Here is a 72,089-nt window from a genome sequence, read left to right as displayed (position 1 = left end):
GCTTTTTTTTGTTTAGATGTGAAGACTCCTACCTGGATCATGCAGGGTTTATTGGGAACATTTTTGAGGAGCTGAAGGATGTTTTTTCAAAAATTCTAACTGTAGGGTTTCTGCAGAGCTTTTGTCCCATCTTTTGGAGCATAGGTTTGTGAGTAGGGCCCATACTTTGCTGTCATATATTAGGATTGGTCAATTTTTTTAAAAAAAATTGAGCTGGAGTTTTGCTGGTAATTTGTTTTGCTTAATTTTATTTTGTTTTCCACTGAAGACTGGACCCAGGTAGTTTTAGTGGTTGGAGTGTAATTCTCCAGTGGTACATTGAGAGTAAAGTAGTACCTGTTTTCCTTTGGTCTAGTTTCTGACAGTACCGCTCTAACAAAGCAAAGCTCTGCTGCAATCCCCTCTCTGCCTGGGCCAAGAGGACCAGTTCCTCTGCACTGAACATGAATTTAATCATTGTGCTATACAGTATATATTGACACAAGTAGCGGCAGACTGCTACAACATTTTTGGTGATTTACTTATGTACATTTCGAACAATATCAAGCACAGGTTTCAACTCTGTCTTACTTGTGATGTTTTTTATTTATGAAAATTTTATTCAACAGTTTGTTTTGGTTAATATTGATTTACTATATCTTGCACCCTACACCACACTTTAAATTAAACAATAAAATTGTTATCTGTTATGTTAAAGTAAATGTTTTACCTTTTTTAAAACTCTAAAACAGGCAAATCCTCTGTCTTTGGTTGTAAAGATGTTTTCATATCAGTCTTTCAGTGGTGTAAATATGGTCTGTCTGGTTTGAAACAGAGCCGCCTACTGTTTCTACTACAGTTACTGTTAATCCATGCTAAGAAAGGCCAGTTTTTTAAGCATTTTCTACTGTTTTCTACTGTTTAACATAGCATGGCAGACTGCTTTTGGACAGTGCCCTCTCATCTGCTCTTACCTTCTCCTACATCACATGCACAATTTACAACCTGAAAAATAAATAAATAAATAACCCTGAGGGCAGGAAAATGTGGAAACAGTTGGCCAGTTGGGATCCAGAGGGATGCCCCAGGGGGATCAAAAGTTGGAGGAGATGTTCTTCCTAACCCTTGGCAACCAATCATCGAGAAAGCTTTGGCAGGGTGAGGGGGAAGCAAACCTGTCAGTTAGCGGTTAGGGTGAGCAGAGGGTGTATGTGTGAAAGGGTCTTCTGGGGTCATCAGAGAGGCAGGCCCTCTGTGACTGATCTTGACACCTTCTTGTTTGCCAGTTGGTGTAGCGATGACTCCTCTCCCAGAGTCTAATGGGATTGTACGGTGTCAGATTGCTCTGCGTAGGGAAGACCGGTGAGAGGGCAGGTATAGGCAAGAGTGACAGGTTTCACTCTCCATTCTTCAAACTCTCCTCCATGTGGAGATGACAGCACAGCTTTACCCTAGCAGGCTAGGGGGTGCTTAAAGTGAACCTTGGGTGTTCCTTTGAAACATGATCACTAGTTCTTCATTTGACTAATATTAAATTACGTTTAGATATCAGTAGGTGCTTGGAGCTATTTAATAATTACCTAAAGCAATTTATATGTAATTTAAAAGCAACCCCATTTAAAGTGTTTGGTTGTGTTCACCAGGAAAACAAAAAAATAGATGACCAGTTTATAAAGGCTTTGCATATCCAACTAAACACCTGGATTTTATTTTATACCATACTTTTTACCATTACAGAGGGATCTCATGTGTCTTTTATAGGCAGAAGCCTTTTAGACCCGGAGCAGGGTGGCACTCCTCAGGAGACTGTGACTACACTGTGATCTGGATTGGATTCAGCTCAGAACATGTGACCTGGACCACACAAACATTCCTCTCATTTATTACACTCTCCTGTAACTTGTAATGAGTTACCCCTACACCTTGTGAGTCTGACCCCCTTCTCATCCTCTGGCAGGGTAATTGTTTCACAAGGGATTGCTTTCAAAGTTTATTTTAAATTCCATGTGACTTTAAAATAAATAAATAAATAATATACCTCGCACAGGGCTTTTGCAGGCACCTTTGCCCTGTACTTTAAGGGCCCCTGGACCCCCTTCAATTTCCTTTTGCTATGCTAAATACAGTCTTCATGCTATAATGTCCCTAATGATCCTAGTCCTTACTGCATTCCTGCACTAGTTCTTCCTTCACAAAAACACATCTTTTACAGTATTTGCACCCAGCCCTCCAGGAAGACCAAAAGGGTTGAAGATTGTGCTGCAGAAGCAAGCTCTTGTGTATTCCTGTGTTGTATTAACCCTTTTTTTAAACACCCAACACTGAACGATAAGTTATTTATTCATTAAGGGTTTTAACCCTGTCGATTGCCTATGCCCCGAGACACCCACTAAACAGATTAGAGCACAACCTCTCTGCTCTTTGCAGTAAACTATACCTGTTGGCTGCGTGCAGCATGGATACAGTTACCACGCAGTGCACCGCAACGCTGCACGTACACATCTACGGTGCGGACGGCTGCCTCGAGTGGCATCTGCCGGGGCCACGCTGGCTGCCTCGTGTTTACCCGCAGCACCGATTCGTCATGTAAGCTTGCTTATTCCTGCAGCTGGACACAGTCTATTTGTCTGACGAGAGGTGTTTTGTCTTTGGGTCCTCAGCTCAGCGTAGGAATGTGGGAAACTCTGCTGTAATTAAAGTATTCCGTAACCCAATTAAGTCTGCTGCCCTCCAGCGACACATTGCTCTGGCAATGTGGGATTATATCCTGAGAAAGCCGTTTGCACGCCCTGCTCCATTTTCTGCTATAATGACATGGAGACCCGCGCTGAGCTGTTTCACCACTGGGCCATTTCAAAAAGTGTCTGCGGACCAATAAAAAAAGGACAAAAGTGTGTGCAGTAAAGAATTAAATGGAATGAATGAGCAAATCTTCTGCTCAATGCTTGGCGATTCTCATTCATGGACATTGAGATGAAAATTCATTAAAAACATGATTTATACTCCGTTCCACGCACAGTACATAGAAGATGGATTTCTGACAATCGAATCCATTAAAATTCTGTATGATGTAATTTATTTGAAATCGCCATGAAAGATAACTATTAAAAGGGCATTTTATTGGTGTTAATGTCCCATTTTCATGGACTTGCACACACATACAGTAAAATAATTGCAATGTTAATTATACATATCAACTTGTTTCAAAACACTGTACACTTAATGGTTGAACAAATTAATTCTGAAAACAAGATTTTGTGGTTTTTGACAGTATGATATTATTGTGCTTACATATCTGTGTACTATTATTCATTTTATTTTACATCATATTTATTTTATTTGACATGTATTTTGCTAACTTCCAGCTTGGCAAAACATCTCGTGAAAACAGTATTTCTTTATCAATGGAATAACCTCACTTACAAAGACTCTGTGGACGATAAAAGGCTTGATTGTAGTTCAAACATTCTCAATCCTTTGGATGATTTTTTTTCTGAAATGATGAAGCAAATCATTTTAAATTTGCTTGTTTCCTTTGTGTGCTTCAAAAGGATCCTCAGTTCTTTCTACATGTAATGTCCTTTTAATTTTAATTCTTAGTGATTTGTATGAGCAATGAATGAATCAAGAAAAAAGTTCAAACTGTTTATTAAATCAGTCCCGGGGTGTGTGCAAAATAAATTTCCACTAATATAAAAGCTTGAATTTTCTTTGGTTCTTTTCAGATAACTCGGCTTGTAACAGGGCAGCTTTTTGGTTGACTACTGTGTGTAACAGTGGTGAAAGCTGGGGCCAGTTCCACAACTTAAAGATTCCCTTATACCCTGAATTGTTCTCCCTGTTACCGGGCAGTGTATTTGCACACCCTGAACAATGATGGCCAACAACAGAGGTGCTCAATTAACTGCATAACACTATCATCAATTAAGGCATCATTTAGAGCTGATTGATGAAGCCAAATGGCCCAATTCATTTTGTCCATCCAGCGGAAAAACAATCCAAGCATCAAAACAGAAACCAGTTGATGAATGTTTTAAAATCTCGCAGAAAGCTTCTTGCCTCATTATGAGCAGTTTTTTACCTTTATTTGCTGGATATTTGGAAGATGTTCTAACACACAGAACTCATGTATGGACTTCTTAAGTCTTTGTTTTCCATCAGAAAGTTCTGTTTGCCTTTATGGAATAAACTGAAGTATAGTTTAAATACAAATAACAATATTCACAATGAAAGTAGCCTAATAAGGCAGTACATAAATAAACTAAACAATAAATTACAGTATATTCATTTTACACATACCTCAGACTTTACATCTACCCTGATGCTGAAATCTTTATCAATGTATTACTGTAAAGTATTACACAAGAAATAATCTTACTTCAATTAAAAAAATGATAAAGTAAAACTAAAATAATCACCAAACCAACAAAAAATGTTTCATTGTTGTTGTTGTTAGCTTATTCATGTTATTCAGTACCAGAATGATTTGGAAAGACTTTACTGTAGAGAAATTGTGTTATCTGAAAATGTACTAAAAACCTTATAAAATCAGTAAAGAAATGATGGCACTTAGCTTAATGTAACCTTTTAAACGTGCACATCCTGACATGCAATATAGATCATATTTTGTCTGGGTTGTCTCTGTTGGGTGTTTGTTTCATGTTTTGTCTTTAAAAATGCAAAAAAATGGAATAAAAAATAAATATGAAACCATGGACATCTCAATCAATATTACAAATGAGCTGAATAGGCATAACACTCAGCAAGCGAAAAACCTTGTGAAGCTTGTCATGGCAAAAGGTTCTCTTTGCTAGGAAGATGTGTTCTCAGCCACTAGAATAGACCAAAACACATCACCAATCATTGCCTCCTCACCCGCACCCTGAAAAAGACAATTTTTCTGAAAATCAGGTGCACCTTTCATTATTTTCACCTAAAGGAAAAGAAGCATTTGACATATTCACAAACGAAGAGCCCGTAGATTTTTGTCCCAATGACTTTATTGATGCTCGATATTGAATCCTCTGTTATTCTAGCCATCAAAGTTGTGCCAGAATTACATCAATTCTTAGCTTTTTCCCCCATCAACAATTTGACAAATACCCCCTTTTTAACATTCCCCATTTCTTTCTGCCTGACTTTCCCCCGGTTTTGAATCCACTTATTGATTGCCTGTCCCGCTTCACTTGGAAAAGGTTGACAAAAGGAGGTTTTCACTTTCTCTATTGGAAGTGACAGCTCTCTGACATGAATAATGGAAACTCTCCATTCACAGGCAAATCAACCTAATTTAGCGTGCCCCTCCACTTTCAATGCAGCAGTCACAGTCCTTCCCTACCCATTCCATCACAATCTACTCTCTTCACAAGCCTTCAAAGTTAGCAGAACACTTCCAAGGGACAACATTGTTCTTTGTCAACCGCTTTTCCCCCAAAAACCATTAAATAGATAAATACATACAGACACAAATAAAAGGAACCAAAATGGACTCCCGTTCTCAGTTTGTTTTATGTGTAATCCACCTTCCATCCTCATTCAGTTCCATCTTCGGTTGTTTGTGTACAGCACAGTTAAGGAGTAGAGCGGCGAAATGATAGGGACTGAATGAGAGTGTTACACTCTTTTTTCCCATTCTTGTCATAAAAGAGCGTATTTTAGATGGCTAACATCTAATAGCAGAATGTTGGTTGTAAAACTAATTTAATGATAAACTCTTCTTGGATAGATAGTTTATTAAAAGTGGAGAAAATCTGACATGTTTATGTGGTCAGGAATAGTCTCTTTCAAATGACAGGGTCTTGATCAATAGCTCATATCAAATAATGCTGCAAGATCAAGAAATCGCGAAGTAAAATAGCACCAAAACTTCTTGCGGTTTTAATCAATTCCAAGTATTTGGTGTGCAAGATTCCTGAGTGTCATGGTTTTGTCTTATTTGTATTTGTTATGTTGTTTCCAGTCATTGCCTGGGGTGTTTATGAAACTAAATACACATTGCTTTTGCTTAAATCCCATCATTTAGACTGTTATGACAAGTGTGGACATGATCAGTAACTGCACCAAAAACATCATCTTTATACTAACAGGTCCAACAATTTTATTATCCCCATTATTCATCTGTCTTCAGGTGCAAAACAACAGTTTATTTCTATTGCACAGCCTTTGGGGGGCTATTTCACCTCATCAAATGTCTTGGCATACTGTACACTGGGATGGGGGCATGCAAAACACCCAATGTTCCTTTGAGACTTTTTCAATATGTAGTAGCAATTTCAGTGTTTTTTTGTTTTTTTTTTGACTGTGCACCATGAGTCACGTGTGAAAGCCTTCTCCCATAATCCACCTTATTAAGCTGCCAGTCACCGGAGCTCACTGTAATGTTGCTGGTAATCCCTGTACACAGCTGGAGTGAGTCCAGGTGGGTCCCCTCCCCCTCCACACTGCGGGTCCGACAGCCTGCAGGTGTGCTCACAGCTGCCTGAGGACCGGGGAGAAGAGGCCTGTTTCCGTGATCAAATGAACAAGCCGGGGCGACGTTCGAGCAGGGATTAAGGCATTAGGGGTAGTGCTGTTTTAATGGCCGCCTCTTCCTCGGGGCACCACCCAGGGTGAGTTACCTGCGTGCCGTGTTGTCACCTGAGCGGCATTTAGCGAAGTGCCGGTTGCACGCCTAAGCCCCTCGTGACTGTTTAATACACCGCCCGGTGTTTACTGGATGGCTGCAGTGCCTGACAGGGCTGCTTGCTAAATTGCCTGCGCTTGAGGAAGAGATCAAAGGGAGGGCAGGTACACAGACACAGCTGTCATGCGCATTGTGTACAGCGCCGGGGGTTGAGACTCCCACTGCTGCACCCAGTCAGCTCTCTTAAGAGGAGGGCGGGTCATCGGTCTGACCTTCTCAAACGAGGAGAAGTGCCCTCACATTCAGAGGTGACCTGTACTATCAAAGTTTACGGAGGGATGAGATAAGCCCACATTTCCAGTGGCCTGCCTTAGCAGTAGGTCACCTCTATCTGTGAGGTGAGCCTGAAGTTTTTCAACATAAAGTTGACCCTGTGCGACAGCATGTCAGCCCACCCCAGGTTTATTGGTAGGTTCGCCCTGCATGTGGAAATAGGTGTGCTTCTCCTGTGAAATACCATGGCCAGCAATGGTCTTTCACATTGTTTACCCTTATGTACGTACCTCAGTCTTCAGTCTTGTTCGGGTACCAGTGACAGTTCAACACTAGAAGGCATTTAATCTCATTTACCAGCATTCACCTCCTGAGCTGCACACAGAAGAGGTCAGTGGCAATGATATTTTGTTCTCACAAAACAGGAATAACCATACATGAGTACAGTGCACTCTGTTTGTCAGAATCACATCTGCCAAGGATGGTCGGAGTCTTTTAAGTGGTTAATTCTTAGAAGTGAAATTACAAATAATAGTATAAAATGGATTTTGTTATAAAGAAAGTCATATTTAATTGAGACATATCCATAGATAAAATCTTATATATATAAAAAAAAAAAAAAAAAACTCAAAAAAACTCAAAAACTCATGTTACTCAAGTTAATTATTTGACCATCTCACTGTAAATTGTTGCCGTTATGTATGGCAAAAATGCCCCCGGCGGTGTCAATGTCTTTCATAGATAAAATAATCATTTGACTCACATTAATTATTTCTGAGTGTCTGTGTGGTATTGGCAGAGTGTAGGCTTCCATAGCCCATCCACCGTCTGATCACAGACTTGTTCTGCGTGACAAATGGTGCTTCAGTCATAGCTGCCTTAGGTGCTGGTTGGTATTTATTTTTGGTCTCCTTTGTTCTGCATAATGCTCTCTACGCCTTTGGCAATTTAGGACAGTTTAGGCTCTGCAGTGCCCAATTTTTCAACCGAATGTTTTTGGTTGGCTTGAAGAATACTATTGTAAGACTCAAGAAGGCAGTATTGTTCATCAGCAGAAAGCGTTGTTCTTTTCCTATTATGTTGACTGGTACACCTGCACGACTGCATAACTATTCTCAGTATAATGTCCATATTTCCCAAAATATGTGCTGGATGTGAAAGTAATTAACGTAAGCATAAGCATTGCGTCAACGTGCTTTATTGAGCATTGTATTACATTGTGTAATACAAGTTAAACTGGAATGATTCTAATGACATTTTAAACAATGTAAGTATAGGAATGGTCCTATCCCAGTGTTTTTGTTTGTGTCATATCAGGATTTCTTCAATACAGCCATGTGTTTGTGGATCAGAAAGAAAAGTTCAAGTCTCAGGAAGTTCCTTCGTCATTAACACTTAAGCAGTAGCTGACTCCATCAGTTATAATGCAAAGCACCATACACAGCTGAAGAAGGTAATGGAAATACCTATACAGGAATGATCTTCTCAGAGGGGAAGGGAGGATTGGACAGTTGCAAGAGGTCAAGAGGACTCTGAGGCAGATCCGCTTTGCACCTCATTTATCCTAGCTGATCTCCTCAGTTTATGCCAGCAGGAGAGCTTTTCTCCACCAACAGGGCATTACAGTGGGATGCTACAGAGATACAACCCATCCAACCCATCTCTCAATCAGTTAGCAGGTCATTTTTAATATCAGGCCTAACAGGACTCAGGCAGGTCCCCTCTAGCATCCTTTTCTCCTTCCCTAAAATATAATACAAGAATGCGTCCAAATCCTCCCGTGAATGCACACTTGTTCCCAGTCTCAATTCGCCATTCAGCCCGCACTAAGAAGACAAGCCCCGATCACAATATTGTCAAGGCTCTGTTGGTTTTCTGGTTCAAATCCTTGTTCACGCTGTTTGCTGAGTACTTATCTGCTGTGACAGCCTTCAGACACACAGAGAGCCCTGAAAGAGGCCTTCCACAAGCAGATCCTTCCTGCTGGGCAGTGGCTGAAATGGCCCTTTCAGTCTCCATCAAGTGGAGCCTGGGCCATTGAGCCAGCCCCTGGGACCCCTTCATTGAGGTGGGCTACGGGCCAGTGCCTCGCACCTTTGGCGAGGCCACCCTGGCATAGTCCTGAGACACCTGCAATTCCCTGGTGCAACATGTCTATCTCCACACCTAAGTTTGAAATGGAAATCAAACAATGCACATTAAAGTCACCATAAGCTGCATGAGTGTTTCTTAGAAAAAAAGGAAACAAAGTCTGGAAGCAGGTGATGTCAGCAGGCTTTATGAGAAGCAGTGAACACAGGTGAGTGTTGAGTGTTTTCTCACCAAGAGGCCTTGCAGGTGAGACACGCACAGCCAACGCACAAAATTCCGAGGCGCTGCACCTGGAGCCCAAGAAAGGGAACGTCTTGACTTTGGCAAGAGAGCTTTCCGGAAGCACCCTGACTCTGCGCCAGGACCCCCCCACCCCCCCCACCCCGCTTTAAACCCCCCCCCCCCCCCCACCCCAGCACCCCTCCTTCCACCTCCTTCCCCCGCCGAATCTCCATGGCACACTGCAGAAAAATGGCATCAATTAATCAGCATTCATGAGCCGTTTGCTCGAGCACTCCTTTGTTTGCGACGCGGGTTCAATCCAGACAGAGGCTGAGTTGTTCCGAGCGCCACAGACAGCCCGCTTCGCCCATTGTGGGGACGTGTATCAACTGGTGCTCAGTGAGGCATCTTTCTCCCCCGCTCCCTTCCTGTGCCCTTTCACCACACCAGGGCAGGAAACGCAGGCTGATGGAGGAGGCACTCTCAGCCCCACTCTATCGATTCACATCAGCGCCAGATGTATGAAGACATCTGTCCATTTTTATCTAGGCGCTCAGCTTCGGCTCGCACGCCTCCGTGAAGGAGGCAGAGCTCTCCTAAAATTGACACGGGCCTTTTCTCCCCCTCTTCCCTCTCTTGTATAATTCAGCGCTGATTCTTTACCCCGCAGAAGAAGTGAGTTTAATTGAGAACTGCATTTAGAGCCGTTCTGATGCAATTATACAATTACAGTGGAATTGAGGTTCTGCATGGGCCTCCGTTTGCACCAATTTACTGCACTTTCTTTCCAGTTTAACTCTAGTTTCCTTTTCAGTGGATGCAAATCTCTCTTATTTCGCCCAAAATTAAGCATAATTGCTCATATTCAAGAGTGCACCTTTCAACAGGAGGTTCCTTCTAGTTAGCTCACATTAAACCCAAACTGTCAAAGTAGAATATTTTCCTCCTAGTTATGCATTTGGATACATGTGACAGCTGTATTATTAAATATGACTTGACTGATTCTGAAACAGCTTGTATTACTCATAGTTCTCTAGGATTGCAAGTTTCATAGTTAGTGAAAGAGTCAGCTGAAAGGGACTAAGGCCTGTTCACTCTGGGGGTGATTCGATCAATGCCATGGCAATACTGCATGCCTGAATTGCTCAAGTTTGCCTCTGGAGGGCAACTCTGCGATTTGAAATGAAGAGAAAAATGATTTACTTCCCTGAATTCACAACTGATTGATATCGTTATTCACAATCATAATGGACGCCTTCGATTTCACTGCACAAAGTTGGCCGCATGTGGGAAAATGCAGGGTAATTTTATACGTGGTCTATTCTTTTAAGAGAATATACTTTCCTTTTTGGGACCCCACTTTGTGTCTCCCATACCAGGTTTGTCCAGATATCACAGACATTCCACACTCATTTTACATGTTTATATAAGTGTACTGCCACTGGACACCTGATGCTCCATTGCCATTATAACAACCTACATCTAACTGGTCCTAACGAATGTATGCCTTCCGGGGATCAGACCGACTTGGGTTGATGTGTCACCTTGACATTTGATCGGCCGTGTGTCTCATCCGGTTCTCTCTTTCTTTTCAATCCCATGCAGGAAGCTTCTCATTACCCAACGGGCCCTTTTTAACAGCATCTGAAGTGGCGGCCTCTGCCCACAATAAACAATGGGTCGCGAGATACTGTTTTAATTCATATCTTCTTTTTGGACGCCGCAAAATGTTGGCCCACTGCTATTCGCAATTAAAGGCGATGCAGCCGTCAGCGCTGCGAGCGGCGCTCTTAAACAGGCTCTCTCTGACCCCCGACCATTGAATAAAAATAATGCCCAAAAAAACAGAGAGTGAGAGGGAGACCGAGAGAAAAAGAGAGGGAGATTTTAAGCCACAGATAAGTAGTTAGAGACCTTTATAGAGTATAGCACCATTATCTTAGCTGAATAAAAATGGGATTTAGTGGTTTTTCCACTTAATTTAAATCAAAAGAATCCCCACCTTACATATTGCGCTGGTAATGTAATGGAGAGAGAATCACAAAAAAGCCATTGTGGCTCTGACATCCTCTATAGTGGGGTTGTGTTGTCCTGCAAGCAAAAGGGAGTGAGAAGTTTTTCTTCTTTGCCTCACTATCTGCTAACACATTCTAATTGATGCCGCTGCATTCCTGCACTGGGTGCTTTCAATGAATAACGAGTCCGGAGCTGAATGCCCATGAATTGGTCAATCCGAGCAGAGCCGTAAAACTTCCCGCATCCCCACATCTCCCCCACCAATCCCCCTGCTCCTTTCCCCCCTAGCCGCACTCTAGCCCATTAAAGCAGCACCATTATGTAAAAACGCAGCCAACAAAAGCTGTCAATCTTTCAGGCTGCTCTAAAGCTTGGACTCACACAGGCTGGAGTGACAGAACACCCCCTGCACCCTCCACAACTCCCCCCCCTCCATCACACACACACACACACACACACACACACACACACACACACACACACACACACACTCTCACTTGCACACACACCCCCTCTTGCCTCAGTGCACAAAGCATCAATCTGTCTTTGGGCTCATCGCCCTTGGTCCTTTGTCCCTTGTGCAGGTGCCTATGAAAGCACCCTCGGCTGCCCCAGCCCCTCCACACGCCACGCCCCGTCCCAGGATAGGAACTGCTGACAAAGGGACAGTGTGGGAAGGGGGCGGTGTGTGTGTGGGGGGGTGGGTATTAGTTTGGGACAGATGGCTTGAGGAAGAGTTTCCCAACTTTGCCAGACCTCAGGACTCTTCTACAGCTAAGGAAAGAGTAAGATCAGAGCCGGGGGTACAACCTTCTCGCCGGAACAGCTAGTGAAGGAATGCTTCTCCAAATACACTGGTCAATCAAAAAAGTAAAATATCAAGTGAAAAAATGATTTGAAAATTCTCAGTATAATGTCCAGAGAAGGGCATTATGTAAAGGCTATGCATAAAAACCATTTTATACATGGAGACATTACACTATACACAACAGAAATGAATGGTGCCTCATTTATTTAAGTGTAGGCATAACCTGCCTGGGTACTGCCCAAGATTGACTCTCAAAGTGATACTTGGTGTCCTGTGGGGATGGGAAGATTTTCTTTAGGACTAAGAAAATGCTAAAGCATATAATAAAGTTGCATTTTACTTAGTATGAGTTTAACAATATGAAGCGCTAAACAAGCCATATTTCTGAAAGAAAATATATTCTCAAGGGTAATCCCTACATGGAGAAATTCAGAATCAGTTACACTATGGGCAGTAGTCATCAAGACCCCCTGCCCCCCAAAGAAAAAAAAATATTCACACCATTATCTCTGTAATTGTGGCAGGTCTTAAATTCGCAAAACACAGTCAGCTGCAGAGTTTGTCTCGGGGGGATGATTTCACATATGCCCATCAGGAGCACCCCAGAACATGGCTCAGCCTCTTATTTCACTGAACTGGTACTGTATAAACAACGTCCATGCTGTAGTTCCCAACAATTAAACATGGTTCTAAAGGAGGTGGTGAGGAGTGCTCTAATTATATCTCATTTAGAACAAAAGTGCTTTCCACTGAGGGCACTGTATTGCTCATGATAACAACAACAGAACAGGAAGTAAACAACAAGGAGTGTGCGTGTGTGTGTGTGTGTTTGTGTGCGTTCTCCATCACTGTATTAACATCAGCAAGTGATCACTGAAAATCTAATCCTGCAGTTAGAGGAGCAAGTTGGGGACATAATGAATCATTCATTCACAGCAATATTGGCAGCCAGCTATATCTAAATGAAATCAGGGCTAAATGCGCATTTACCTGAAAGGCTAATGGTAACAGTGGGAGAAGAAAAATAACTACAAGAAAAAAAATCTGACTACCTGAAAGAAAACTTTGCCAGGTCTCTCATGACTCACACAAAATACAGAACACTCAACTTCTCTTGTTTTTACAACATGATGGCATCTATTTGCTTGTACTCAAGAATGGAAGAGGAAGCTCTGCAATATAAGTAAATGAACTCACATACATTCTGAAGACACAGGTTAAATTCTAGATAACTAATGTCCATGGGATAAAGGTCCAAAAATCCCAGTCCCCCTAAATTACATTTGTCTGTGATAGAATTTAGCAGTGACAGTTTTTTTAGTATTATTATCTTCAGTATTTACAATATGAAAGACTGTTTAAAGGTCAAGAACAGCATACTGAATGACACTATGGAATGCTTTAGACAGATCTCACATCGTAGACTCGTATGTCCTAAATGTGATACTCTGCACAGCAGTCAGTTTTCTTTTTGCAGGCTTTTTTGGGGCATATTCTGATAGGAGAGATAAATTGGAATGATTCTGCCACCACCAAATATCTTTTTCAATACATTCTGGCATTCTTTCAATACATTTGGTGGTTAGTTGACTGAAATGGCCACATCTAGTCAGCTTGTCGCAATGTATATATATTCAAAGCTATTTCATTTTGTGATCATGTTTGTTTCCAGATAATGATTATTTATAGTACTTATAGTATTTATAGTATAGTTCATATCTACCCAAAAATGTATTTAATTGTTTCAGTATTGTTTGAAAAAGGATCAGAAACACACATTTCAGTTTACTGTTTCTAGCAATATTCATAATTCCTAAACAAAATTTTTAAATATCATTAATAAATCAAACAAAATGTGAATATTTCTTCATTATTCATTAATTCATTTGAGTAGATTATAAATTGTTATAGTGTATGCACCAGTCTGATGCATTTGTTTACATATTTTTACAGACAAACTATGTTTATACATCATTTTAAAGAGGGAAAAAAGAAAATCAGGCATCAACAAACTGCCCTGATGTATACTTGAGACCAGGTAGCTACCTATTTGGGCATCTTTTCATATATCAATATAAAATCAAGATGTCTGAAACTCCCTAATTCTGCTACTGAGAACAGAAAGATTGTCAGATCATTTCACTTTTGCACATCAAACCTAATTCACTTAATTTGGTTGTCAAAATCTGCTTCTAATGTCAGTGTACTATATCCTAACCACATATTTTATAAATGCTTTAACCTTTATTCCTGGCAAAGCTTGCTTCTTTCAAATAAACACTTATGATTTTGCATTCTAAGAAAAACCTTTGTTTATAACTTGATTATCACATAGTGTGTTTGAGGACATCAGTTTTATCTTATCAATTTATCTCTCCTGCTAGAATATCCCCCCAAAAAGCCTGCAGAAGGAAAACGCACTGCTATGCAGAGTTACTCATTTAGAACATATGAGTCTCCAATATGAGATCTGTCTAAAGGGGCATTCCACAACATCACCCGATAAGATTTTTATCTCTTGCAGTTCAACACTTTGTGTATCCCACACCTTCTCTTTCATGTTTTTGCCTGTTGCTCAGAATATTCCGTTCCGTTTTAGTTTATGTGAGGGAGTGCTGAAGTCAGGGAATGTGTGAATGCTGAATTGTATGGTTTTCACTAAGAAATTGTACAGCTATTAATGTCACAACATACCTGACAGAACCAACCAATTAACAGGATGGTGTGTATAAAATACATTCACTTTTGAGATCATGAACCTGCTCTCATAGTGACAGCACAGTGTGGATTATTACTATTGGGTTTACAAGGAAAAGAGTGACAAATAAAATCACCTGACTGCAAGTCTGAGACATGTTGTGAATGGACCAGAGATATGGTTATGTGCATGGGATTACCTCTGCAGTGATGTTCAAGGGCCTATGCTACATAGGATCATCACAGCAACATCCTTTGAATGTGTGCCAAGATTTGAATCCATCTTAATAGGCACTGATTTAGGAGGCAGGTTGAAATGATCCTAGTCATTCACATGGTATCATGTAGTGAGACATTTTCAGTCTCAAAAGATTTGATGGCTTGTATTGGTCAATGGCTTTCACTAAATAAATCATACTCAGGCAGCCCTTTCACAAGTAATTTATTGGTTGGAAAAGATTTTATAAAATGTACAATTATTTTTGCCCATGCTAATGATCTGATACATAGCTATGATCAAAATGAGGCTTTACAGTGATGGTGACACTTCCCTTATAAACTGCATTTGCCATCTTGTACAGTCCATCATACTTTATCGTATCATCTCGAGGATATCGTCTCAGCTCAAATAAAATCATATGTATTGACTGTCCTACAGTTAGCGATTTGTTTACTGATGCACTCAATGACATTTTTTTTTATCCAGACATCTTTTATGATTCTTAGATAGTAATTACCTGATCACAGATCAGTACAGTCAAATAGTAGGATCAAGGATTCAGTTCACACAGCAGCTGTCATGAAGGAATGCTGCAGTGTAAAAAATAGGTCCATTTGTACCCTGTTTAAATGACCTGCTTAAGGTTAACGCATGACAGAGAAATAATTCAGGGGATTTTCCAACCTACATTACCCTGGGTCTGGGCCTAAATGATACATTTGACCAATTAAAAGATCTAAAAAATGATTTAGTCAGACTGCAGTGAATCAGTGTCTGTGAAATGTACCTTGAGGGTTCAATAGAGTAGTCTCACACATATGCTTTAAAGGATTTGTAATAGTTTGTAACCACTCATTACACAAGAGTGTTGAGTCTTTAATTCAGAAATGCATTCACACAGTGCACAACCAAGACATATCATATAAACAAGTACACAAAACACACAGATACAGTAACTTGTTTGATACTGTAACTCTTATACTCCTAATTATTCAGTAGTCTAATTTGTAATTAAGTAATTTCATACCCAGGAGTAATGTCTGCAACAATGAGAAATGCATGATGTCTGATGTATTGAACTTTTTACATGTTAATGTGACACAAGCTGACAACTGTCCAACATCTGATACCAAAGAAAACAAAATCATTTTTGAGTTGTGGGTGGGTTGGAGGAGGCGGAGATTGCCCTTATAGCACTTATTCAGTAAAGATTGTAATCCCTTTGAAAACGCCTCTTGTTATAATGATTTCAATTCTTGTCACAACGCTGCCATCTTGTGGGAATTATCAGAATTACATGAAATGGGCATGACTTCATTTTGTTCTACTTGTGTTCAACTTGTATGATACAAGCAAAGAAGGGACAAGACATTTAAAATAATTTAATATCATAATACTCCTCAGCACCCAATATCAAATATTCTGATGTAAGCCCCCCCCCCCCCCCCCCCCCCACAGTGTATGAAATGTATCAACTTTTGTGTAAATAATGACTGAATGCATTATTAGATTATCAGATCTATATTCATTTACCCTTTCAGGTGGGAACATACAAACACAAATACAATTACACATGCACCTTAGGTCCTATATTATGAATATTTATGAGTCAGAATAAAATATTTTGTTCTCCATTTTTCATTGGATTGGATTGGATACTGATCTCATTAACAGTCTGCTGAATATTGGAACAGTAGTTGGTGAAAACAGCAAGACAGCTATATATGACAAATATTATTTCTCTAAAAAATTATTTAGGCCATGAGTGCCTTTGTTCGGGTGTGTCACTTTCAGCTGATTGTGTGGAACATTGCAGTGTACAATTTAAACCTAGAATTATCCCACTGAGGTGTGAGGTTGATACAGGGGGAGATATCACTGTAAACTGTGAAGAGACATTAAAAATGCCACAGTGCCTCCAGAGAGAAAATCAGATATTTTGCTAAAGAAGAAATGCAAATAAAAGCCTCAGAATCTCCGAGCAAGCACAATGTAGAAACAAACTGTGATCCTGCTCAGTGTAAGTGATCAAACCGGAAAGAATGGATACCCTGCTCATCAGTTCAGGCAGCTCCTCTTGAAATTTTGAAGAGGCCCATATGAAAGAAAAGCGGAGAGGTCCACATTTGTGCAGTCCTGAAAAGGTTGAACCTGTCAAGACTTACATGCTGCTTACATGAAAGCAGTGTTTTACATGTTGAACGTGGCTTGTGGAAATCAGCCTGCACCATGAGAACACCAAACTTACAGTGTTCACTACCCCCTTTGACAGTTACAGACCTTGCCATTGAATAATAGATGCCCTGCGGGGTCTGGAGGGATTCACAGTTTACATATACAATATGTCAGTGGTATAGGACCTTGGTGTTGTTTATTTACTTAGCAGATGCACTTATCCGGGGTGACTTACTGAGCTAGCAAGATGGAAATTGAATCAAGAGACGCATGTGTTTAGACAACTTGACAGCTTCACCTCTTGGGTCACCTGAAGGACATGACAGGAGTGAGACCTGTCCCCGAGAACATCCAGGTAACAGCAGAGCTTCCACTGTTAGAGAATGTGCACAATGAGTTCTTGACAAGTTCAACTGCTTGGGTTGATAAACTCTTAATCTCTCAACACAAGGCAAATCATATACTCTAAAAAGGAATTTAGACCCGAGGTCATGCAAAACAGTGGGCATTCCACATATTTCCCATACCAACAGATATGGATGAAATCACAAGCACTAACATTCTGTGACTGGCAGTGTATTTGCAGAACTAGATTGAAGGAGAGCTACTAAAACATGACCAGCAGGGGGCGACAAGGTAACTGATCCAATACCACTGAAGACACCACCCTCAGCCTGGGTATATGACAAGCTCTTTTGGCACTAGAATAAAACCAGAAAAAGAGCAGATGAAACTACTCAATGCTTGGCAAAATGTTTATTTGAGCGTAAAGAGGAAGACATGGGAGACTAACACAAGTAAAACTACAACAGAAAAAAACTCATAAACTAAAAGAGGTAAAGCAGTCAAATCCTAATTCAAAATGATCTGTTTAAAACTAGATCAATGCTCTGAAGGGGGAAATTAATAATGGCCAACAGTAAATTCAAAAATCACTGGAAAAAGAATGTCAAACCAGGCTGTATACATAAGCAGCATTAAAGTCACCAGGATTAAAGACTAGGGTAACTTGGGTGGCTTTTGTCACCAGGTCCCCCACACTCCAGCAAACCCTGCAATTGTCCACCCCAAGACACATGGGATTACAAATACCTCTGGAGACAAATGTCTTACGTACTGTTCTCAACGACTGATGGAGGCTCAAATCAGATACATTTTGACTAAGAAGGGCTGGACAGCAAATGTTAGGGAATGCAAGTGGTTTGAAGTTTCTCTAAATAAGTACTCCAGACAACATAAGATCAGTGACTGATCAAAAGCCTCTGGTCACATCTCTGCTGCTAAGGCTGCTTATTACCAGGATAAAATCAACAGCACCTCAGACGCACGCAAACTATTCACAACGTTCAACACTTTCCTCTGCCCTCCTCTGCCTCCACCCCCCAATCTCTCTCACTGCTGATGACTTCGCCACTTTTTTCACTGGAAAGGTGGATGCCATCAGCAGTCAGTTCTCCACTCCACACATCCACAGTCAGCCTCCACCCATATGCAACACACTAGTGTCCACATTCCTATTGTCATGACTGCGGCGTCTTAGCCGGTTGTTTTCTTTTCCCTGTCCATGTGCTTTTGTTTTCCTTGTGTTCTAGCCCTGCCCCGCTCTCCTCCCTGTCTCCGCCCACCTGATTGTCTCAACCTGCCTGCCTGCACACCTGCTTCCCATCACCTCATCAGCCTAGCCCTATATCTCCCTGCTTGTCTCTGTCTTGTTTGCCAGTTTGTCTCAGTTTGCTGTTTCGCTACTTGCCGTCTGTTCTGGTTTGCCTGTTGGTTCTTGACTATGATTTCTGGACCTGATTTGTGGAATGTTTGCTGTGTTTTTCTGGTTTTGGACTTTGCCTGTTTTTCCTGACTTCGTTCCTCATTCTTGCCCTGTGGTTTTGGTCGCCGTGTCTGCCCGGTTTTTGACTCTGCCTGCCCTGACTTCGTTTTGTGGATTACCCGTTTTGGATTATTAAACCTGTTTTTGGCATCCATCTCCTCTATCTGCGCTTGAGTCCCCGCCTGAGTTTTGACACCTATCTCTGAGGCTGACGTCTCTAAGCTGCTACACTCCAACCGACCCACCACCTGCCCCCTGGATCCAATCCCTTCTCATCTCCTACAGTCTCTCTCTCCCACACTCTTGCCTGCACTCACTCGCATTATCAACACATCACTCACCACTGGCACCTTCCCCTCTGTGTTTAAGAAGCCTAGGATAACCCCACCACTCAAATCTACGCTTAGCCCCTCCCAAATAGAAAACTACAGACCCATCTCTCCTCCCGTTCCTATCGAAAACCCTTGAATGAGCTGTTTTCACCCAGGTCTCTGCTTTTCTCTTCCAGAACGACTTGTTGGACTCCAATCAGTTGGGATTCAAAACCGGCCACTCCACTGAAATGGCCCTCCTGTCTGTTGTCGACACCCTGTGGGTGGTGAGAGCTGCCTCCATGTCATCGGCCCTCATCCAACTAGACCTGTCCGCCGCATTCGACACTGTAAACCACCACTGTCTCAGCGCAGATCTCTGCCTGTCTTTCAGATATCTCAGCCTGGATGAGGGAGCACCACCTTCAACTCAACATATCCAAGACTGAGCTCCTAGTAATCCCAGCCAGCCTGTCAATCCAGCATGACAACACCGTTCAGCTCGGCTAAATGACACTGACTGCGTCCAGGTCTGCAAGGAACCTGAGGGTAGTGATTGATGACCAGCTGAAATTTACTGACCACATCGCTATGACTACTAGATCATGCAGATTTGTGCTGTACAATACCAGGAAAATCAGGCCCTACCTATCCGAGCATGCTGCGCAGCTCCTTGTCCAGGCACTGGTCATCTCAAGACTGGACTACTGCAATGCTCTTTTGGCTGGCCTATCTGAATGCACTATTAAACCTCTGCAGCTGATACAGAATGCAGCTGCACGTCTGGTTTTCAGCCAACCAAAAAGGGCTCATGTTACACCCCTCTTAGTATCACTCCAGGCCTTGAACATGATGCAGGCAGCTACATCACTGTAGCTGCCTCCATGTTCAAGGCCTTGATGCTCGCATACAGGGTGACCAACAAAACTGTGCCTAAGTAGTAAGTACCTGAACTCACTGCTGCAACTCTATTTATTTTTCCTCCCGACTGCTACGCTCTGCCACCGAACAGCGCCTGGTGGTCCTGTCGCATCGTGGTGTTAAATCGCTATCCAGGACTTTCTCTGCCGTTGTCCCCTGGTGGTGGAATGAGCTTCCATACCTCATCCATTCTGCTGAGTCCCTCTCTGTCTCCAAGAAACATCTGAAGGCACAGCTCTTCCGCTCTCACCTGAGCACCTGAAACACTTCCCCCCCCCCATCTCCTATTTAACTATATTATAAAAAAATGTAATGGATTGGTTGTAATAGTTTAACGTAATGGTTTGATGTATTGACTTGGTTATAATGGTTTAAACGCAATGGTTTAGTTGTAATGGCTCAATGCACTCGCTAGCTTTTCCTGCTAGTTTGTACTTTGCCTGGCCAACCTTTGGGACCTTGTCATGCAGTACTTCTAATATTGTTGACTCAGTATGGTTTTTCACTTGTGTTTTATTGTACCTCACTTGTAAGTGGCTTTGGATAAAAGCATCTGCCAAATGAGTAAATGTAAATGTGGTCAAACTGATGAACAACATAGACTTTGATGTCCCACTGAGGTCCCTGAAGTTGGAATTGCACTTTGTGATGTTTTAGATCACACCCAGTATGCACTGTCATGTATGTTCAATATGCCTAGGTCACAGAAATGGATGGCTTGTGCTTACTGAGAAAAATATTTGGCAAAAATCTTATTTCCCCAACCAATGTGAGATTCTCTGGAGAGAAAGTGGAAAAAGAGATAGAAATAAAGCAGATGTGTGTGGCAACCAAATTTCAAACAGAAATACAATGAATGGTTCAATGAGGTAAGCTGTTAGAGATGAGAAATCCCCTTATTCCAACATTGGCACCTTTAAGCCAATAGAAGTGGATGGCAGGGTAAAATAGCCAAAACGGCAGTCTACCAGTACCACAATGGTACTATAGATTCATTAAATGCTGCAAATGCCTGGTTAATTTGTTTTTAAACCACATTCACATAGCTTGGCCTCCCTGATTAAACCGAGATGGACATTGGCCTACATTTCTCAGTATCTGAAATTCTTTCCTTTGAAGCAGAGTTTGATTTCAAGCACACAAGACCATAAAAAGTAGCACAAACTGCAAGGGTGACCCTATAATGGACAGATCCTCTTCTCACTCTAATCTTCTGCAGGCCAAGAGTGTAAGTACACCTCCACTGGAATCCATCCAACATAGGACAGAGAGCTGGGATGACACTGCCAACTCAGGAGCAAAGCCTTTTCTCAGATATCAAGGACATCATAAAGATCGAGGCCATGGAAACGGAAAATCATAAATTCTGCTTCAGTGAGCAACCCTTCCCTTGTGGAGTTGGACGGACAGAAAATTTAACATGACATGGTCCACGCTCTGCTTGATTCTCCCAGGTGAACCTTGCCCGTATGAACGAACACCCTTACTTACAGTGTTATTTGTCAACCTGAGCCTTGTAAACCGTTAAAATATTTTAAACATGAACATGGAAACTATTAGGATGGAACACGGGCATTGAACTCACACATCGCAAGTTAGTCATTGCTTTCAGTACAATTATTTATTTATTTGAACAGGAGATGGCACTAGAGGTCTTCACGAGCCCAATTGAGCCCACACAACCCGATTCAAAACAAGCCGGAGGGGATTTTTTTATATATCAGAAGAGAATAAGAGACATATAAAAATAGATAAAATAGATAAAATATCACTAGTGCGCTTTCATAAGTTGTGACTCTTCATAACTGCCTTAAACAGATACAGGCGGCATTTATTTGTTCCTAAATGCTGGTATACACGAACTTCAGATGAAGGATCCAACCGTGGGACAAGCATAAGATTTACATTTATTTTACTATTTGACTCCAAAGCCCCTCCTATATACTCGTTTGAATACTCAAACGAAGAGACAGGTCGACGACGGTAAATACGTCAAGTAAAAGTGAAAACAAGGGTCAATAGTCTTGTTTAACCGTATCTTTCAGTGCTGTATACTTCTCTATGTATTTTCAACGAGTACGATTAATTGTAGTGGTATGTAAAGCTATTTAAACGAATTGTATCAGACTTCTGGCAGGCAGGACTGTTTTGGATGCAAACTTAGTTGGGTTTAACTCAGGCAACAATCACACGCTCCGTTCTATCTCGTTTGTGCACCCGTTTAACGCGCCTGTTTTTGTTGAGGACCAACATTTCAATGAGGTGTAGGAGGAGAACATCTAATAAGTGCAAAGTAATACTAACTGAGCAGTGGAAGACCATAAACGTGAAAAAAAATACTGACATTGTATTGAGCACCTGTACGTTGAATTGTATTTGTGAATACTTCCCATGAACACTGCAACAATCTATAACTACACTTCCCATGTAACCCTTGAGTCGAGACCGCATCTTCTAGAGGTGGGGCTTGGGAAAGTGGAAGTACTTGTAACCGCGGGGAGGGAGGGAGGGAGGTTCGAGTAAAATTATTTGACAGAGCAAGAGGGTTGGAAGGATGGTGATGGGGGAACGTACCAGGCTTAAAATATAAGTTTGTTTTTGTTTGTTTATCATGATCGTTATACCTGTAAGAGTGCTGCGCAGTAAAAGGCTTTAAATTGATATCACAGCAACAGGGCAGAGTAGGATGGCACTAGACGCAAGAGACGCGTGTATAGAGAACCAAAGCTAGCCTCCGTACTGTACACCGCAACGCGGAAAATATTAAGATGTTGGAGGACAGAATTCAAACGAGATGGAAACAATGTAGCACCGCAGCGGTATTTCCGATATTTGGATAAAAGAAAGACTACAAAGTACCTTCATGTATACATAAGGAGAGCCCTCGGCATCAGAAAAAGAAGGAACCGCAATTCGAGTGTCTTTACAGCTACCAAAGGAAGAAGAGGGACAGAAAACTGCAATATGTTGCGAAGGAGGCTCAACCGTTTGGTATGTAATGCGTTAGCCGTCAATACGTAGCGTTAGGTAGCCGTATTGCGTAATACTTAAGAGATATCAGCATCTTATGATATAATGTCTTAATATTTACAGCTGGATATCAATCAATTGTTGCTTTGCTTTGACAATCCGACTGCTGATGTCGACATATAGCTCATCACTAACAGTCTTATGACTAGTTATTGTATCGCGGTTCCAAGTAGTTTTTAACCCAGACAATGTACCTAACTGTGTTTAGTTTACTGGCAAACTTTCTCGTGGTTTTTGCATAACCGACACGGGCTGGGAATTTCAATTGACTGGCCATCGGGTTATTTTAATGTGTGAAATTCCCGTCCCAGTTTGCACTTGCGTGGTTTGTTAGAGGTGCATATTAGTCATGAAGTGCATTTCACTGGTCCTTAGGTTGTTGCAAACTGGTTTATTTGGGCTAATTAAGCATTGGTGCCCCTTGTTTTACTTGAGTCCAAAATTAAAGTAATTGTCTAGCATCCTGTTATTGATAGTTGCATAAGAACGTTATTTCGTTTTATTGCTCATTATGCCACTTTATTAATTTGCATAGACAAGCAAAACATACACATCCTTTGCAAATAAGCGTTGAGTAGGGGAGATGAAAAGATACTTAGAAATGTGTGTGAACGCTGTTGCAATCTCATTTTGACTGTGTTTGTTGTAATTCTTAAAAAGCCTTATTAGTAGAAATCGGTAATCCGGAAACATTCCGAGGCATGCGGCCAGAATAGCTCATGTCATAGATCACAGCGGTGTCTCCAGATCTTACAGTAACTATGTTTTAGCTCGACCTATAAGGCTGACTCAAACTCTACGCCACAGCCAACTCGCGAAATTTAATTAATGAGAAATTTGTTGAACACTTTTGAATGTTTTATACAGCATATTCTACGCTCTGGTTCAAGTGCAGTCAGAACGGAAAGCGACTGGTAGTTAAGTTGCATTCATTCTTTTGTTTGGTGGTAAGAAATGATCGTTTGGATAGCCAACCGACGTTTTAACTATAGCTTCGATTACAAAATAAGAGAAATAAACGTACTGGAAAAAAATAAAGTCAAACTTTCAAACTGGACACATAGAATGAAAACTTGCCATTTTAGAAGTAACTACTGTACTGTGTTCGTGGGGACAATTTTATTTTCTGAAATTACATATGTTTGATGTATGTTTGTTCTGGTTGGTGTTATACATTGTGTAGTGTAGCCTATCACTCTAATTGTACGGTTAGCGCTGTAATTTTTGTACAAGTGTGCCGTCATTCCCATTGTGCTCATTACAGCATTTATGGTCTCTAAATTACTTCTAATTGATGGTTGCTTTGAAAGGATGGTATTGGAGTCAGTCCCATCTGAAATGGCAGGACTGCCTCGCGTTTTCTCGTTTTGCGGAAGCATTGTGCTGCCTCGTTACCTTTCCACCATCCAAAGCCTGACTCTTAATTAAAGGCGATGAGGCAGTTGAATCCTTATGGATTTTCAACGTGAGCAATATAGATACCGCCATAGGAAGCGGTAAAGCAATATAATAATTATGCGGCACGATTACATTCAACGTTTTATAATGCCAGGTCAGCATTTCCCCAGACATCCAGGGCATAACGTTCCTATAAATGTTCATAAGTCATAAATAACATTAGTGTTTCCCAGCAGCACCGTTATTGCTGTACTGCATGTTGTTTTCTTACACCAAATGATTAGATTAGATTACATCCAAATGCCCACCACTCTCTCAACCTTCATCGCCCCTGCCAGCTGCAAATGTACTTATGCCATGGAAAGGACCCACAATACAAGTCATCTGTCAGACTACAGCTCTCTGGTGTGTTCCTGCCACCAAATTCTCAGTGACTTGAATGACAAAAGAAAAGAAGCTTTGGAAGCAGTATTGAAGTCATGCTGACCCACAGGATTGAGACTCATCCCAGTTTCTTTGGTGTAAAGCAATTTGGAAAGCATGTTTTTGTACTGATTTCCAAGATCTAGTTGTATGTGCAGCAGCCACACACCCACACAATTATGATGACTTGCATCCTTAAATAGTCCCTTGTAATTGGTCCTAGCTTTAGCAGTGCACTTCTGGGCTTTGTGAGAATAGTCTGGAGAATATATATTTGAATGTGGCCAGGTAAAAATGGGATAGTATCCTTTATACACATGGGAATGGGATGCATGGAGGGAAAAGTTAATCCATTCCTGCTGTTTTTAGTATTTGTTTTCTTTTTAGGTTTTCCCAGTGCTTGTCTGTCTAAAAGCACCAGTCCAACCTTTAGGATAGTATCTTAATGTACTGAGGGTGTCTACTATATGCTGCATTGCCTCTGCCAAGGTATTGCCAGTGATACACAGTAATATGCATTTAGCAGTTTGGTGGTTGTTTACAGTGTGTACACTGTTGAATGGACAACAGAAGCCAGGACTAATATTTATTGATAAAGCAGGGGAGAGTAAAGGTAGTTTACTGTACTGTACTTACCATTGTGAAGTGATGTGATGGGTATTCTCTCTTTCTTTCTTTGCCTCTTTCTCTTTCTCTCCAGCGCTGTGCCTGGGGATGATTTCATTCTTTAAAGAGCAATTAAGCCCTTGGGTCACTTAGACTATTTCACTATTCATTTGTTTTTCTGAAAACTGAAATCATAGTTATTAAATTATACATTTCTCATGTGTGTGTGTGTGTGTGTGTGTGTGTGGTTTTTTTAATAGTAACTTTCAAATATTGAAGTGCAACTGGTGTGTGGGTGGGTGGCTGTATGTATTTATTGCTTCATTTGAAAACAATAGCATAAAAGATAGCTCTGAAGTACTACACAACATGACATTTGGCCAGTATAATAAACAGTGCGTTGGAGAGTGGGAGGCCCCACTTATTCTGGATCTTTCTGGGCAGATTATGTACTTCCTCACCATACCCTGTTTCAGGCTTTATTATTTTTATTTTTAAGTTTTGCTGCAGTCTGTCTATGCAGTGCAGCCCACTGGTTCAGTGACCCGGTGTTCAGTTTTCACATCCCTGTGCTGTGACTGAGCTGCTAATAAGCAGAGCTTTGCTGGCAGGGATGCTATGTAATACATTGGCTGTGCAGGCAGGCATGTAAAGTAGACTTACATGGAGGAGCTCCTGGGCAAGGCAAACCTGTTGTTTCTCTGCCTTTGAGCCAGTGGTACACATCTGAGGCACACTGGGGTTTCCCCTGCTGTGTTCATTGTATGTGCATGTGCCCTATCTGAACTTCCTGCAGTTTCATTTCAGTTTGGTTTTACAAGGAATAGATTCATTTCTCTGCTTCCTGTTACTGATGTTTGTGCCTAGCTGGCCATGATGAATGATTTATGTTTTCTGCATGGTCATGTTGAAAGTAAACACTCCTTTGTTGCTTAGTAGTTGCCTCTATAGATATTCATTGCAATCATTTGCACAATGATTTACACACCTCTCTGTTTCCAAGGCATAGGGGTGCACTGTAATCTCCTCCTAGACTGCAAGCCCATAAGGAATAAGAGATCTTGCTTTTTTAGGAAGGTGGTAGTGGTTCGGGGCAGAAGGGCAGTTAAGCAAGCCCCTCCCCCTGTAGCCTGCAGTACTACATGAGCTACTTTTAGGCAGCCAATAAATAAACTTCCTGAGAGCTACTTCACATAGGCAGTTACCACAGCGATGGAGCCCGCATCTCTCACCCATCTCCATGAGATGCACTCACCAAAGCAGACCCTGCTTTCCCTCTGAAGTGAACAGCACACACCGGTCGGTGTCTTTCGGCAGTCGTAACTACACTCAACACCTGCAGTCATTTGTCTCAGGACAGTAATGGTATGCTGAAGAGTCCTTAAAGGAATAATTACTTAATGCTTAATAATAACCGCTTGCAGTGCAGACCACCTGTTGTGGAAAGCCGCAGCAATGACAGCCGCAGCGGCTGCCGACTCCCCTTGGAGAGGTTTGGGTAAATGCTGGGGGTAAAAGTGCAGCAAAGAGGCCCCATTACCCATGAGCCCTGTGTCTGCACGTGATTTATGTGGACCAGTCCATCCAGAGAGCCGGGTATCGATCAGAGCCAAGCCTCGTTTTTGCCACCATTCGTCTTGTCTGTGAACTGGCAGGAGGACAGAAGTGCTAACTCCGACTTCTCTCCTGGCTGGTCCGTTACTCCCCTCCCCTGTCGATAACTAAGCCCCCAGCTACTGGACCCAGACATGGGGGAGATGAATACATCAGGTGGGAATGAAGAGGAAGATTCGAGTGGCTGGAGCGAAGAACGATGATCTGGCTGGGCCCGAGACCTTAGCGGTGGAAACATTGCCACTGTGTCTCACCCTCTGCCTGGATAATGTTCCCTGATAACAGGCGGGCTTTGAAATGCAGACAGTGACAAAAATAGACGGAGGGGGGCGGTTAGTGGGTTTTGGGGATGTACCCATTTGCTTTCTGCAACCGTAGCATCTGCAGTGATTTTCCATCTCTTTTGCAGTGCCTGGCTTCCCAGTTTGTACTCCTTAATTATTTACTTGCCTCATTTCTTTTCAATTCTCCTCACAATGCTCGCAACGTCCTGCCCTTGTCTCATCGCTGGTACCACGGCATTAAAAATGCATCACCTTCATCCATACATTTATGAAAGTGCATCCCTGAGATTCCCCACCCCATACTCCTCAAACAGGGCTCGCAAGGAAATTTGCGCTGAATGTGGAAAGGCACACGCGTGTGTGTGTGTGTGTGTGTGTGTGTGTGTGTGTGCGTGCGTGTGCGCGCGCGCGCTCATGTGTTTGTGTGCTGTGGAAGGTCCAGGCATGTTGATCTATGTTGGGATGTTCCGGAATCCCAGCCTCCCGCGTCATTGTCCCCCATTGCCCCCCTCCCAAGTGACACCAGAGGGAGAACCCGCTGGCACCATGCAGGCATCCCCCGAGATGTCTGCAGATGCACGCACACCGAACCCACCACGGTTGCACACAGGCTCCTAGCGCCCCACAGCCACTGGGATAATGAGACACTCTGGTCACGAACAACTGCAAAGGAACGTGCAGGAGTACTACACCGATACATGCAGTAGGAGAGAGAGAGAGAGCGAGAGGAAGAGAGAGGGGAATGAGCTGGATTTATTCGGCTTCCGAGACAAACATCCAGCCTTCTTTATTCCATTCAAATGCAGCTTAGGATAATGAATTGAGTAGCAGCAGCAGTTACAGGCAGCATGGCTTGGCGCATTATAACAGATAATGACCGTGGAAGCGGTGTAGCTGCGATGCAGAGTTTAAACCCGTCAGCGGCGAGATGCAAATATCTCCCGCTATCTCGGGGAGCTTTTTCTCTGCCAGGGCGATATGATGAAAGCCCGGGCGCAGTCAGGAGGATTAGTTTAGTCATCGACACGCGTGCAGAGGATCTGGAGCACTCCATCTCCTGGGCGGACACGTCACCGCATGTGACGCACGCATTCTTTTTTCGAAGCTTTACTGAATAAGCCGTGGATCTACTCTCGCACCTTTCTTTTCCATGCACTTGGAGACTGGGGATTTTTTTCCATAGTAGCCATGTTTTTTTTTCCTTTCACAGCTGCTGCTTAGAACATTACCTCCGCACCTCCCATAATGCTTTATCTGTAAAGAGAGTGTCTAGCAGACAATCAGGCTATTTAAAAGGATTGCAGAACAGTGAGGGAGCAAGCAAAAGTGTTGTGGACATTCTGGTCAAACAAGTCCAGCCATTTATAAGAATTCTCCCTTCTGCTTACCCTCAGGTGCTGACCATTTTCATGTACTTCTTTGACAGTTTGAACACAGGAATCACAATCACTTCTCATGGGGTTTGAGTTTGGTGGAGCTGAATTGCTCCTGTGTGTTTCTCAGTTGTTCATATTAAACTGAATTCATGAATACTTTGTTGGACAAGAAGCTATTCAAAGACTAGCTGTTGAAGAAACGGGCGGGGGTGGTGAATTTTGTGTCACCATGTTTAGCTGTAACAATGCCAGTCAGAAAATAGCAGTGTTCTTTGTTTTGTTTCGCTACAGTGTGAAAGAGGTTGCTTCCTGTATAGAGCATACTAGTACTTTCCCCATAGTGCCCTGTCTGTCCTGAAGGAGAAGGTACAAATATAAATATAGGCCAAATTTGGGTCTGCTGCAGCTGAAACAATAGCGAAGCTCCACATAACAGCAGCACTGGAGAGAAAGCCTTTAGTTCAGGCTGCTACTGCTACTATTCATATATCCGTTGTCCAGTGCTGAGAGAACGGAAGTTGATTGAAGAGGAGGGCCCTACGCAGGGCATTGGGTCACGGAAGGGCTGACATAAACCTTGCTTTTTTTTTTTGTTTAAAAAAAGTGTCTGCATGGGAAGTCAGTGATTACGGGACACCGCCAAAGACTGGGTGGAGAGAGGAGACAGGGATTGCGTGTGGCTGAGAAAATGAAGTCCCTCAGAGGGAGGGAAGCTGTAATTGCCACGTGCTGTAAAGAGTGCAGAGGTGGGCGCCGCAGTGTGGAGAGCTGGGACGGCCGAGCCTCTCACCCATCGCTGCTGCCGGTGCTGCTACTGAGTCAGAGTGCAGCATGAACGTCCCACACACATCCAGGACAAGACTGTTCCCTGAAGTGCGGCTGCAGATGGCTTTATTAGGCCAAAACCCCTCAGTGCGCGTTTTTGAATTATGCATGGGGCTTGAGGTTGGGTTCTGCTCTTTCGACTTCTCTTTTTCGATTGGAATTACTGGGCCACTCTGGTTCATGAGGGCTGCCTCCAGGAAGTCCAGTGGCATTTCACCTCCAAAGCCTTTTGCTTGTTAATGGTTGTAATAGGTTAAAGGGAGAGCAGGGACAAGCTGCTGTGGGGTTCAGGCAAGCAGGCTGCCCTTCGTGTCTCCCAAACCGAGGTATTCAACTATCTAAGTAATTAGATGGCTAAGTATTCAGCTAGCATATTCATTCATAATCATTGTTGTATGCTGTTCCCACATCAGAATTGCTCAGTTTGCAAGACTTGTTGATGGCTTGGGATGGGTCTGCAAGGCTGCTGACAGATAAGGTGAAAGTGACTGATGTCAAACCAAGCTGAGCGATGAGAAAGAAAGAAGCCAGTTACATGGTGACAGCAGTGGTGGTGTAGAGGACACTGTTAACTATAATGGGCTGAGACTGTATTTTTTCCCTCCATATGTTGGTGTGGTGGAGATGTCACGCCCAGCTGATTTCTAGGCAGGGGCTCAGGCTGCTCAGCTTTCAGACTCCACCAAAAAAAGGCTGTTTGTGCTCACAGCATAGAGCACGTGGGGAACGTTCTCATCCGTGGACTTCCTTTTCCACCCCTGTGATGACAGTCATGTGTCTCTGAATTAAGTGTTGCTATCGTGTACCATGTCATGCACGTGAATGGCACTTATCCAAACAACTGTCCGCAGGCTAACACAGTGTAAGTGCAGTGCTTAGTGCACAGAGCGGGTTTAGTAATGGCTCGCAATGTCATCGTTTACTTCCTTTGTTCTCTGAATGCTGTGTCTGTAAATGCGAATGCATTAAGCAACAGCGTGTCATTGTTTTCCCACATTTGCATTGCTTTCTGAGCCCTTATTATGGGTGTATGTTACTGCAGCTGGGGATTATTGGGCCGTAATAATGTAAAGGTGAAGAACTCTGTATAGTGGAACTGATGACAGTAAAAGGACTGCCACATCAGCTGATTTCAGTCTTTGATCCATTTGATCAGTTGTCTTTTTGCGTGTCAGCGCAAGGGAAGTCGGTGCTGTTTTTTATGGTCCTTTCATTGAAATCGCAAAAGGAACATGCATTTTCCCCCTTTTAGGATGGCAGTGAATATTCTAGCTGAACAAAGCATTCACAGGAAGGGGAAGTATTGCCAGCCTCAGGTGTTTCTGAAAAAAATTCACTGTTTGCATAGAAAATTTGCAAGGAAAAGACTAACCCTGAACTAAATTTCTTTAAATGCAAATTGACTTTAAAATCTTGTTGCTTTGGTGTATCGCCACTTTAAGCCCTGTTTAAAGTGTAAACCCTAACAAACTGTGGTAAAGCCCTAACACCATCTGGTAGGTATGTACTGTGGTTCACAATGCTTACCATACTGTAAAGAAAAAAGTAATCTCTAAGCTTTAGACAATAATTTTCTATATTGTTAAGCTTTGTGCTTGTTTGTCTAATAGATCTTTGCCTGTGCCAATGCTTGCCCCAGGCCCTGCATCCTTAATACTAACACTGCATTTTCACAACAACATGGAGCAAATGCTATTGGCTAGCCCCCCTCAGCTACATGTTCAAGTATGTCTGAGCTTGGTGATCTTCATTGTAGTATTCAGTGCCCATGGTTGTTTCTGATGTTAATTTTGGTTGGTCCAGGAGCTGATTGGCCGTATAAGACCCGGCCTGATATCAGCCAGTCCTCTTTGACTAGAAGGCTTGCGTCTCTTCTTCCCTTGTAAGGAGTAGCTCTAGTCAGGGGGAGGCATTCTTTAACTTCAGCAGTGTGGGGTTGTCTTTTACCACTGCCAAGAGAATCTGGTAGCTGTTAGCGGTGAAGGTCGGACGTGAATACTTTTCGTAAAGAATGTGTTTTTACATTCGTGAAGCCTGGCCAGCCTCTAGTCTTAGATGGGTGTCCTGGTGTGTCAGAGGTCACAGAGCTAAGGGGGAGTTGAGAGGAGCAGGGGGGTGTAGAGGGAGGCATTATGGCACAAGGCCTCTGCTGGTTAGATCTGCTCAGAGAGAGGGAAGGTGCAAAGAAAATTGGAATTTCCATGAATTATGTTGTAAGACCATTCACTTCATAAGGGTGTCGGGGAGTTTGTGAGGGGAATGTTTTATTTATGCCATCACACCTTAGAGTGAATATAGGTTCACTCCTGTCACAGTCACTGATGCGTTCATCCTCCTCCAGTGAAACGCTAAAATCCTTAAAGCAGGTGTATGTTTTTCTCTTACTAACTAAGCATGATGTGAGATTGAGAAAACCTGACGAATCCAGTTTCATACAGGATGGAATCGGAAGCGTTAGCAGGTGGAGGAAATGTGAACCGTTTCAGACTTCTGAGAACTGCTTGTGCTCAGTGCTTTGTGACAGTATGTTCTTTTAGGAAGTGTGCACATAACAGCAGAGAGTGAAGTCAGTGGGGTTATAAGCGAACCAGATGCAGACTATGCAGTAAAACCTTTCACACACTGGAACTGATGAAATAGCTCGAGTGACTCTGACACCATCACATGACATGCAGGAACAGGGCCTGAGGAAGCCCTGACCTTTGAGATGTTCTTTCCTGTGATAGTGTTTGTGGTTCCACAATGGTTCCGGTTTACATGTAAATATTTACAGCTCATCTGTCCTGCCCTTCGTTCATAGTGTTCTCCTGCTTACAGAGGCCCGATCAGGGATGGTGATCAGTGGCATGATATGAATGAATACAAGTGACATGGCTGATATGAGTGGAGTCACTGTGTGCACAGTTAATAGACCTTATATTGAGAGAACTTCGGTGGTTGTGGATCTGACCATAGTAATACTTTTCCTTTAATTGTCTGTAGGCACCACGGCCAACACCCATCACTCATCACCAAGGATCTTAGGAATCATTTAATTATGGGGGGAATAAGAAAAACATTGATTTTCCTATTTCCTGTTTCCCTTTTTCAATGGTAAAATGAAGAATAATTCATTAGAGAGACGATTGCTTTTAAACCTTACCCATAACACACAGGCCTGTAATCAAGTTAAGACTTATTGCAAGAGAGCGCTACCAATTTTCTGCTGCAAATTCCAGCAATAACATTGCGCTGTTACTCCAAAATAAGACACAGAAATAAACTCAGAGGCAGGCAGAAAAAAGTTGCTCTATAAGCAACTTTGTTACATTTTTCACTCCATAGTTGTACAGGGACAGTATTTTGAGAGTGCAGGTGTAGGCAGGCCAGCCCACATGGAGCAACCAAGAGACTCCTTCCAAATTGGGGAAACAGAAGAGCAGTAGAGAATGAGATGAAAGGCAGAAGTGTACCGTAGTAGTATGGAGTGGGGCTTCTAACCAGAAGGTTGCTGGATCGATTCCCTGCTGGGGCACTGCTGTTGTACTCTTGGGAAAGTTTACTTAACCCACAGTTGCCTCAGTAAATGTCCAACTGTATGAATGGATAAAATTGTAACCTATGTAAGCCCCTCTGGATAAGAGCATGTGCTAAATGACAATATAATGAAATGAAAAACAGATAGCTATAAAGAGGCTTTCATCAGTGTGCATTTTGTTGCACAGGGAAGCCAGCCTCAGGCAGTTTTAGTTGCCCATTGGTTATATCCATCTCCATCAGAGAGACTTTTTTGCCATTTGTTGCAGTTTCTATGTTCATGTTTGTACAACATAAGGAAGCATCTTACTCCACAAATAATCAGTTACACAACACTTTAATTCAAGATACTCCACACTTGGAAGGTTTTTAAAAAGATGAATTGTTGTATCTTGGTTGTCTGTTAGTCTGTAGGGTGAAGCATCAGGACACCACCCAGTAACACAAAAATGTTCAAAATAAAAAAGTAAACCAGAAAAACTGTGTAAAGGACTTCAGACGTAAGCACTAAATTTCAGTGGAAACAGTCTGGTTGCGGTAGCTTGTGGTGCCATGTTGCATTCATTGGTCATGGGTTTCATTCTGAAAGTAATCTGCTTTACAATAAATTATTTTTGTTCACGTTTATAGGGGGTGGACAAAATAATAGAAACACCAAGCAGTATATGAATATTTATTAACTAATACATAGCTGGGCCACCCTTTGCCTTCAGGACAGCTTTGATTCTTCTTGGAATGCTGTTATACAAGTTCTAAACTGTTTCTAGTGGACCATTCTTCAAGAAGGAAAGCTCTTTGAGGGATGAAAGAGGTGTAAATCTGTTCTGTGTTCCAGAATGTCCCAGAATGTTTTTGGTCTGATGAGATGGCGGTGCCACATGGTACTTTTTTGTAAGCATTTATTGCTTTTATTTTTCATAACTACCCTTGTGTATTTATTCAGTTGATTGAACGTAGCACCATGGGTCCCAGGGAAATGTTATTTCAACCCTGCTGTATACTGCATATGGATGGGCTGACAATAAAACCTCTCTGGCTCTGACTCTGACTCTCTAAAGTTTTTATTTAGATCTAGTGATTGGGGAGGCCGTGGAAGGTATGTGGCTTTAAACAGGTGTGGTTAAAGGCTAAAACCACTCTTGAATCCATTTAGCAGTGTATATGGGGAAACAGTGTTGGCACCATAGGGTGCACTTGGTCACCTAAAGTGGAATCATATTCCTTGGCTATAATTCTCCCATGCAGAGTAATATTTGAACCCAGTGATTCCAATGGCTGTTTATAATATCTGATGTCCATCACCAAGTTCAATGCTAGTGAACAGGCAGTGTGGGCTGAAGGCTTCCTTTGGAGTTCTCCAAACGTAAACTCGTCCAAATGTAGGAAAAAGAGTAAAAGATCAGACCGTATTGCTTTCTTTCACTTCTCAGAAGTCCACGGTTTTTGTTACACCAGGTTATGCATTTTTACACATTGGCCTTGGTTACAAGCGGTTTCCAAATAGCAGCCCTACCATAATTATCAGCTTTGTGAAGCTCACGATGTACAGGTTTTGTTGAGACTGGTTCACAGAGCTGTACACACAGTTCTGAAATAATTTTTGAGGTTGTTTTATGGTTTTAGCAGCAATCCCGTTGTGTCCCTCTGTCCCTGTCAGTGAGCTTTGACTTGCAACCACTGTTCCTCTTTCTTTATGCAGCTTTTCCTTGTTTGCTGTATGCTGTCACTGTTCCCCTTGACACATTAGAAGAATTTTGCAGTTTCTGTGACTTGTACCTGCAGTTCATACACCAACTATTTCAACTTTCAAACTTTTTCAGGCTGCTTTAAAAACTCACATATCAAAGTACTGATTTTTAAATGTCTTTTCTAGCAGGAATATATTAGTAATTAGTATTTACAGTAAAATGAGACGTGTAGACATTTTAAATTCTGATTTAGTTACTTCAAAATATGGGTTTTTCATGTGCTGTTTCCATTATTTTGTCTACCCCCTATAAGCTGCCAGTGTTGTTTAAATATACATCTATATTATATATATATAAACAAGCCATAGTTGGCTAGAATCTGCTTTAGGATTAAATTAAATACATTTTAACTTGCTGTTTTACTCACTGAAAACAGAAAAAAATCATGTATTTTTAAAGAGTGGCTTTCAGTATTTTAAATTCTTACCAGTGCCAATTGCCATCAGTTTTATGGTGGTGTTTCAGCATGATTGATTTTTTTTTGTTTGGGTTTTTTTTTCACTGCCAAGTTACTTCCCAAGATCCATTTTATTATGTAAACATAATCTTGCTGAAGCCTAATTTGGTATTGTAATGTTTTAAGGACATTCACTTTATATGTGTTGATTTTTTCCAAGCAATTGAATCTGAACTCAATTGAGTATGCTGCGTTAATCTCATTGACCTTTTTGATCGCTGTGGGTAGTGATTTTAGTCATAGACAATTAAGAATAAGAATAAGTTTAATGGTCTTTATTTAGATATATTCAGTTCTACATTTTACAGTGTGTAAACTGAGTGACATTTGACTTTGTGTGAAGATGCTTCAATTCATGTTCAATTTGTATTCCAAGCCAGCTCAGCTGTAGCTAGCTTGTGGATATATATACAGTGAACTCAAAAAACTGTACCCCGTGGTCAGACCCACAAATTATCAAATACTGAATTTACTGTAAAATCAATGGCTCATCAGCACTGTTGGACTTCTCACTTCTCTGGTTTTTGTCAGTCGACCTCCGTCGCTTTTGCTGCAGAGCTCCTTTTTGGGTGATTTGGGTTCCTCGTAAATCTCAATTTATTTGCTGAGTGTGTTTTAAAATGCTGTGGGGCTGCAGTACATGAGTGCAGCCCCTTTGTTGCATGGTAACTGCGATTTATATTTGAGCCCGTCTGTGTTTACTCACGGGGGTCTGTAACCTTGAGGCAGTCTCTCTCATGGTTAATGACTCCCAGGAACAGATGAAAAAGTGGAGGGGGTTACAGGCTAAATTCATTCAGTGTTTTTCTTTGCTGCAGCAAATATTGCAACATGCTGCCAAAACTCGACTGGTTTGACAGAAAAAAGCTAGCAGATGGATTGTTTTTTTTTAAAGCCTGCAACAGCTTTGTCAAAGTTTAGACTTTGTCCAACACTTACTTACAGTCATGAGTGACAAGGCCTCAAGGACCTGAAGCTGGTATGTGAAACACCTTTACCTTCATTAATTTGATATTTGTTCCATTCATCCTCAGTAGTCTGTAGTGCGAAGCTGCTGCGAGATGGAGTCTTGTTTCGAGGTGATGCAGCATAGTTGTGCCGACGGCCCCACCCCCCACCAGCCTGAGATAGCCCAATGAGCTCTACGGTGTCTGACACCAAACTTGGCTGTGCATTTTACTTCAGGTGCTTGGGAGACCACAGGGGAGTTTGGCCCACTCGTGTGGTGTTATACCCTGAGAAGTTGTTTATTTGTCTGATAAATGCAAATCTCATTTCTTAAAAAAACAAAAGAAAATAAACAGAAGAGAAGTGTTTGCTGTGATCTCCGAAGTATTTCCCGGGGTGAAAGAACTTGTGTTGTTGGAGATGAGGGTGGCCACCTGGCACAGAGCTCAGAGCTGGAGTGCTCCCAGGCCAAGAAGAGAACTGGAGACTGCTGGACTTGGGAGTCCTCTCTGCCTCTGTGATCCCCAAGCAAGATTTCCCATCACCATAACAGCTGATCTCCCCAGTACAAAGCAGCACATTCTGCTGAGAAATAATGTTAGACACAGTGCATGTGTGTGTTTGTTTGTTTTTTCTCTTTTTTTTTGCCAGCTCAGGCCCTTGCGACCTTAATCATGCTTTAGCCTCTTTGGTTTATAAATCCGCCACAGTACTTTCACTCCCTCCCATTGTACGGTGCCGCTTTGGCCAATGGCGAAGCCGGTTCAGAAGTGCCGTACCAGTTGGTTCAGCACTGATAACGCGTTGTGTGGCCATGCTCAATGGATACGCAAGTCACATCTCTCATCTCAAGGGTCAAAAAAATAAAAGGTTGTAGCTACGCATTACAGATTACATGATTGTTAAATGCTTTGTTGTGAATGTTTGCAAACAGTCGTCTCCCTGTCTGCTCACTTTTGTAAGCCGGCCCTCTTAGTAATGGAAAAAGTGACTGCGGTGCCCGTGTGATGCTCTCTGCAGTTTGCGGGAGATGAGAAGAGGGTGGACAGCAGGACGATCCACGTGGGACACCAGACCTGTCCGGCCACAGACGCCTTCATCCAGCCTAAATTCTGCGACAATAGGATTGTCTCCTCCAAGGTAGGGCCTCAGCTTTTCTTTTACCGGGTAGCGGTCTGCAGTTCGGGCACCCTGTGGATTAAAAGGGAGTTGCCAGACCGTTTGTCTTATGAAGTATGTGCTGCAAGCAGTCGTTTGGGCAGTCAGGTCGGCTGCTGGTAATTGAAGGTTACTGAAAAGACTTGTGGGGAATCTCGTCTCCGAGGAGGGAAATGGCCCACCCCTTTTTACCACTGGGGTGTGACACAGCCTCACCCTGCCACTTTAACAGGCCTCTCAAATTCTTTCAAATTTCTCTCTTCCCCTTTCATCTCTCTGTGTCCTTCTTTTTCTTTCTCCTTACCCCACTTGCCCCTCTCTCTATTTGTTCCTTCTATTTTCTTCCCCTGTTGCCCTCCACCTTCCTCTTCTGTTGGTGGAGGACAGAGCGTCTGCCAGAAAGCAGGCCGCTGTGCTGGTGAAATTTACAGGAGTTGCCATTAACATGCTGCCAGTGAGGTGATTAAGTCTGTTCCACAGGGCTTGCTTATATCTGTCTGCCCCTACAACAACAGAGAAGGGGTGCAGAGATTATTTAGGGGAGGGGAGGGGAGGCGGTGGTGGCGGAGGGAATTTATAGTGTTGCCGTGGGTCCCACTGCTGATCGTCCAATCGATTCCTTTCCAGGATGACAGCGTAAACACACTTTAATTACCCTCGCCAGCCCCCTCGGTGCATAGCCTCCTTAAAGCCTCTGCTGGAGTTCTCACTGCAGTATTTACACTTCTCCCTGCGTCTACTGTCAATCACCCTGCTCCTCCCCCCTCCGTCTCGGATGAGTCTCCATTCTCTCCCTCTCTGCCCGCGTCGTTTTCCACTCTCTCCTCCTCTCTCAGTTCGATTCATTTTGCTGAATTGGCTCGACTAACACAGGTGTTGCCACAGCATGTGCATGGTGATTAAATGGAACAATAGTACAATAATGTACACAGACGATAATAATGCCAGTTAAAAAGAATGAGGGAATGTATGTGAGACTGAAGCTGTATTTTTGAGTAGTAAGTTGCTCTTCATTTTTTCAAATTTTGAGATAAAATGTTCTGTCTCAATCTCTTGTTGACTGCAGTGTGAGCACAGCATGTCTTCTGTAAGTATCAAGGCCTGCCCTCCTTGGCTCGTGTATTGTCTCAACTGTGTTCACTCAGACCTGTACATTATGAAGGTCTTTAATGTCTCTTTCATCAGATACAATGGTCAGGTAGTCTGTTCATGATGTACACTCCTGTGTCAAAAGTGGTGCCGTTTATTTCCTGTTGTGTCATCATTGGGCTAAGTGTAGAAATAGAACAGTCTGGGTCCTATTTAAGACACTCTTAGACCACGAGTACAGCAAGAATGTTAGCATTGCAATGTTGTTGGTCATTGATGCTCAATTCACATCACTGACTAATGCTGGAAAAATTCTATCACTATTGTATCTAGCAGGCTCTTTTCACATACCAAGCAAATGGCATGACATTGCGCTAAGTGGATGTCAGATTATTTCAATGGAATGTTTAATTTTTGCATATCTCTAGTTCCTGCTTCTTTTATATCCTATAAATTGAGCTGTTTCTTGCTAATGTAATCTAGTACTGTTTGATGGTCTTTGCTTACCAAATGTATCTTTAGATTACTTTTCTAGAAGCTTTTAGGCAAATTATGAATTGTCACCTAAATTCCTGTCAGCTAAAAAAAAGGGTAATGTAAAGGTAATGTGGCCATGTGCATGCCAACATTTTTCCCACTCCATTTACATCATGCTGAAAGTGGAATGCTGCTGGGCTGGGCTAGGATTGAGTAAAGAAATATTCTTGTGAGTGAAATTGCAGTACTGACCCCTTGTGCTCCATTCACACCAAACTGAATAGAGGAAAGTGCAGGTGTTTTGCAGAAACTGGGTCCAGTGTGAAAGGGGTTTTACTACCAGAGAAGGTTGTGAGTGTCAGCACCAGATGGTTCAGAGGACTATTCCCTTGGCTCAGCTCTTGGCTTCAGTTCTTCTTCTTGTCTGGTTGTGACATGAGTAGGGTTGCTGTTTGCCCTGCATGCATTGATCTGTTTTGTTTTGTTCTCTATTTTTATTGGGCATTTGTCCTGTTTGGCAAAATGTCATCCTATAAATGGACCCCACACTTTGCTTCCACATAGAGCAGTTGGTTCAGTTACAAATTAGAATATTCTGAGCCAAAACTGAACCAGGATTCCGATATTGATTTTTGTCCTCACATAAAATGTCTAGTAAGCTTTCTTGCTCACTTCATCCACTGCCCGTTTAAAATGTTGCGATTAGTGTATTGTCAGATGTAATGTGTAGTGTGTGCTTCACTGCCATGTAGGACGATTAGGTGCATGAATGAATCAAGTATTTTAACCGTATTTTAGTTCAGAGTTTGATCTGAGTGTTCCATGCTTTGCGTAGAAGTCCCTCCATGCTTACATTCTTCAGTTTGTTCACAGCCAAGATTAGGTTACCTGTGTACCATATTTCCTCTTGTATTATCTCTCCCTCCCTTCCTCTCTCTCTCTTAGTGACTAGGACACTATGCTCACATGACACAAAGAACCTCCAGTAAGATTGTGATTGTGATCTTGTTAGCGCAGTCGCCCAGTATAACAGCATACCTCCTCTGTCAGTTTACCTTTATCTTCTCTACGGTGTACTTCTGCCCTGGTGTTGTCGCCCAGCGAAAGCAGGCAACTGTGCGGCGTTTAGTCTAATTCAAGAGCACTAGGAGACGAGTGTCACTGCGATGTCTGTCAGCATTCCTGCCCACTTAAAAGATCTGCTTGCAATTTGATAAAGTAATCGGCTCTCTGTTCACGGCTAGAGGAATTAAGGAGATAAGTCGCTTATCCAAATCAATTAAATACCTGCAGGCCCAGCATAGTGTCATCCCAGGTCAGAGAGGGAGATAAAGGAGAGGGAGTGCTATTGAAGTCAGAAAGAAAAATCTATGCTGGAAGAGAAGTATTAAATCCTCTGACAGGCTTTAGTCAGTCTGTCACATTCATTGTACTGTATTCAACAACAGCTTAGGTATGTTATGTGAAGTGCAGCATCCAATGCATTGACACTATTGTAGCTGAATTGGATGCAGATATTCAGCACAGCAATAACTAATTACATTATATTGCATTATTGTCATTTAGCAGATGGTCTTATTCAGGGGGACTTACGAATTGCATCCAGAATACTTGCACTGCAAGAAGCGTAGGGGTAACCCTTGATGACCAGTTGTCTTTCCTTTGCTTTCTCAAGCAGTGGCAGTGAAGTGTATTCTTTCTATGCTATATATTCTATGCTATATTTCTTTGGAGAACCCACCCCTGCCTTCCCTGCAATTCACTCCTCACCGGTCTCTCCCCATGTGCCACTAAACCTGTGCAGCTAATACAGAACACTATGTTTTCAGTGTTTCCAAGCTTGCATGGGTAACATCCCTCCTCCCTCCCTCCCTCCTCATCCTCTCACCCGCCCCTTAGTGGAACAAATTTCCCACTTTGGTTCGGACAAGGATTGGCCATCTTCCGACAGAATGAAGACACACCGTTTCAGACTGCCTCCTGGTTGCCCTCCCATCTCCACCTCTGGCCACACCTGTTTTTGTACAAACTGAGCTTATAGTGTTTTGGTCTTGATTATTATATTATTATAATAACTAATCTGTTTTTCCTTTATCCATCTCTTCTTGTGTTTGCAGTACACAGTTTGGAACTTTTTGCCAAAAAACCTGTTTGAGCAGTTCAGAAGAATTGCCAATTTCTACTTCCTAATTATATTCCTGGTACAGGTGAGTGCAGTCTGGTAGTTGTGGATTTGTGTGTTGCTGTCTAGTAGCTGTGTTATGCATGGATGTCTAAAAACATGTTTGAGCCCAAGAATATATTGCAAATACAATTGAAATATATTAATGTAAATGGAAAATATGTTGCAACATACCAGAATGGAAATATTTTTAAATATTCTGTGTTATTGAGCTAAAAATATAATCACAAAAGTATATTTTAAACATTGAAGTGTTTGCCATTCTTTTGGGCTCTTATGCCAAATAAGGGTACTGTTTAAATTACTGGAGTTTTACATGACTATAAATAATGATGATTTTCTTTCTAAATGAATTTTAATAATTAATGACCTAAGTTATCATATCATGAACATAAGGGGGTTTATTGATTAAAACAGCACTATTTCTCAAGGAGGCAGTAGGCTTACTGATACAGGACTTCTGTAGTCAGAGGTGGTTATGGTTAAGAAAACTGAATCAGCTTAGTGAGGCACATGAGAGTCCAAGCTGTGGGCCATGGTGAGGTCATTGGAGGAAGTGGTGGAGGGAGGCTTTGTGCCATCAAGTACACATTTTCATCCTCATTTACTGCAGAACACTGCTCACCGCTGGAGGAGATTAGATCTGAAAATTCCTCAGTGAAATTAGAGTAATTACTGTGTGTGAGTGTGAGTATCCGCGTGAGTGTGTGTGCCTGTGTGTGAGTAGAATGACTGTGTGTGTGTATGTTTGTGTGTGTGTGTGTGTGTGTGTGTGTATGTGTGTGTGTGTGTGTGTGTGTGTGTGTGTGCATATGTGAGTGTGGGTGACTGTGTGTGTGAATAACTGTGTAAGTGTGTGTGTGTGTGTGTGTATGTGTATGTATGTGTGTGTGAGAAAGCTAGCGAACATGTATGTGTCTGTGTGGATGCGAGTGTGGGTGAAAGTGTGTTTGTGTATGAGTAGAAATGACTGTGTGTGTGTCTGTGTGTGTGTCTGTGTGTGTGTGTGTGTGTGTGTGTGTGTGTGTGTGTGTGTGTGTGCGCGCAAGTCTGCCTGCCCATCCATTCCTAAGTCCGTTGATGTTGTTTACCCAGCCTGGCATTCAACTGGCGACTCTCCACTAATCCAGGATCTCTCTGGAGGGGCTCCTTATCCAAACTGCACTGTGTTCCTCCTGCAGCGTGCCATTATGCCATTATGCCATTATAGCAGGCAGCTGTAGGACACACACGCGCGCTCCCCGTCAGCTCAGACCCCAGAGTCGCAGGCAGGGACACGAATAGATACGTTTGACTCTCTCTCCGGTTGATGCGAGACCTGAATCTCCGGCGCTTTCTGCCCTCCTCCTCAGAAGAGTCTCCGCAGCGCTGCACTGCTGACGTCAGCAGCCGGGAAGTCCTCTGTACTCCTGAGAGCCAGAAATAGGCCCGAGCTGGTAAAAAAAGCACAGCTCTCCTCAAGACGGAGCGCGACGCCCGCAGTGGCTTCTGAGGGAACCTGTGATGGGAGGGTACAGGGACATGAAGGGAACGGGGTTGGCCTAGTCTCCCAAGGAGGCCACCACTGCAGTCAGTCTCTCTTAACGAGTTGCATCCAGCAGGCAGTTCCTCCACAAGCGTAACCGTTACTCTCCTCCACAAACATATTTCCGCCATTGCAACCCAGTGCCTCCGATAGCAGGGACTGTCATGACGTGTTAAAAAGGCTGTGTGTGCCCTGACCACGAACGTGAAAGAATTGCTTGTGTCATTGAAGGAGCCCACACAACACATTGTTCCCAGAACTGTCTTGCCATCTCTCTTATTCCCTGTAACCAGAGAGGAAGCCATATTCCGCCCCACCCCAGATGTTGTTTTCCCATCAGTGTATGTGATGTATGGATAACACATGCCCAATGATTCCATTCCACTGCACCATACCAGCCTCAGAGCTGAGTACACACCAGTCAACATGCTGTTTTCCTCCCAGTATGAATTCTTCAGGAAACTGCACATCTGCATTGGTGATGCTGTACTTTGATCGTTTCAGTAAATGCCTATGTCATCAGTTTTATTTGTCCGCCCCACCAAGCTAACCTGTCTGATTTTGTCTGATTCTGAATTTGGTTTTGTTATACCAAACACTGACACCCAGAAACACACAAGGTAACTGGACAAGTATAAGTTGCAAAGAGATTCACATAATAATGGAACAATTGTGAGTCAGCCACTTTTAAACTGGTCTCAGTTTGGCAGTTTGGCAACCTAATACAATAAGTTGTTTGCAAATAATTCTGTTCCACAGCATATCTAATGCTCAATTTCTGATTAACAGGTGTATGTTGATAAACGTACAACTTTTTTTGTGTTTTGAGATCAAAAAGTCAAAAATCTATTTTAATAATGATGTAATTAATATTCAAATTAATGCCATTTCAGTCGTTTGCATTTTATGTGTGCACGCATTTCAGGGAGTGCCCACCTTGATAGGTTACAAAGATACAGGCTATAGGTTTCAAACATAGGCTATCATATTTACTAGAGATCCCCTGTCACTAGATAAAACAGGACTCCTCAGTTCCTGTCTCACAGAGGTAGCAGAGCTTCTTGCAGCATTGTCACTGAAGGAAGCTGTGAATTACCCTGCATGTTCTGTGGAGAAAACCTGAAGGCGTTGGGCTCTTGTTTGCACATAGCCTCATTGGCATCCAGTGTCATTTCATTGAGAGCAGAGAGCTATTCTTGCTTCTGACGCCTGTGAAAATGTGGCTGCCGTGTGCACGCCGCCCTCTGAGGTAGGGCTGTGGACTGTTTTGACTGCCATGTAAAATATTGCGAGCTGACCTTCACTTAAGGTCACAGTCCTTCATTTATCGGTGGAACTCGGTGGTTTAGCTGAGTTCACTCACTACCCCATAAGTGTCTTCACTGCAGAGCATTTAGTTAAGTTTCATTTTTGGTCTCATCGGTTTTGGCTTCTGTTAATGTGATACAAATACGGGGACAGCACAGCGCCTCAGGCGTAGTGCTGCAGCATTAGCAGCGAGCTAATCCGACAGCTCGCCGAACTCGCTCAAGGTTCCATCAGGGCTCCCTCCGCCTATCGCTAGGGAAACCTGCATGTGAGAGTCCTGCCTCTGTTGGAGGCTTCTGGAATGTTCCCTGAGGGTCAGGAGCGAGGAGCGACAGGCTCTTTGCCAGCTCAGTGTGGGGCCTGTGGAGATAATCTCCTTTACGATGCCTTCAGAGGGTTTGGGCAGTGCTGCAGCAGTGACCATATATGGGACTGCGGGGTACTTCCTGTGTGAAGCACGTAGACACGGCAGTGTGGTTTTCTTTGGATTTTTACTGGCCTTTGCCTGTGTGCTGGAGCTGTCGCGACACAACCATGCTAATGAAATCCCAACCGAACGCCTACCTCCCCCACCATGGTGAACACATGTAATGACGTAGGAAATCACCTCCGCTGGGACTTCTGTGACGGGTCCCATTCATGGCACAGCATCAGTACTTACCTCACATTTAATGGCATCACCTTATTAGCATCAAAGCTTTCAAGATTACTCTCACCCTGCAGATAGATGGGCCTTTGTGTATTTTACCCAAAAGCTAAACTACTGCTTAAATATTGATCTTGAAAGTCTTCTCTTGTTTTCTTTTTGGTTCAGTGTGTGTATGATCACAGTTATTCCAGAGTTACCAAATACCGTTTTGTGAATGCAGGGGCTCAGATAAGATATACAGGGCATTTTGTGCTTTGCCTTGCCAAGGGAAACAATAATGCTAGTAGCTGATCAACCACAGCATATGCAGTCAGGCTATTTACAGTGCTGGTGACAGGATGCAGGCTGCCCTTTCGGTGTGCCTCAATCAGTGCTTCATTTCCCTTGCCGTAAGGGAATTGCAGTTGGCTCGCTCTGTCTTTCTGTTCAAGTAATGACGGTTTACCGCTAGCGGTTGAGATCATAAACCCTCACCCATTCATTGATTCAGTCTGTGTGATTGCGCTCCGCTCTCATAGATGTCCCAAAACAATGTCTTCAGTGTACCACCACCCCTTGGAAGTCTGCTACCTGGCTGAGTGTGCCCCTCTCTCTCCCCGCTCACACAGGTGATAGTGGACACGCCCACCAGCCCGGTCACGAGCGGTTTGCCCTTGTTTTTTGTGATCACGGTGACGGCTATCAAACAGGTGAGAGCGCCGCTGTGCCTTTGAGCTGTGTGCCGTAGCTGACCCCCTGCTGCCCAGAGGCCAAGTCTGTGAATGTCTGCCCTGCCGTGTCACTCCCTCCCTTCACATCACATTCTTTCTGTATTTCTGAGCTTCTCTTTTTTCAAAAGTGTCTTTTATTTCTTCTTTTCTGTTATTGCAAAATGTAATAATTCTGATTTTTAAAACTACCAGGGAGTATGCGCTTATGTCAATGAAGTCTTTCATTTAGTAAGGCATTATATATAGTCTCTTGCTTGCTTGCAGTCAGGGCTTTGAGAGCTATTGTTGGGAAATTGGGCCTGTTTAGCCTGGCAGCAGATCTTTCGAACTGAACAATAGGGCGGCCCTCCCTCCGGACATGTGCTGTGTTCATGGGAAAAGTGTCTCTGTCCTGAGCCGGCAGTGCAGCGGCCTTTGAAGTCAGTCACCGGGAGGGCATTTATAGATCCCAGAGTCAGACCTTGTGTGATTCCAGCTCACCCTCTCTGTGTAGCCTCAAAGTCTCTGGAGCTGCTTCCTCTTTCACCCTCGCTGTGTAGCCTCACAGTGTCTGTGCAGCCTTCCTCTCCCTCTCTGTGCGGCTTCACAGTCACGGAGCCGCTTCCTCTTTCTCCCTCTCTGTCTAGTCTCATTGTCTCTGTGAAGCTGCTTCATCTCTCGCTCTCTTCGCAGCTTCTTCCTCCATTTCCCTTTCTGCTCCTCTACCTTTCATCTCCTCAGTTTCTTTTTCTCTCCTCCTTTCCCCCTGCTTACCTCACCATCCCTCTCTAACCCCCTTCCCATCCCTTCAGGGCTATGAGGACTGGCTGCGCCACAAGGCCGACAATGAGGTGAACAAGTACCCCGTGATAGTGCTGGAGGAGGGTCAGTGCACACACAAAGAGAGCGAGAAGATAAAGGTATTTTTGCCAGCAGAAAATTATCACCGGGGAGTTTGGGAGAACCAGTTTGCCTGGGCTGGGTTCTCTTCGAGTGCGCAATGATACTGCGGTGATATGCGTGTGCACAGACAATATGTCTGACGCAAATATGGGGTGCTCCTTCACTCCATCCAACAGGAGTCTTTGAATGCTCACTGCAGTTTGTTAAAAATGATGTATTTGTGAATGTATTTACACCATCAGATTGCACTATACAAATGCATGTAATTTATAGCCACAAGTCTCCCTCACAGACCTTGTGTTGTCATATTGCACACTTCAGATGAACAGATTTATTGCACCTTAGCCTTGACTGGGAAAATTTACAGAAATTCCAGAAATGTTTAAGACAGTACAACATTGATTTTATTATTTTATTACATTTATTTATATCAGGGACCATGTACAAAATACATTAACTTCAAAAAGAGGAAAGATGCTGTGTACCAGATTTAGCTACTAGCTAATTTCCATCTGCAGTCTGATTCAATCAGAAATGTTCAAAATGTCTGCTTGCGAGTAGCCTGTTGTTTAAACATGTTTCCTTGGACATAGGTGGGTGACATTGTGGAGGTGGTGGAGGACGAGACCTTCCCTTGTGACCTGATCCTTCTGCGGTCCAGTCGGGATGACGACACCTGCTTTGTCACCACAGCCAGTCTGGACGGGGAGTCCAACCACAAGGTGCTGGCAGCGCCATGTCTGGCGCCAAACCACCCTCCTGCTGACACGTTAAACCCTCTTTTGGGTTTGATTATTATCCGCATTGTGCACTTTTGCTTTTTCCTTTGCTCACCTTTTGTCCTCTTTTACATCTCCTACTTCAGTTTAGTGCTCAGAGTTCTGCAACCTCTGGAATGACTCTGAAGACCTGGATCTGACACCCTTTCCCTCTCTCTCTCCCTCTCTCTCCCTCTCCCCTCCCCCTCCCCCTCCCCCCTTTAGACACACTACACAGTGCCTGATATTGAGAAGGATCTGGAATCACTTAATGCAACCATTGAGTGTGAACAGCCCCAGCCAGACCTCTACAAGTAGGTTATCTGTGTGTGCTCGAGAGTCAGCTTATACTCACTGCTGAGAACGGCCTTACTGATAACTAGCAGTCTTTTCGTCTGTGTTTGTTTGAAAACTTCACACTGTGAACAAGCAGTTTATCCAGGATTCATTTTAAACTAGTTCTTCCTCCATAGGGTGGAGGCCCCAGCCTTATCTCATTATGTGCTGCTCCTCAAACGATGCCTAAGAAATACTACCAAATGCATTTTTAGTCTTTGATTTGACCGCCCTTTCATTCTGAGAGTGACTTGGGTGTGTCAGTGTTTCTGTGTGTGTCTACGTTTGAGTATGAGTGTGTCTGCGTCTGTCTGTTACTGTCTGTATATATATATATGTGTGTGTGTGTGTGTGTGTGTGTGCGTGCATGTGTGCGTGTCTATGTCTGTCTGTGTGAATGTGTCTGTGTCTGTGAGAGTGTGTGTATGGTTCACATCATTACCAGGTTCTGTTTCACCTCCATTGTATACAAAAGTTTCGTGAACTGCAGGAGAGGAAGTGGTATTTTATAGTGTGACTGGGTTTATATTAGGTTAAATTCCACAAATGTCTGTTAACAAAGGAAACTGTGGCTGACTTTATAGCACAACAGCCCTGGCTGTTAAAATGAACTGTTTCTCTTTTTAGTAAGAAACAGTATAGCAAATGTGTTCAGTAGCAAGTGGATTATAGTAATTTTTCTGTTCACTCAGAAGTGTTTTAAACATTTCATTAAGCATTCCTGTGCTTTTCCTTTTTGAAATAACAAACAAACTTCTTTTGTGTGGAAGCAATTATATTTGCATGTTTATCATGAAGTAGAGGTGTGTGTGCCATGATAGCAAATTTTAAAGTTGGACACTACAGAAAAAGGTAAAAGGATCAAACATAGGAAACCAAAGGAATTGAAGAATGTTGCATTTTTTCATAGCACTCAGAAGCAACTTACATAGTTTACGTATTTTTACGTGTTATCCATTATAACAGCTGGATAGTTATTGAAACACTACGGGTCAACTACTTTGCCACATGCAGTACAGGTCAGGTGTAGACTAAAGGTGTTATAGCAGTGGCCCATCTGAGAATCAAACTGAAAAAATTACCAGTTTTTCAGAGTGCTGTTTTAGAAGATGCTGTCTGTCAAGATCCATCTCATACACTGTGGTTATTCTCAATTCATCTGTAACTGATCAGTGATTCTGCCATTTTTATACTACCATTATTTATCAAATTGCATTTTTAGCAGTTTTCTTTCAAAAGTTAATACTTTGCATGAATGTTTGCACATAAATCCAAACAGTTTTTATAGAGCAAATCTAAACTTGATGTTGGAGGAGATGATGTTTTAGCGCCACCTATTGCTTAAGTATGCCAATTACATCACCGCTATCTGTAGGATTTAGTAGTATATCAGTATCAGTATTAGTATATCAAGCCTCATAAATGACTTGAACATGAAAAACATGCATGAGTCACAGAACAGAGGGAGAATCTGATGATCATGGCACTATTATTATTACTGTTATTATCATAGTCTTTGTAATTTTGTCTTCCTCTGCAGGTTTGTAGGCCGTATGCACATTTACAGGGATGGCCAGGAAACTGTTGTGAGGTGGGTGGACTGTTTTCTCTACATCCCCTCATAACCCCCATCTCTAAAGCGCATGACAGCTCACTTAATCTCACTTAGTCACTTAATCTACCTGTCCTGTCCGTTTGCATTTCCTCACAAGTAATCACTCATTATTATATTGATCTATAATTTCCATAAACTTACATTAAAGTGGCAGACATCCAAGGGGTGCTGAGGCATTTTCTCAGAAAGCATTCATCACCAGGTGATTTTAAAGAAATCTCTATGATGCTCTCAAGAACATTGGAGGTACAAGAGAAAATCAGACATTGATTCGCTTAACTGTTTACTGATCTGTGAAATCAATATCAGGCACTTACAAATAGAAGGGCCTACAATTTAAAAGTAAGTCCTCTTTAATATAAGGTATGTAGTACACAGAGTATTGCAGCTGACCACCTCCAATGTGTATTTTTTTCCCAGGTCTTTGGGCCCAGAGAACTTGCTTTTGAAAGGCGCTACATTAAAAAACACCAAAAAAATTCAAGGTAATTCCTGGGGCAAAAAGTGGTAACGACGGTAACTGGATAGCCTTATGGACTACCTTATTGACTATTTTGGAGAATGTTAGGTTTTGGTGAATCTCAAGGAGACACTCTTTCCCCAGGTGTGGCTGTTTACACAGGGATGGAGACGAAGATGGCCCTGAACTACCAGGGGAAGTCACAGAAGCGCTCGGCTGTGGAGAAGTAAGGGGGGGGGGGGGGGCGATGAGCAGGAGGCGTTGCTTTAGGAGGTGTAGGTGGGAGGATGGAGGACAGGGATGTGAGAGAGAGAATAAAGCAGGAGAAAGGGTGTTAGGAGAGGAGTGGTGAGTCTGCTGTTCAGTTATTTAAAAATCTTTGTATATGTCTTTTAATCGTTCACTATCATGTAGGAAGATGAGAGTCTGAAGGACATGAGGAGTCAAAGGAGTTGAATCTGCGGAACAACAGGGGTTTGTTGATGAGAGGGGGTGGATCTGTGAGTTAAGTGTTTAGTTCATGGGGAGAAGGTTTGAAAGATAAGAGAGAATAATAAGTATAACCATGAAAGAGGAGGAGAGGTGAGAAAAGAGGAGAAAGAAGAATAACCTTGGGAAAATGAGGACAAAATGAATCGGTGTGGTTAGGTTTTACATTGTGTTCTCACTTTGTATGTCTATTTGTGTGTGTGTGTGTGTGTGTGTGTTTGTGTGTGTGTGTGTGTGTGTGTGTTTGCGTGTTTGTGTCTGTGTGTGCTGCCCCCTTTAGGTCAATCAACGCATTCCTCATCGTGTACCTATGTCTCCTGGTCAGCAAGGCTCTGGTGTGCACCACACTCAAGTATGTGTGGCAGAGCCACCCTGGCCAGGATGAGCCCTGGTACAACCAGAAGACCCAGAAGGAGAGGGACACCATTCAGGTGAGGCTCGCAGGCTGAATGACCCCTTCCTGGGGTCATTCAAAAACTAGTGCTGTCTGCAGTGCAGCATGTATCGTGTACTGCCTGAATATACTTAAAATAATCCAAGATCAATCTCTGTCAGGGACAATAAAACCTACTGTAGTACTTTTCCACTCACACTGCAACCATTCTTTCATTCACTGGGGGTCTCTGGAGATTATTCTTCATACCAGTGAAATGCAAAGGCGGTATCTGTTATGTAAATTACACTTGTGCATTTAGGCCTTAACAGTTTTCCTGATAATCTGTGTAACCTTACTCTCAGTGCATTTGTAATGGAATCATAGTATTCTTAGTGACTAAATCTGAAGTGAAGCCTGTCATTGTAATGTTAATTACATAAACTATTAAGGCAGCCATTGGCTATATTTTATTATAATTGTTTTCGAGTCATATTTGGCAACATCGTCAAATTAATTTTACCTTGTGGAGCGCTTTCTTGGCAAATATGTTAAATATGTTCATTTAAACTTAAGGGTGCAGTAGGACCAAGGATCTATTTTATTACATAGTAGTATTCAATACAAAACAAGTATTAGTACACTGTTGTATTAGCATACACATGAATATAAGAATATGGTAGTAATATTCAATACAAAGCACACATTGTACACATTTATTACACATAAAAGCTAGTGTCCATGAGCAACAAAAATAAACACCACAAATAGCACACAATGTTTTCCATTCCAGTAACAATGCATGAATAAATATAGAGGTCCTCAAGTGTTTTTGAAAGCATTTTGTAGGCAGGGAGGACTAGCGAGCTCATTTGAAAGAGGAGAGCACTGCAGCAGAGTGCAGGTTAACTATACTTTTTTGTATTTTTGTACCCAGTGTAAAGTGCTATTGAGAGATGCTAACACCATAACTGATGTTTTGACCTCATGGTTTGTTGAATGGAAAGTGGAAAGTCGTGTATGTGTGTCTGACTGAAATCTGCTGCAAGCATTGATAGATTTTGATTTTCAGTCTGACCAAGACAGAAATCAAACAGTGACCAAGGTATTTGGCAAACCTGTAGCATAATAGAAAAGAAGGAAATGGTTCATTCAAGTTATGCATGCATACAACAGCATAGATTTCAAAAGTTATTCCAAATTTAGCACAACCGCAGGCGAAGCAAGTGCGTTCTATTTTAGGTTGGTAGATAACTACCCTAATTAACTATTCAAGCAGTGTTTGAGTTCAGAAAACTGATGGAAACCATTTGCTTATAATAATGTTTTCTTTTTTAATTCTTTGCAGTATCTGAAGATGTTTACAGATTTCCTTTCCTTCATGGTACTCTTCAACTTCATCATCCCCGTATCCATGTACGTCACCGTGGAGATGCAGAAGTTCCTGGGCTCCTTCTTCATCTCCTGGGACAAGGACTTCTTTGACCCTGAGATTCAGGAGGGGGCGCTGGTCAATACCTCTGACCTCAATGAGGAGCTGGGGCAGGTGATAAAGACTGGAAGGGGAGGGGTGGGGAGGGAGAGAGAGGACATCATCACTTTGGACAGTCCTGCTACCGGTTATGCCCCTGCACTATAAACATAATGACATTTCCCAATTCACCATGGGTGGTTTGCTAGATGATTGCATCAACATTGAAAGTGAAGGTTCATTAACCCGATTCATGCAGGAAGTATAATTAAGTGGGGGATTAATCGTCTGTGCATATAGTTCAAGTCTGTTAATCAGACAGGCTTTTTATTGGCTCAGTGGGTGATGTGGTTTTTTTTTTTCTCCACCTCCAGGTTGAGTACGTGTTCACAGATAAGACGGGCACTCTGACACAGAATAACATGGAGTTTAGAGAGTGCTGCATTGATGGCTTCCAGTACACATATCAGGAGTGCCAGAGCGAGGTGGACGGCTACTCTGTGACAGACGGGCCTATCAGCAAGCTGCAACAGAAGGCGGGCAGGGTGTGTGCTGGGCAGATACATGGCCATGCTCTAGTGCTGATTCCAACGTACAGTACCAGTCAGAAGTTTGAACACACATACTCATAGAAGAGTTTTTCTTTATTTTTTACTATTCTACACATATTTACAATAATTGTAAAGACATCAGAACTATTAAATTACACATTATGCAGTGACCAAAAAAGTGTTAAATCAAAACTACTGTATCTTATATTTTAGATTCTTCAAGGTAGCCAAAATATTTTTTGGAAAGAAATTCATACATAAGCATAAACTTCACTAATTATATGTGTCTAAGAAACAAATTTCAAGCATTGAAGCATAAGTCTTTTGATCAAAATGTATTTGAATGCATGTTTCCCATTTTCTTAATCAGGTGTGTTCAAACTTCTGGTAGTGCATATATTTTAAAAGCTCACCTGGAAAAAAAGATTGTCTGTGTGTGTGTGTCTGTGTCTCTTTGTGTGTGTGTGTGTGTGTGTGTGTGTGTGTGTGTGTGTGTGTGTGAGTGAGTGTCTGTGTGTGTGCATGTCTGTGTGAGCCTGTGTGTGTGGTGTGCATATTTGCGTGTGTACTGTATATGCACGTACATGTGTGTAAAAAAAAAAAAAAAAAAAAAAACTGGTGTTCAGGACCGCTTTATGTAAAGCTGATCGATTAAGTGATTAAGCTCGCTACCTGGGTGATCCTCACTGTGTCACTGTCTCTGTGCCCCAGGAGAAGGAGGACCTGTTCCTGCGGGCGCTGTGCCTGTGTCACACGGTGCAGGTGAAGGAGGTGTGGCAGAGGTACGGAGGCTGGGACCAGCTGGACGGAGACGCCTATGGGGCGGCGGAGCAGAGCAGCTTCATCGCTTCCTCCCCAGATGAGGTGGCGCTGGTGAAGGGGGCCATGAAGTAAGAGAGCCACCTACAGCCCCGTACTAATGGCCCTGTTCTGTAAGAGAAGCCATGCTAATGCTAAACATGCTAACAACTCTGTACACACAGTACTTTATTTTGCATTCTGTTCTACAGGTACGGCTTCACTTTCCTGGGGTCAGACTGTAAAAGCATGAAAATAATGAACAGGGACAAAGACATCGAGGAGTAAGTGGTGATCTCTAAAGCTCTGAATTGCACCATTGAAGCTTTTGATCTGCTTGTATTTTCTCTAAATTCAGTAGAATCATTGGTAGTAAAAATGTATTGTCCTGTGACAGTTTTCTCTTTCCATGTAAAACTTAAATGCTACCATTCACTCTTACTTTGTCCAGCCTGATTGACGTTAATCTCCTTGTTAGGTATGAGCTGCTGCACGTGTTGAACTTTGACCCGGTGCGACGGCGTATGAGCGTGATTGTTAAATCCAAATCAGGTGAGGGGGGGGGGGGGTCTTCGGGGCTCAGAGAATGTTCACCTGTGTCCGCACCCCGGCGAATCGACTCACTGACCTCTAGCCTCTGTCTTCTGATCAGGGGAAATGCTTCTCTTCTGCAAGGGGGCGGACTTGTCCATCTTCCCCCGCGTTAACCAGGAGGAGGTGGACAGGATACGAATGCACGTGGAGCGCAACGCAACGGTCAGTCTGCTCATGCCGTGCGTAACAAATGTCCATGAATGCTGTTGTGCCTTTTAGACTCATGTCTGTCACCCTCGAGATGTTTTTCTGCCCTTGAACCAAGTTTGCACAGGATAGGAGTTTTAAAACGACAAGGCTGTCTGTGGCCTACTAATTGAAGGCAGTAGACTTGCTGTGACTGAAAGCAGTCACAGCAAGTGTGTGTGTGTGTGTGTGTGTGCTGTGGTGCAGGATGGGTACAGGACGCTGTGCGTGGCCTACAAGCAGCTGAGCGTGGAGGAGTACGAGCGGGTGGACGCCGGGCTGAGAGAGGCCCGGCTGGCGCTGCAGGACCGTGAGGAGAAGCTCATGGTCGTTTACAACCAGGTGGAGAATGGGATGACTCTGATTGGAGCCACAGCAGTGGAGGACAGGTGTGAGACCTCTTCTTCCTTTTCTTCCTATACAGGAGTCTCCTGAGGCTTAGCTTTGACTGGCAACGTTGCCGTAACGCTGGGGCACTGCTGTCATTCTCCAAAAGTTTAACAGTCTGTGCCGCCTCCCTCCAGGCTGCAGGAGCAGGCCGCTGAGACCATGGAGGCCCTGCAGGGCGCGGGCATGAAGGTGTGGGTGCTGACAGGCGACAAGATGGAGACAGCCAAGTCTACCTGCTACGCCTGCCGGCTCTTCCAAAGGGGCACGGAGCTGCTGGAGCTGACGGTGCGCACCCTGGAGGTTGGAGGCCGCCAGCGCGAGGAGCGGCTCTACGAGCTGCTGCTGGAGTACCACAGGAAGGCAGTGCAGGACACCCCACCCGTCAAGACGGTGGTCACACGGTCAGTGTCAAGGTCGAGGAACTCAAGGTGGTCGGTGAAAGGATGAAACCTTGATGACAAGCTGTTATGCACAGTTATCATGCAAGAGAGGGAGTGTGTGTGTCAACATTTTCCTCTTTTTTTCAGGTTGGAGTAGGTTGCTGGACTATACGTTACATTATTGTCATTTAGCAGACGCTCTTATTTAGAGCAACTTACAATTTTTTAACCATTTTATTACCATTTATACAGCTGGATATTTACTGAGTCAATTGTGGGCTAACTACCTTGTCCACAACAGCAGGGGAAGAACAGCAATCGAACTGGTGACCTTTCAGTTATGAGCCCTGCTCCTTACCACTGTGCCACACTGCTGTCCGTACACTTTCACTCACTTCAAAATGTGAAATAATACAAGTGGCACACTGTTCACAGTGCAGTTTTCCCAGTATTCTAACTTGAGTTTCTGCCTTTTGTGGCAAATGGGGACAGGAGCTGGAGCTCAACCGTCCAGGAGTACGGCTTCATAGTGGACGGAGCCACGCTGTCGTTGGTGCTGAACACCAGCCGCTACAAGAGCCTGTTTCTGCAGATCTGCCAGAACTGCACGTCCGTGCTCTGCTGCCGCATGGCGCCGCTGCAGAAGGCGCAGGTGAGCCATGTCCCGCCGTATCTGCAGGTGTGCTGTCTTGAGCCGATTGATGGCTGCTGTTCCTCCCTTCGAGACCGGGCCTCTGTTGGTCTCCAAAGCATGACCTTCATAGAGAAATGCCACCTTATTTTGCCGACGTGAATCAGTGCATGTTTGGATAAGGTGCTATTTTTTCCTCCATATCGCCCCCTTTGCCTCATTATCACCTTGAGGATTTTTGGTCTGTGTACAATCTCTTCAGGGATACACACAGAAAGTGTCTGTGCTAAAAATACTCCTGTCGTTGCTAATGAGCAGTCTGTTGAATCACTTCAATTCTTTTACCTATTTTGCATGAGCTGGTTAGAGAACCCACTTGCCTACAGTAAATGTACTAAGGTCAGATTTCATTCTCCTTATTTTAGCCCTGAAAGTCAATATAGGATGTTCTGCACACTTGGTGCTCTGGATCCAGTGCTGTCTTTGGTACAACATTAATTTGACTTGAAGTGGAGATCAGAGTGTGCAGTACCTCTTATATAAATCTGGAAAAGCAAGGTTATGCTTTTGAGCTAATTGAGGTCAAAGATTAAAAATAATTGCACCATTTCTAAATTTTCCCGTTCTAATCAAAATGTACAGACTGGCTTGATAGTCCCATTAGCTTGAAAATGACTGTCTCTGGCAGTCAGAGATTAAAGATCTTCAGGTCAAATAAAATTCAGACAAGGCATTGTAATTAGTTTAAATGTAGCCCACATATGTGGACCATTTTCAACCCCAACACAAAATAACCTCAGTACAAAAATATATTTTTTGATTAAGCAATAGGTATTACTACTTGATATTTCTCTCTCACTTGCTGTAGATTGTGAAGATGGTGAAGTGTTCAAAGGGGAGTCCCATCACTTTGTCTGTTGGTGATGGAGCCAACGATGTCAGCATGATCCTGGAGGCACATGTGGGCATTGGTGAGCAGTCAGCATGCTGGACCTGTGTATTTAGGATCAGTGTCACTTCAGTCTTCATTACCTGCAGTAGATGGCAGCAAAATGGCAACTCAGGTTACCCCAGCAGGTTTAAGCTTTTTATATTTGCATTGGTTCACATCATCAACACTTAGACCTGGATTCAGTTAAAATTCATCCTTAATTTTGACAAACATACAAATACCAGTAATACTTTTTTCCCCAGTACAAACACATTTTGTGCTGGACAAAACTGCGTTTGGGAAGAATAAAAGCCCCAGTTGCATTTAATTATGAATCCAAATTAAAGACGAATGTTGATAGAATCAAGACCTTAGATGCACTGATACTGCAGTATTTCAAGTATACAGAGTAAACTCTTTAAACACACTGGTATTTTTCCACCGTGGATGCCGGTGTTAAACGACACTGCATGTCTGCTCCTTGTGCCACAGGAATCAAGGGCAAAGAGGGGCGACAGGCGGTTCGGAACAGCGACTATGCCATCCCCAAACTCAAGCACTTGAAGAAGCTGCTGCTGGCCCACGGGCACCTGTACTACGTCCGCATTGCTCACCTGGTGCAGTACTTCTTCTACAAGGTGAGACACTATGGACCAGCCTAGCTCTGTCCCCTTGTCTCTTACTGTGATGTGGATTTTTGGTCAAGACAAGCAGATAAGTCCCTAAAGGGCGGATATTCAAAAATCCTGCCTGATGCGCTGGCCATAGTGACCTTTAGTAAGTTACTGTGCCTGAATTGCTCAGTATTATGGAAGGGGGTATATAGGTCCACGACCTTTGATCATTTCAAATATGTATATATACTGTATACACACACACACATATACACACACGCATGCAAAATGTAGAATTGGTTAGGTTGAATAGAATAGATGATCATGTTAATTTGTATTGAAAAGGTGAAGTGAAAGTTATTTGTGGGGGAAAAAAAACCTTTTAGTGCTTTCAAGAAGCAGATGTCCACCCCGGACACTTCACTGATGTGCTTTTGTATCCAAGGTAACGTGCTATTATAGTGCACTGGGGCAAGGTTCAGCCTCAGTTCTTAACTCCTCCGGTAAAATGGCAGCTGTGTAAACAGACTGTTACATGTGAGAGTGTTAACATTACAAATTATGCTTGATAAGGGCATCTGGAAAGTGAGTCAAAAGTGCTGTAATGATGTCATCCCCAGATAACTGTCTGCCAAGCACTTCAACCGTTAGCTGTGGTCAGCATCATTTTTTGACATTGATACACATAAATGTGTATCAATACATTATACTGTGCATTGTAATCAGTTTAAGTTTCTGTTTTCTCTTTCTCCAGAATCTCTGCTTCATTTTACCTCAGTTCTTGTACCAGTTTTTCTGTGGATATTCTCAACAAGTGAGTATGGCTTTGGACATGTCCTGAATAGACACTAGGGATTTGGCTTTAGGCAGCATTGAGACAATTCAAAACAGCTCCTGGCTGTGAGCACCGAAAGGGGAAGAGGGTTTCCAGGGGATATCAAAATATCCTTGTGTTCCTCCTCTGTGGCTGTCCTCCCCTTTAGTGTACATTTGCAGTGTTTCTTAGAGCAGTCTTCATCCCAGTGATGCATACAGTACATATCACACTGAGTGATATGTGCAGCTACTGCAAGCTCTGCATAAAATACACCCACCCACAAAGGCAGGAACACTCTCTGTACTGTAATGTGATATTCAGACCCAACAACAACTGGAAATAATTCACATAATCAAATAAAAATGAATCAGATCAAGTGTTGAAAATTCTAAAGCGTTGTTAATAGCATGTGCATGTATCACAGACAGGATGTGATGCTTGCCATGCTGTTACAGCAACAATGCTAGGCATTCACGGATCAAGGAAGCTCTTCCCTCATTCTTTGATTCCTGATTGGCTCTTTACAGCCTGATCCTGTCAAGATAATCACATGTAAAGAGAAGGTGAACCCTTTACCTCTATTACTGTGCAGATGTAACCCTATTTGTGTGTGTGTGTGTGTGTGTGTGTGTATGTGTGTGTGTGTGTGCATGTACACATGTGTCGTTTAACCCCTTGGTGACCCCCTCCCTGCCCCCCCCCAGCCCCTGTACGACGCAGCCTATCTGACGATGTACAACATCTGCTTCACCTCTATGCCCATCCTGGCCTACAGCCTTCTGGAGCAGCACATCTGCATGGAGCTCCTGCTGGACAATGCCACTTTATACAGGTAGGGGGCGACCTTCTGCAGGCTCACACTCATGTTTGTATGCCTCACATGTACTCGATGTGAATGTTCTGAAGATGGGATCCATGAACTGTGTGCCGAATCTTACAGGGAGATAGCCAAGAACGCCATGCTGCGCTGGGGTCCCTTCCTGTACTGGACGATGCTGGGGGTCTTCCAGGGTCTGCTCTTCTTCTTTGGAACATACTATCTCTTCAGCAACCCTGCATTGCAGGATACTGGCCAGGTCAGTCTTAATTTCTGTATCTGAGCTGATTATATGAGCGTTATACAGGGACCTCAGTTTGTGTTTGTTCACCATTTAAAAGCTACAAGTGGGTATGTTTTTTTTTTTTTTCTCTACAGGTGTTTGGTAATTGGACCTTTGGGACAATAGTTTTTACAGTTCTCGTCTTCACCGTCACCCTGAAGGTAAAGCATGCATTCAGACCTGCAGGTGCAGCATGATGACCTGAGCCTTGGACCCTGAGTCACCTGCCTGTTTCCACAGCTGGCCATGGACACGCGACACTGGACCTGGATCAACCACTTTGTTGTCTGGGGCTCCCTGGTCTTCTACGTCTTCTTCAGCTTCTTCTGGGGTGGAGTCATATGGTAAGGAGAGAGCTCTGCCCTGCTGGACAAGGGATGCAGTGCCCAAAGGAAAACATGGGTTCTCACTTTTTGACATTTAGTGCCAGATGTTTTGAAGACCAAGATGTAACCCTCTATGTGTTTGTCTGAGGAGTAGATAAGAGATTCTGGTGTTTGTGTTGAGGCAGATGTTGCTGCTACCTCTTGCAGTCCATTGTGTGGCGCTGTAGTTTGTGTGATTGTGAGTGTTCTCTCTCCCTCTCCTCCAGGCCCTTCCTCCCACAGCAGAGGATGTACTTCGTCTTTTCCAGCATGCTGAGCTCCGTGTCAGCTTGGCTGGTCATCGTCATGCTCATCGTGCTCAGCCTGCTGCCCGACGTCCTGCTCGTGGTCCTCCGCACCCCCCGGGGCCCCCACCCCCGACAGGTATCCTGGCCCCGGCCCCGCCATCTTCTTATCCTTCATTCCTCCTGTTCTCTCGCTCACTTTCCTCCTATCTTCCTCCATTGCTCTTCCTCCCAAATTCTCGCCAACTCTGGCCTCCTCATCCATCCCTCCATCTCTCCGCCTCCTGCTATCCTCTCCAATCAGCCACCTCTTTTTCTCCATTAGTCAGCCTCCCTTCCCTACCCGTTGCTCTCTTATCAGTCTCTCCAGATGCACTCCTCCTGTCTGGACCCTCCATTCACCCTTGTCTTTCTCTCCTCATCCTCCACCTTGAGTTAAAAGCAGGGCCACTACCCTTACCAACATCACCATGACATGTCCCTCCAGCAGTGGCAGGTGGAGTGTTTTTTTTTTCAGTGTGTGAGAACAAGCAATCTGTCCTGTCTCAATGTAACCCCATGCGACAGTCATTGTCTTTCCCTGACAGCTGAAGCTGCCCAGCACTCCCAACCTGTCAATCAGCCTGTCCCCATGTACCCTCAGTCTCTGTCCTCTCTCTTTCTCTGAAATAACAAGCATTCCTTCACATCCCCCTTTCATTCCTCTCTCAGACGGTTTTTGTATGCGCATATTTACTGTCATGTTTTGACTTGGCGCAACCTGCAACAAAGAAAGGCTTTGCCTTAATTTCTCAGGAAAAAACAAAGAGACTTTAAAGAGGTGAATCTGATTGTGTGGCAGAGGCTGCAGAAGCTCCCCATCTATAAAGGCATGCACTGATACGGTTCTTCTGTATTTTGATGTGTCTCTGATGATCACCAGTGATCAGCTCCTTTCAGGAGGGCCTGGGACAGTAATAATCGCTCATATACTTCTTTTCCACTGCAGCACCTAGATGCACTAAGGTCTGCTTTAGGGATTTTTCTCTGGTGTTTTTTTATCAAGCCAAATGAAAACTGTTCATGTAAACTTGGCTCCAAAAATATGTGGTACAGGCTTGGTTACACCATTACGTTACATTTACATTTATTCATTTGGCAGCTGCTTTTATCCAAAGCGACTTACAAGTGAGGTACAATACAACACAAGTGAAAAATCATACAGAGTGAGCAATATTAGAAGTACTACATGACAAAGTTCCAAAGGTTGGCCAGGCAAGGTACAAACTAGCAGGCAAAGCTAACGAGTGTGTTAAACCATTACAACCAAACCATTACATTAAACCATTACAACCAAACCATTACTTTTTTATTTTATAGCTTAGTAGCTTTATAGACAGTTTTAGTCATGAGAAGTTCCTTTTGGGGGGGAAGTGTTTCAGGTGCTCAGGTGAGAGCGGAAGAGCTGTGTCTTCAGATGTTTCTTAAGACAGAGAGGGACTCAACAGAACAGATGAGGTATGGAAGTTCATTCCACCACCGGGGGACAATGGCAGGGAAAGTCCTGGACAGTGATTTAATGCCACGGTGTGACGGGACCACCAGGCGCCGTGTGGTGGCAGAGCGTAGCAGTCAGGAGGGAACATAGGGTTGCGGCAGTGAGTTCAGGTACTTAGGTGCAGTTTAGTTGGTCACCCTGTACGCGAGCATCAAGGCCTTGAACATGATGCGGGCAGCTACAGGGAGCCAGTGGAGTGAGACCAATAGAGGTGTAACATGAGCCCTTTTTGGTTGCAGCAGCATGTAGGCTGGTTTTTGCACTCCGTGGTGACATTGTACCTGCCAGTTCCTAAGATGGAGGAAATGTTTCAGGAGCTCTTTGTTGATATTTTGGGTAACCGTCCTTGCTAACAGTTGAAAGCTTGTGAGTGATGAATGTTTTTTTTTCCTTTTTACAAGTATATTGCAGCTTTGTCTATTAAAATTAAAATTTACATGATGTCTTGGAGCCCCATCACTACAGCAGAAAACCAGGGTAGGAGGGGTTTCCTGTGACTCAGCCCAGGGGCCATCCCTTTTATCCTGCTAATGTATTCTTGCATATAACTGCCTCTGTGGTTTAACCTCACTCATTTCTCGTGCTCTCTGTACTCCCCCTCTCTTTCTCTCTCTCTCTCTGTCTCTGTCTCATTTCTTCCTGCTTCTCTCACATGTCACGCTGTAGATGAGACGACGCCTTCCTTCCTCCGGGACGTCCACAGTCTTCATGCTGTCCCAGACCCCCCGCTCTCTCAGCTTCTCCTGGAGTGACTGAGGTCTTTCTGCCTGATTTCTCTATTTTTTCACCCCTTTCCCCCACTTGGTTGCGGTGTGTGTACTCCGTGTTGCTTGAAAGTGCCCAATCTCCCTCCCCTGTGCCATGACTCCAAGGTGATATTCCAAATCCAATTTGTCCCATATTTGGGGTCAGAAGGATGGTGGCCCATACAGGAGGGCCTCTGAGCTTGACACAGCCAGGTGGCCCCTCCTGGAATTATTGGTTTACGCTGTGCAGAGGCTCTACTACAGTGATTAACAAAGCTTGCAGGAGGCGTATCTTCATTTCAGAGGCCTGGGAGTAGCTTGTTGAGATTGTGGTTTCTCAGACTGAAACTTCTCACAGCCAGTCCCGACCATGGTCTCTTTAGCTGGTGTGTCAAGAGCGCAGGTCTGGAGTCCCTGCACTGGCTCTCTTCATGCTTGTCCAGGAGCATGCAGCATGTGACATCACTGGGGTCATACGATGGCAGTGCACCTGCATGCATACCCTGTGCAACCTCACTGTAGCAACTTCAGGTTATGCTGACCATAGTGAATGTTGTGTACACGACATTTGGGAGAAATGGGACAATACTCAAACCATATACTGTGTGGACAGGCACCAAACCAAGTCAATTAAGTAGGGAACTTTTTTTGCATAGTCGTCAGAATTGTTTGTTAACATCGGACAGCAGCAGTAAAGACACAGCAATGATATGGAATTGGCTGTGGTATATACCGCGAAGTGTGAGACAAAATCAACAGGAAAGCAGCATTGCACATTTACCTTACGTTTCCAATAAAGCTATTTTTTTTATTTAGGATTTGAATGGGTATCATCTTTGACATTACAGTGTGTGTGTGTGTGTGTGTGTGTGTGTGTGTGTGTGTGTGTGTGTGTGTGTGTGCGCGCACCTGTATTTCTCACCGGCTGGCCATCAGATTCGGGGTGTCTTTAAGTCTTTCTTGCCTCGCCCTTTCAGAAGAAGCTGAGTTACTCAAGTGCTGGGGGCTCCCAGTCTCCCAGGTCTTCAGCCAGTCCCCTGCTCATGAGAACCTTCTCAGATGAGCCCAATCCTGTCCTTTGAGCAGGTACCAAACCCCCAACACTGTCTGAAAGGCCTGTGACTTCCACCAATCAAAACATTGCACATCCAGCCCAGGGTCCAATGTACATAATATATACCCCCCACCACGTCTGAGGGCTGTCAGAAGCACTAAACCACTCCTTACCCACTGACACAATGAGGTGATTATTCACTCCAGGGGATTATGGGTTTTATAGTATAAACTGCCCAGGATGATGGGTAAGAATGCCCAGGTTTTGAGCAAGAAGGTTTATAGGAGGAGGGAGCATGAAACCTAACACCTTTCATCTGTGTTCTCCTCACTTATATATGCCCCCCATGTAGCAAGTTTGTAATCATTTGTTAGTAACAGAGTGAGGGTGGAGGCTTGGCAGAATTCACTGTAAGTGTACCTCAGATCAATGTGGGATTTTCACAGAGGGATGTTTTTGCAACATTCACAGCATGATCAGATAATGCAAATATGGGCCGATCGTCAGTAACCCGCCCAGGGGAGAGAGAGAGTCTCAGGAGGTCCAGTTATGCACTGTTTAAATTGAACGGGAGCTATATTGATTTGGTGTAAATTTTAGCAGAGAGGACTAAAAACCAACATACTGATCAAAGACGAGCTATACTAGGAGCAATGAGACGCTGCAGGTGGTAAAAGAACACAGTGGGCGGTCAAAGCTGTACTCTCTCCCTCCACACACCTCCTTTGCTGGAGATTGTTGGTTGCTCACATCTCTGTATACAAGTCATCAGATGTAAGGAGGCCAGCACCCAAGTTATATGTTCCAGCCCATTGCATTCAAAGCTATCCATTTTAAATAAGAGAAGTGTATCATTTGATGCAATGTTGTAGAAAGGAGAAACGGTTGCTCACCTCTTATAACAGGAATAAACTAGGCATCCCACTCTTATCACTGGTTGCTGTAAATTGATTTGTTTTGTAGGCTGTTAAGTAGCCTGTCAGCCAAATTGCTGCCAGTTACTGTGAATCAAGGCCCTGCATGTGCTAATGTTTAATTTCCCGTGATTTTTTGTTATTAACCAAACAACCAGAGACACGTTGGTGTGGGGTTTTTACTTCTGTATTCATCTGTCTGTACAGTCTGTACATGGTGTCTGTTGGCAAATAGTTCAAGGTGTAGAACTTCTTATATTGTTCCTCCGTGTTGTCACAGTTGTGGTAGTTGCCATCTTTATCATGTTTTCTGGTTGTCTGAGACAGTGACAAGTCATGCCACGTCTGTCATCTGTGGTTTGTGTTTGCGGTTGCCAGTTTCCCACCTTCAGCCTCTAACACTGCAGGGCTTTGCTGACTGCATGGCCTGTCTTGCATCTCTGCCATCCCTTCTCTCATGGAATGCTGTTTGTGGGTGGCACCTTGTTAAAGTGTTCCTCAGTGCTCAGTGGAGATTTGTGGATGTGAACAGATAGCGGTGTCCGTCTGTGAGAAGGCAGAAATGGGCGGACACTTGGCCTGTGCCAGAGCTGATCAGCTGATTAGATCCATTAAACTTCCATCTTTGTTCTCTCTAGCCAATGGAAGACCCCCTCCTATATGTAGACACCTAAACCAAGGTAATAACATGTCTCCAAACTCTCATTGCATTGTTGTGCTGTCCTGTCACGGGGCTCCAAAGCTGATTTTGAAATGGAAAGCTATGAGAATAAGTCACTCTAAATGAAAAGTGGCTCTAGTAAGGCCTTGTGCACTTCTCGTCTCTGCCTGTTTCAGAGATCATTGGGGTGTTTTGATTTTGTTTGGGAGTGTGTCCAATCAAATCATTTGATTATGGGTTCTTTCTGGTGCACGTCCAATCACTTCATTTGATCTGGTGGTGTTTGTTTCTGGGGAAATGTGTTCAATCAATCGCTTTGTTTTTGTGGTGAGTTGGGATTGAGGTTACTTTTGCCATCTTTCTCTGATCTGCATGAGATGCCTTTTTCATAGTTGTCTGTTTGTCTGTCCACCCTCCACAGATTGCTGCTGTCATACCGTTGTCCTACAAGTATCTGAAGGAACGGGATTGAAGAACTGGGGCAAACCTGGGCAAAAACAGGTGGCATGATGCTCCAGCAGGATCCCACATCCTGAATGTTAGCTGTCCCCATTGCTGCCTGTTTTTAATTTATTTATTTGTTTTAGACCCTATGTCACTCCTGCTTGCTCATCTTTCACCTCACCTTGCACTGTCATTGTCCACACACTTTAGCATGCTGCTGGGAAGGCCCTCTCAACATGTACCCCTTTTACAGTGTTTTTTTTTTTAACATTTGTTTCAAAGTGAGAGGAGAGCTTTCTGGATCTTGTATGTTTTTTGAAGACTAAGGTTCTATGAAGATGACAATGCTGCTTTTTCAATAGCTAATGGCTGCGCTATTTTGACACGCTGCCCCTTCCGTTCACCCAAAAGGCTTCATCATTATGGGTTGAATCTGTGCTCTGCTGTTGCCATTGGAGAAAAATTAACACGTTGCCTTTTGACTTTAATCGCTTTAATTTCGCCAAACAATCATTTACTGGACTCAAACCTGTCTTTAAATGATGAAACAAAGTGATGTTACAGTAGACTTGGGGTGAGTGCAATAACTGTAAGTATTCCACAATCCTAGATCTGACTTAGGGTTTTTTTTTCCAGTCTGTCGCCCAAAGCCAAAGGGAATCACATGGGTCATATGACTTTGCTGCACTAGTGAGAAACTAAAGCTGTGCCGAGTTCCATCATCCATGCTGTGAATGCACTCTTGTTAGTCATACAGCATGGATTGCTGGGATGGATGGGTTAATGTGTATCACTGTCTACAGGCATGTTTTGACACAGGGTTCGGCCCCTCACATAGTTGTGTACTAGTACTGAGTGTGAATGTATATGCAGTGAATCTACCTGCGTTTATAGAAAACCAGACATGATTGAAATACTACAGTATGAATAGACACCAGGGTTGGGCAGATAGCTGATATATACGGCATGCTATTGGTATGGTTTCCATACCAAAAAAGTTCTTTAGTGAATTTAAGTGTGTGTGTGTGTGTATTATGGCAAACAGTGACATGCAGTCAGCTTGTGGACTAGTTGCAAGTGGAACCTGAGCTACTGGTAGACAGAATGCTCTTTTTCTTTCTGTTATATTCACCTGCACTGACTAGGCTGACGTTGGCATTTTTTTTGAAAGCGGATTGAACAGCTAAGGGAGTGAGCAAAGTACTGTTCAGCACCACATGCAACCAACAGTGTGTGGGGATTGAAGTGCACATAATCACTTGCTGTGGTGTAACAACAGAGGCAGTAACACACAAATGTAATGTCCCTTCCCTCAAGCAGTTGACTATGCAGGAAGCAAGTTTCATCAGAAAGTGGGAATATTGTCAAGCCTTCATTTGCACTAATGGGGTTGGCTTTGGCAGTGACAGCGCCCTCCTCAGCATAAAATTTTTGGATTCATTGTTGTATACTGTAAGATTTCTAGCCTCAATATAAATGATTTAACAATTAGTGAATTGAAGCTAAAGTTGTCACCCCCCCCCCCCTCCCCATAGCAAACACTCCCTCCCCCCGTCACCACCACCATAAAGGACAATAATAATACTGTATCACAATGTTTATCCTGGTTGTTATGACAACAGAAAAAAATTATATAGCCCAACCCTACTAGCCACATTCATACATTTGTTTTGGATGCCAAAATTTTGTGAGTAGAAGATCTGAGCCCTGTCAGTATGAAGTTGATTTTCCACCGAGGTTGTATATGAATATGCACAAAGTGATAGACTTGTAACAATGGTGATATTATGAAACCTATGTCTGATTTTGCAGCATAACCATCAGTTTGACCTCCACACACTTTTTATGCTTTTGCACAGCATGGATCAAATTGCACTATGCCTGTTTTTGGTTGAGCCTTTTTCTGTGGGCAACAATGGCCAGCATCATAAAGATCTCACATACGCACACACTCATACCTGCATGTTATCATCAGTGAGAAGTTCTCAGGACCCCCATGAATTTGCCCTGTGTGTTCAGACTGACTGACAGCTAGGCTGTGTTACGTATTACAGGGCAGTCTGTTTGGACACTGGTGTTCAGGTCACTGTGAAGTGGGGCATTTTGGGCCATCAGGACCTCTTACCTTTAAATCACGAAGTGTCTCGACGCTCCGATTACCTTTGCGGAATGCCAGTGAGCAGGGTTGTGTAAGTTGGTATTTGGTAGTTGCGGTGGGTAGACATTTTAAATTGTGCTGTAATGTATGTATTTTGTGCTTCATACATTCCATTTATACATGCCATGAAGTTAACCATATTTTACAAGTGTGGAATGCTTTTTGCTTTTCTTTCCAAATACATAATTCTGTTGGACCTGATCATTGTAATGTTTAATTTTACCTGCAAATGCTCTATTTTTATTACCAGATTTTTTATGAAGAGAATGATTAATCAGTATGTGCCAACTGAAATTGCCTGGATGTAATGATTTATTTATTTATTTTCCCCTCGAGTAGTGCCCCTCCCCCTTTCTCTGTCCTAAGAGGTTAGCAAATGAAACTTCACTCTAGCTGTGCCATGGTGCTGAGCATCTGTACTAAACATTTACCTTTCTATCTCTTCCATTCACCAGCCTTGTAATCAAGATTTGTAAAAAAAAAAAAAAATCTTTTTTTATATTTAAATCTTAACCAATTTGTTTTATACACATTGCCTTTTTTATTTTAATTTTCTACTCTTGTACTTATCAGAAATGGTTACAAAAATCTTGCCAATGTACAATTGAGCTATTAAGAGGACAGAGCGAGATTCCCAACTTCACCTGGCCAAAGGAAGTCATGTTTGCTGTGGACAGAGAGGGGTGGAGGAGCTACTTGGGTAATAAACACAAACTTTTAGAGGACTGCTATTTTTAAACAAGATGAATTGTACAAATCCTCATGTTTGCCCGATTAAAACAATGATGTCATTATGTTGTATATTTGCGGCAGCCTTTTTCCAGCAACGTTTTGTAAAAAAAAAAAAAAAAAAATGGAAATGACTAAAAAAAAAAACAAAAAAAAGGTGATCTGCTCTGAATGCTCTGCTCACATCATACAAGAGCAGAGGTAGTGTGCTGCAGTGGAACCTGGACCGTTCCAAACCGGCTCTGCACCCCTGATACGGGATACTACCCCATGACCCGCTGTCTGACTCTAAATGCATCTGAATGTATCTCTTTAAGACCAGTCAATTCACAATCATTTTGTAATAAAAGGAAATGGTACACAAGTATGCGCTGTGTGGCTGAGTCTTTCTGCTCTCTGATGAGGACTCTGTGTTGTTTGATGTGTGCTTTGAATGTCTCTGATGCTTTTTGATAATGGGTCATTCCCCCCCCATTTGTGGTTTGCATTAGAAGGCGAGTGAGTCACAGGGTTTGGCAGCCAAACTGACTGTGAGCCGCACCACCATCTTTCTATACCTGAGAGAACATGAGAGGTGTGTGTGTGTGTGTGTGTGTGTACTTTTACATGCTGGTGTGTATATAACCCTGCATGTGCCTGAGGTCATTTCTGCATGAGTATGGTTTCAGCTGGGGGAACTGAAGTGAGTCAGGCGCTGCTTACAGTACTGGCAGTGTCATGTATGTCTGTGTGTGCCTTTGTTAGGGACAGTGAGGCCCCAGCTGGGGAGAGTGGAACACAAAGCATTTGCACAATGGCATCTGTGAGATGTGTGCATGGCTCCATGCAATCCTCTGTGTGTGCACGTGTGTGTGTTCATTCGGGGAGGTGGAGAGATCAGTACACGGTTGGCAGTAGTCACAGGAAAACACTCGTGTGAAAGACTGCTTAAAAGGGACCCTGATAATAGCCAGGGAAGAAGGTCTAGGAGGGAGGAATCTGATAACAACCAGGGAAGGAGAACTTGGAGGGAGAGGGTCCAATAACCACGAGGGAAGGAGAAATAGGAGGGAGGGAGTCTGGTAAGGACCAGAAAAGGAGGACCAGGCGGGAGGGAGCCTGATAACGACCAGGGAAGAATGACCGGGAGGGAGTTCACACAGTGACTGACCACCGCCGCTGGTTTGACTGCTGAGAAGAAGAAGGCGGGGTCTGTGAAGTGAGGGACTGAAAGCGGAGAGGGAACTCTGTGAGGGGGCTGGCAGAGTGTCAGGAGTCTGAGCATCGCACAACCGAGAGAGAGAGAGCTTGACAGGGAAACGGCTGAGAGCATGTGTATGCGCTGTGAGTCGGAGAGGGGGACTAACTTATCCCTTCTCTAAGGCTTGTGCTTCTTCACGTGGGACAGGGTTTTCCCCTGTACTCCTGTTCTGAGTGTTTGTGCGTGTGTGTACATATATATGAGTGACAGGGCTGCTCCTAGCTTCCCCACCTTTGCACCTGACGACTTGACTCTGCTTGTGTGAGTCTCAGCACTGTTTATTCTCTGGACCAACACAGCTGTGGTGCATCAATGCACTTTCACTGGCTCAAGTTGGCTCCGGCTCAGAAGGGAGCTCAAAGTAAGCTCAGGAGCAGCTCCGCGGACGTGCCCCTCAAGGGGCGAAGCTGAGTGTGCAGGAGGAACCCTAGCGGACCGCAGCAGGGGCATGAGGATGTAAGCCTCTGTGGGGAGGGGTGGTGGTCGGGGCAGGTTGAACATTGCCAGAGAAGCAGATGGCATGGTCGTCCTGGAGAGGGATGGAGAGCTACTGCAACCTTCTACGGGCTGTGTCTCAGCTGGAGAGCACACTACAGCGTGAGTACTCATTTCTGTCTCCTTAGCACACATGCACATACAGGCATGAACACACTGTATCCCTGCATGTCTCGGACCCCTGCTGTGCTGGCCTCCTACATTATCACCACAGACCCTCTTTCACACTCGGCAGTAGATCCGACCACCTCTTTCCCTCATTTTGGAGCTGCCTAAGGCAACCCTAAGATTGTAGGCTGCAGAACAACATGGTATTAGGGCAGCTATTTTTAAGCTCCTAGGGTGTGATACTTTTATCCGTGATGCAGCTATGTCCCCCGCGTGTGATTGCAGTTTTTTTTTTTTTTTGTATGATGGAAGTCATTAATGACACATGGTATGACATTAATTATCCTACCTGTCAAGGCTGTTTGGATGGGCTAGAGGGCAAATAGCTGTAGGAGAAGCCAGCGGGGGACCCATCCCACAGGTCCCCCCTCTCCTACCTTCCATATCTGTAAACAGATGAACTTCATGCCATGACATTTTCAACATGGCAGGGGTGTTCAAGCTTAGTTTCTAACTTTGACGCCAGTCACTGATATTGACAGTTAATTTTAAATCTAACCCCTCAGCACTGGGGGATTTGGCATCGCCCGATGAAAACCAGACATTCTCTGTGCTTCTGTCACTGTGTTCCTCTCTTGATGCTGTGTGGTTAGGTGTGCATGGTTTTTACAGATAAATACCACTTGGTTCTATTTTTACCTGGCTGCTCACGTTAACGATGCTGATATAACGTGATCCTGTTGTACTGCCCGTGACCGGGTCAGACTCTGCCTTTCTGCTGTGGTGGGTAAAGGGAGGGGCCTTTATGATGCAGTATTACCACAGATTATTGCATATTGGACCAATATGGCCTAGAAACCCCTGCATATGCTCACTTCCTGCACTTGAAAACAAGGCTTGATGGAATCTCATTCTGCGTTTGTATTGTAGCCTCTTGAGCTGCTGCAAGCCTCTTTATAATCAGCTATTTGAAGAATGTGACCCTGCCAAGGCTTTTGAAAGCATTCTGCGTTTTATTTCACCATTGGACTTCGTTCCACTCCGTCCTCAGTTACGTCCTTTGGTCCATAATCCTCGGATTGTGATGGAGCGTGAGACTCTTGATATACTCCCTCATATGTCCAGGCCACAGCAACAGAGACTGAGCCGAGCCCCATTTGCAAACACCGGAATGTCAAGGCCTTGAGCGGTCACACTTTGAAGCACTGATCAGATGCCTGGATTATATGAGCAGCTCTGTGACAAATAGACCAGCCATAGAATGTATCTGTTCCCTTACAGAGCTGTGCAAGACGGAGAGAAATCTATTTCACACACCCATCTGCTGGTCTGATTACATCCAGGATTGTCATCATGGAAGCAGTCTCCCTGTGTAAATAATGTGGCGTGTCATGTCAAATGATGCTGAACATGAGTCATAATGTCATAATTTTTTTCCTTCCCAAAAACAAATTTGGGCATAAATCCCCAGGGGCTTCAAGCATGTTTTATATTGGAAGATGTACATAAAACTTAATAAGAGAACATGTATGATAATACTTCTGGTGCCATCTGTGTAGAACCTGTTTTGTTGGCACAGTTTTCTTGCCTTCTTATGGGAGCTCACTGACTGTTCAACAGCTGGCTGGGACAAGACCTCTATACTGGGGTTTTGGGATGAAGGCAAATATCTTATTAGTTTTTCATAATTCTGTTTGGAAATGGCACACTCAGACACACATCTTAATCTGCCTGCCTAGACATCTGGAACCATGATATAGAAACAAGGATGCCTGATGTTCAGTCGCAGGAGGAGTGTTGCTAGTGATTCTCCACTCAAATGTCTGTTAACTGTGGCAAAAACAGCCCCTGACCTCCAATATTGCCTGTTAGCAGAGAGGCTAAGAGGAGGGAGCCCTAAAGAGCCTTCCCTTCTGTACCACCCCTGTGTTTTCCCCAGTCTCCAGCACAACTGCTAGTCGCAAGCAGTTCCAAATTGTTGCATTAGTCTCTCCTTTAAGCTAAAGCCGTGGTTGGAATCCAACTTTAAGGGTGATGTCTCTGACATAGGATTACTGTGTTTTCTCTTGCTCCATTTTAATTGGTCTGCCTTCCTCCAGAGTAGTGTGTCATCTGGGATTCAGACCTGGAGATGTCAGGCACAATAGCCCACACTGTAAACACAGATTGAGAGTTAACAAGGGTTACAAGTTATTTTAGAGTTCCTGACTTTAAAAGTAAAACAGTATAGCTGAGCTACTGTATCACACTTTCTTGTGCAAATGGCTTGCTCTATTCTGGTTATCAATGCAGAAATTTTCAAGGTTCTGATGTTGTTTCTCAAAGCTAAGAATTGACCACAAAAAGTATTCTGCTGTTTCGATGTAATGATTAAGAGGGCATATTGATGTATTTTATGGAACGGCAGTGTCAGCAAGACTTTAAATTCTTAATTGCAATATCAACAGGAATGCCACAGAGCTGGATAATTGGAAAGCACTCGGGAGGTCTCAGCTCTTGCATTGCATAGAGACACAGAGCAGTGATGACACCCG

General features: G+C 43.4%; 1 protein-coding gene and 1 long non-coding RNA gene across 2 annotated transcripts; both read left to right on the top strand.

The window, feature by feature from the left end:
• Positions 1 to 22,688: 22,688 nt before the first annotated feature.
• LOC118774244 (phospholipid-transporting ATPase 11C-like) lies at positions 22,689 to 62,834 on the top strand. The gene is made up of 29 exons (XM_036523439.1): positions 22,689 to 23,151; positions 37,406 to 37,525; positions 41,227 to 41,316; positions 45,382 to 45,462; positions 46,275 to 46,382; positions 46,959 to 47,087; positions 47,349 to 47,437; positions 49,000 to 49,050; positions 49,495 to 49,559; positions 49,679 to 49,760; positions 50,304 to 50,454; positions 51,745 to 51,942; positions 52,242 to 52,412; positions 53,130 to 53,308; positions 53,429 to 53,500; positions 53,695 to 53,768; positions 53,869 to 53,972; positions 54,204 to 54,385; positions 54,521 to 54,787; positions 55,259 to 55,418; positions 56,266 to 56,368; positions 56,821 to 56,966; positions 57,697 to 57,756; positions 58,464 to 58,591; positions 58,700 to 58,835; positions 58,955 to 59,020; positions 59,100 to 59,203; positions 59,452 to 59,608; positions 62,730 to 62,834. The coding sequence occupies exons 1-29, from the start codon at positions 23,125 to 23,127 to the stop codon at positions 62,832 to 62,834; spliced, it is 3,405 nt and encodes a 1,134-aa protein (XP_036379332.1). The 5' UTR covers positions 22,689 to 23,124.
• Positions 62,835 to 63,932: 1,098 nt separating this feature from the next.
• On the top strand, positions 63,933 to 68,076 carry LOC118774245. Its single transcript, XR_005004816.1, has 2 exons — positions 63,933 to 64,400; positions 64,803 to 68,076. It is a non-coding gene; the product is annotated as an uncharacterized LOC118774245 (long non-coding RNA).
• The last annotated feature ends 4,013 nt before the right edge of the window (positions 68,077 to 72,089 follow it).

The sequence above is a fragment of the Megalops cyprinoides genome, chromosome 3 (genome assembly GCF_013368585.1).
Source record: "Megalops cyprinoides isolate fMegCyp1 chromosome 3, fMegCyp1.pri, whole genome shotgun sequence".
In the NCBI taxonomy this organism is placed as follows: domain Eukaryota; kingdom Metazoa; phylum Chordata; class Actinopteri; order Elopiformes; family Megalopidae; genus Megalops; species Megalops cyprinoides.
The sequence above is the reverse complement of the archived record's forward strand: the minus strand, read 5'-3'. Positions and strand labels throughout refer to the sequence as shown.

Coding starts and splice junctions, on each gene's coding strand:
- LOC118774244 (XM_036523439.1), top strand. CDS start 23,125: ATGTTGCGAAGGAGGCTCAACCGTTTG. Junction 50,455..51,744: donor AGGAGAGGGACACCATTCAG/GTGAGGCTCGCA, acceptor AATTCTTTGCAG/TATCTGAAGATGTTTACAGA. Junction 51,943..52,241: donor TCAATGAGGAGCTGGGGCAG/GTGATAAAGACT, acceptor CTCCACCTCCAG/GTTGAGTACGTGTTCACAGA.